Here is a 72,089-nt window from a genome sequence, read left to right on the forward strand (position 1 = left end):
AAGCATTTGACTGCTGGTCTCTTCTGCTCCTCTACTCCATGTCTCACGATATGGGACTCTTATTCTTGTGGGTCCAGCGATTATATCATAACAGACACAATAACAGTCGTAATATCCAGCATCATCCTTTATCTGTTGTTGGTGACTTTCGCATTAGACTTGACTTCCTGAACAAATCCACAATGGAGTCAGTGATCACCAAACCTGAAACATTACAACTGAAATCCCTAGACATAGAACAATAACATTCAACTCTGATAAGCGCAGATAGGGCAGGACAGGCATGCTTTCTCTGTGCTTTGATCAAACATAGGCTTTGATATTTACTGATCTAAGTGGTAGCCTTCTTCTTGGATTGGTAAATGAAAAAATTGAAACAAATGGCACTTCTGTCTTTCTTCTGGCATGTGCATGATATCTAATACATGCACCTGTGGAATGACTGGACCACTGCTAATTTCAGCTGGTGGTTGCCGATGAGGGCCACCAGCACCTATTTTTCCTCATTATACATTTTCCTTAAGCAAAACACAGAAACAGGCTGGGAAGAAGAGAAAGATGGAAAAAACTGTCATCAAATGAGAAAGCAGGAACCTCCAAGAGCGACATAAGGGTGCAGGGAGTGTCTGGCAGTAGCCTAAAGAGACCTGGAGTGAATTCAAGTCTATGCATCCACATTTAAAAGCACTGGCCATGGACTTTTGAGCAGTGCTTTGGGCACTGACACTCATTATTTGACATATTAAGCACTGGACCGGACTGCTGTTTTTTATGATAATGTATAGCGACGAGAAAAAGCGGAAAGCTATACAGCATGCCCAAAAGGCATTGGAAAAGTCAATAGGTCCAATGGCAAAACCGATTGGCTTTCCCAATAGGTTTCGTCAATGCAAAATCTATTGTCTTTGTCAATGTTTTTTACATGGTGTACAGCAGTTAACCTGGTGTGCAATATGCCTTCAAGTAAAATTAATAAGCACATGACGTGGCCAGCTTTGACAGCATCATAGCTTTTTTCATTTACTTTAACCATGTTCCACAGCAGCTCAACTGCTATGCAACATGTAAAAAAGCATTGACAAAGCTTACAGATTTTGCATTCGCGAAACCAATAGTCTTTGCCAATTCTTGTTTGGAATGTCAGCATTTATCGCCAATCAATTTGTTTCTTTTATTTTACTTTCATGGCACTTTATTTCAAGGTGTTATGTTATACAAAACTTAGCATTAGACATGATAGCACTAACTATACACGCTCAATTCACAAGGTAGGAGGGGCCTTTCCATACTGCCTTCAAAGGACCATTGAACATGGAAGCTTGTTCGCACATGATTGGAGGTGATTTAAGATTCTGCTGCACATTTACAACAAGCATTTGCAATGCAATAGGTCTCACATTTGTGAGAGTTAGAGCTATTGGCATTGTAAATGACAATGGCCCTCAATACAACCTCTGCGGTCTTCACAGAAGACCGCTGAGGCTGCGGGCGCCAGAATACCGCCATTGCTGGCGGTATGTCTGGCTCCCTATTTAGACTTTTCCGCTGAGCCAGTGGAACAGTCACATCAACATTGCTACCAGCTCATAATAGAGCTGGCGGCAATGCTGATGTGCAGTGGGTGCAGTAGCACCCGGCGGGCAGTAAAAAGCGCGATGGGGCTATGCCTAGGGGCCCCTGCACTGCCCATGCCAAGTGCATGGGCAGTGCAGGAGCCCCCAGGGGTACCCTGAGTCCCCCTACCACCAGCCTTTCCATGGCGGTGTCTACGGCCATGGACAGGCTGGCGGTAAGGGGAGTCGAAATCCCCAGGGCAGGGCTGCTTGCAGCGCTGCCCTGGCGGATTACAACCACTGGGACTGCCATGGCAGTATACCGCTGGTTCCGGCGGTATTACCGTGGTGGTATTACCTCGGCAGTACCACTGCGGTTAAAATGAGGTGACGAGTACCGCCAGCCTGTTGGAGGTACTATCGCCACCATAGCCCTGGCACTCACCGACCGACAGGGTTATAATGAGGGCCTTTGTCTTTTATCTATGTGTTTTGGTTTGGAAAGTATAGGATGAATGAAAAGAGACGCAGGTGCAGCCCTGTCTAGAGCACTAAGAATGGGGAATTACCACTGGGAACATAGATACAGCTACAGCACTGTCTAGAGGACTTAGAATAGATGAGTTACCGATGGGAACAGAGAAGCAGCTGCCGCAATGTCTAGGGGACTAAGAATGATAAATTATCACTGGGATCAGAGAAGCAGCTGAAGCATTGTCTACATGACTAAGAATGAGGAATTACCACTGGGACCAGTGAAGCAGCTAGCAACACTGTCTAGAGGACTTAGGTTGAGGAATTACCACTGGGACCAGAGAAGCAGCTAGAAGCACTGCCTGGAGGACTTAGAATGAGGAATTACTGACAGGACCAGAGAAGCAACTTGCAGCATTGTCTAGAGGACTTAGATTGAGGAATTACCGACAGGACCAGAGAAGCAGTTAGCAGCACTTCTTAGAGGACTAAGATTTAGGAATTACCATTGGGACCAAAGAAGCAGCTGCAGCACTGTGTATAGGACTTAGAATGTGTAATTATCACTTGGACCACAGAAGCAGCTGTGGCAATGTCTACAGGAATAAGAATGAGGAATTACCACTGGGACCAAAGAAACACCTAGCAGCACTGTCCAGAGTACTTAGAATGGGGAATGACCACTGGGACAAGAGAAGCAGCTAGCAGCACTGCCCACAAGACTTAGAATGAGGAATTTCCATCCAGAGAAGCAGCTTGCAGCTTTTTCTAGAGGACTTAGAATGAGGAATTACTGATGGGACCAGAGAAGCAACTTGCAGCATTGTCTAGAGGACTTAGAATGAGTATTTATCACTTGGACCACAGAAGCAGCTGTGGCAATGTCTACAGGACTAAGAATGAGGAATTACCACTGGGACCACAGAAACACCTAGCTGCACTGTCCAGAGTACTTAGAATGAGGAATGACCACTGGGACAAGAGAAGCAGCTAGCAGCACTGCCTACAAGACTTAGAATGAGGAATTTCAACCCAGACCAGAGAAGCAGCTTGCAGCTTTTTCTAGAGGACTTAGAATGAGGAATTACTGATGGGACCAGAGAAGCAGCTAGCAGCACTTCCTAGAGGACTAAGAATGAGGAATTACCACTGGGAGCAGAGAAGCAGCTAGCAGCACTGTCTAGAGGACTGAAATTGAGGAATTAACACTGAGACCAGAGAAGCAGCTAGCAGCACTGCCTAGAGGACTTAGAATGAGGAATTACTGACAGGACCAGTGAAGCAGGTTACCGTATTGTCTAGAGGACTTAGAATGAGTAATTACCAACGGGTCCAGAGAAGCAGCTTGCAGCATTGTCCTAGAGGACTTAGAATAAGAAATTACAGATGGACCAGAGAAACAGCTGCAGCACTGTTTAGAGGGGTTATAATGAAGATTACCACGGGGACCAAAGAAGCAGCTGCAGCATTGTTTACAGGACTTAGAATGAGGAATTACCATTGGGACCAGAGAAGCAGCTGCGGCAGTGTCTGCAGGACTAAGAATGATGAATTACCACTGGGACCAGAGAAGCAGCTAGCAGCACTTTCTAGAGGAGTTAGAATGAGGAATTATCACTGGGACCAGAGAAACAGCTAGCAGCACTGCCTAGGGGACTTAGAATGAGGAATTACCCACAGGACCAGAGAAGCAGCTTACAATGTTGTCTAGAGGACTTACAATGAAGAATTGAAAGGGGGCCAGAGAAGCAGCAAGCAGGACTGCCTATAGGATGAAGATTGAGGATTTACCACGGGGACCAGAGAAGCAGCTGCAGCACTGTCTGCCAGACTAAGAATGAAGCATTACCACTGGGACCAGAGAAGAAGCTAACAGCACTGCCTAGAGGATGTAGAATGAGAAACTACCACAGGACCAGAACATCAGCTAGTGGCACTGCCTATAGGATTAGAAATGAGGATTTACCAGTGGGACCAGTGAAGCAGCTGCAGCACTGTTTAGACAACTTTAGAATAAGGAAGACTAAAAGTGGATGAGGGTGTCTGCCAGAGGGTGTAAATCATGCACAGAGCCAATTATTCCTAAAACAGCAGTATTGGGAGATGTGGCTTGGAAAACATCAACTAAGTATACCTGTGCAGAGGCACAAGAACAAAGAAAGCCTGAAACCTACAATTCCTTTCTAAACAATGTGTTTTCACTGGTGTGAATACATTGCTATGAACAGCCAAAAGAAAACTACTGCTGCAATGCCCAGAGTGGAGGACGGGCCATCACACAATGTAACAGGGGGAAGCATGAATGTAGTTTGATGGCCAACAAAAATGTTCTCTTAGTGAAATTGTCTGGGAGGGAACTAAGCACACAAAGATGGGACATTTAGGAAAATGCATCAATTAAAAGGAAGCATTTAAGACAAGCACAACATAGAACGCCCAGTGGACGTGGTTGAAGTCCATTAACTGAATACAGCATGTCTTGCAGACAGGGCATGCACACTGCCTAGGCTCAACCTAAAAACGTCAGGAGTCATGACTTGATTCACTGGCGTAAGCCTACAGTTACATTCCAGTGTTAAAAACGTCTAACTTATTCCATGCTCTTCTTAGGAATGAAAGCTCAGAACATTTGGATTTCATTTCTGTGACACTGTTTACTTGATCAAACAAATCAACGTATATTTTGTATGAGCCGTTCTGCTCTTGAACAGTGTTATTTTAATTCATTCTTGCAATGCAGTTTTGTCTAACATGAGGCATCCATCTAAGAGTTTAAAGTAGAGTTCACTGACATTCTAACATGCTTTGATTATCATGAGAAACTCTATCACAGCCAATTTCAAATTTGTTCTTGGCTTCCAGTTAATCGTGCTGGCAGCATGAGATCAGCTTCAGGATTGGCCTCAGCGCCATCACTTTGTGCTCCCAGACAAACTGGGAAACTGTGCCTTCTTTCTCCAATCCGTCAAAAAAGCCCATATTGAAGAGAGCTCAGTGCGCAGGTGGGTTTGACCGTCCTGAGACAGCCTGCTAAACCCACATGTGCACTGACAGCAGTGCCACCACTCCTTCTCCCCACCTGCCATCCCCCAAGTCTCCCTCCCGTAGAAAAAACAGTTTATTCTCGTTTTATTTTTAAAGTTTTGCAGCTGCTGCTGCTGGCAGGAGTAGCCGTGGCTGGCAGCCAGGACCCTCTCATTATGCTCACAATCTGAGTACAAGTCATAAAAGGGTCCAAAATCACAAACTGTCCCTGTGTAGTGTGCAGCCAATACCAAAATGTGCTTTACCAAGCAAGGGTATGCAAGGAGAAAGCACAATTAAAGCTGTTGCATTATACCATTTACCATGGCCTCTGAAGCATCCTGGTCCAGACTGCAGAGAGACTCAGAAATGGAGTTCCACTTTCATCAAACAGATGCTCCGAAATGAAAGTTATCACTTAATAAATGTAGAAAGGAAACCCAATGTTATCCTATGGGAGGTAGCTTTACATTAGTGAAAAAATACATTCAGTCATTTTTCACTACCAGGATGTTGTAACACTTAAAGGTAAATGTCCAGCCATTCAAATACACTGAAACCTGCCCTCTGAATTGTTCAGAGACTGACCTATGGGTTACTTATATGTATTAAAAAGGAAGGTTTGGACCTGACAAAAGGTTTATTTTGCCAGGTTAACATGGTGGTTTAAAAACTGCACACACAGGCTGCATTGGCAGGCCTGGGGCATGTTTAAAGGGCTACTTAAGTGGGTGACACGGTCATTGCTGCAGGCCCACAAGTAGCATTTCATTTACAGGTACTGGATACATGTGGTACCACTTTCCTAGGGACTTACAAGTGAATTAAAAAGGCCAATTGGTTGTGAGCTAATTCTACTATGTTTAAAAGAGAGAGCACAAACATGTTAGTACTGGTTAGCACATGTAAAGTGCACAGAGCGTAAAAGTCAACAATAACAGGTTTAAAACACAAGAGGGTGAAGGTAAAAAGTTTGGAGATGATGCTGCAGAAAGGGCCAAGTTGAAGAGGTCTCTATCTCTGCCCATCTTTTTTTGGCTTGCCATACCATCTCAGACAAGACGTATATGCAAATCAGCATTGCACCGGCTCCAATTAGAAGAGTGAAGCCCTACTTGAGAGGGAAAGTCCCCTAAAACTGGAACACAAGGTGCCCTAGACCAGTATCACAGAATGTAGGCATTTTCAGTAGGATGCAGCTTCATTCCTGTAGCATAGTGAACATGCATCTCACGTCTGCAGATACTCTTCACACTTAGGGCATTTGCAATCAGTAGTACACATGCTCATTGCTTGTAAGTCCCTCTTATCGGCTGTATCCAACTTTGTGCACTCTTTTAGGTTTCACCTAAACAGCACCCGTCGTTGTGAAACCTCTTGAAATAAAAAAAAATCTTAATAGAGGTTTGGAGTCTTACAGTGTTGGAAAATGGGTTATTGGTAATGGCAGGTAAGTACCTACACTTAGCAATAGGCCACTAACCTCCACTTAGGTCCAGTTAGGTCTCAGTAAATTAAACCTAGCTCAACCCTTGGTAGCTTGGCAATGAGCGACAAGGCTTAACTTTGGAGACAGAGTGTAAAGCATTCAAATATCACAAAACAGTAATTAAATAAAACACAGGAAACAGTTTAAAAATTCAAAACCAAATTAGAAAAATAGACTATATTTTTATCTTTAAAATGACACAAAAACGTATACAATCGGATAAGGGGAACCGGAGATATGAATTCTTAAAGAATTATTATTTTCTAGCGCCTAGAAACAAAAAGCGCCAATCTGGTCATCTGGTCGTGCCTCGACATGGGCAAAGTCAAACTTTATGGCCAACCGCGATGGAGTCCGGCTCGGCTACAGCCCGCGGGAGGCCTCGGTCAAAAGTTTACCTTCGGAATTAGTCTCTTTTCTGAAGATTTTCTTCAGCGGGACGAACCTGCCAGTCCAATCCGACCTCCTGGAACTCTTCTGCGGATACGCGTCGCGGGAGCCCTCGGTGGAGATTTTTACCTTCTGACTTAGTTGTTTTTTCGAGGTGAAAATCCTTCGACTGGGGCAAAGCTGGATCTTGATCTGACGTCCTTGGAGCCCTCCTCGGGTATGCTGGCTGGGAGGTCCCGGTCAACTTTCCACGTTCGGACTTAGAGGGTCATTCTGACCCTGGCGGCCGGTGGCCGCCAGGGCCACCGACCACGGGAGCACCGCCGACAGGCTGGCGGTGCTCCAATGAGCATTCTGACCGCGGCGGTTCAGCCGCGGTCAGAAGCGGAAAGTCAGCGGTCTCCCGCTGACTTTCCGCTGCTCATTGGAATCCTCCATGGCTGCGGAGCGCGCTCCGCAGCCATGAGGATTCTGACCCCCCCTACCGCCATCCAGTTCATGGCGGGAAAGCCGCCATGAACAGGATGGCGGTAGGGGGGGTCGCGGGGCCCCTGGGGGCCCCTGCCGTGCCCATGCCAATGGCATGGGCACGGCAGGGGCCCCCGTAAGAGGGCCCCAAAATGTATTTCACTGTCTGCCTTGCAGACAGTGAAATACGCGACGGGTGCAGTAGCACCCGTCGCACCTTCCCACTCCGCCGGCTCGATTACGAGCCGGCATCCTCGTGGGAAGGTCGTTTTCCCCTGGGCTGGCGGGCGGTTTAACTGGAACCGCCCGCCAGCCCAGGGGAAAACTCGTAATACCCGCCGCGGTCTTTTGACCGCGGCACGGTAATTTGGAGGGCGCGATCCTGGCGGGCGGCCTCCGCCGCCCGCCAGGGTCATAATGAGGCCCTTAGTCTCTTTTTTGGAGATTTTCTTCACCGGAACGAACCTGCAAGTCAGGCCAGGGCGCGGTTGAGGCAAGCCGGCTAGAGTTGCTGCAGCGGGTCGGTCCCTCTATGGAGCTTTTTTTTCAAAAGTTCTCCAAACTTCTCCAAACATCTGGATCTTCTTCCAGATGTTCATCTAAGGTTCTTTTGGGGTCCACAGCTCACTCAAAGGTTCCAGAAGCTCTGAGATGATCCTTGGGTGTGCGGAATACAACTCCCAGAATGCATCTGGCGCAAACTCCTTTTTGGCCACTGGACAGTGGTCAGCTGGTTGATTTCTGCAGGAGCTGGTGCAGGGGACTCTGGTTAGCAATTTTTCACCTGTAGCAAACAGGGAGTCCCTCCTTGAAACAGTTGAAGCCAGGCAAAGTCCTTCTTGTGATGAAGCCCAAGTATGCAGCTGGTGCAGTCCTTCAGAGTGCACGGTCCAGGTGCAGGCCAGGAGTCCAGCAGGGCAGTCCTTCTTCTCCTGTGGTTCTTCCTTGTTGGAATCTGATGGGGATCTGGTAGGGAACTGAGATGTGGGTGCAGGTCTGCCAGTTTTATCCCTGCTCCTGGGTGAAAAACAGGGGGGTCCTGGTTCTCCAATCAGGGGCAGGGTCCTTCCCCCTGTGATGACCACTTCCTGGGAAGAGTGGCAAAAATTAATCCCAGGGAGCAACATTCCTCAAAAATCCATTGCGGCTGAAAGTGATTTTTGGAGGTTACATCTGGTTGAGCCCACCCACTGGTGTGGCTAAAAATCCTAAACATACCCCTCTCCTGCCCTCTCCTAATCTAATCAAGGATTGTCTGGGTTTGCAGGATGTGGGGGTGTTGCTGGGTTGCTCCAAATATCCTCTGCCTTTGAAGACCAGTTTGGCAGCCCTCCTCTTCCCTGCCTCACCATCTGCTGAGGGGAGATCTCCTCCCACAGACACATCTCTTTGTGTGGAGCCAGGACACTTCACACCTCATCAAGGCAGCCTGGCCAGGCTGCCAGAGCCTGGCCATTCAGAGCACAGCAGCAAAAACACTGCATGGCTGAAGTTTGCAACTTTTCAGGTAAAGTTTAAAACTCTTTACCTGAACAAGTTATATTAAATCCCACAACTGGAAGTTGTGGGATTTATTATAACAATTAATTTGATACCAAACTTCTGTTATCTGTACTTAAGGGGACTTTAAAAATTAAAATAAAGTCCCCCCATTTTAGCCCATGGAGGCCATTCACTACAATGAGGGAAAAACAAATTTGGCTGTTTTTACCTCACCAGGGCTTATAAAACTATTTTTATAAGGTCCCTGCTTATAGTTACATGGCACCCAGCCCTAAGGGCACATAGGGCACACCTTAGGGGTGGCGTATATGTAAAAATAAGGTAGTTTAAGACTTTGGAACTACTTCCTATGGGTGCACTACCAATGCTGGGGTCCCTAAACCTACATGCCCTACCATATACTAGGGACTTATAGGTAGGTTGACTAAGCCAATTATAATTAGCCTAATTTGCATACTGATTTGACACTGATCACAGGCCCTGGGACTGGTTAGCAGTACCCAGGGCACCATCAGAGTGAGGAAAACACCAGCAAAAAGTGGAAAATGGGGGCAAAAAGTTAGGGGGCCTCTGCAATCAGCCCTGTTCTCTCACATACAGATTTTACTTATCATTGTTTGACTTGCACTTCACTCTTGTTTTCTTGGTTCTTATTGGTCATTGGCTCCCTGGACTTCGTAATTCCTCCTGGGCTTCAGGTGTCTGACCCTGCCATGGAGCAAAGACCAGCTTCAGCTTACTGTCAGTGTTCTTTCACTGGCCGCAGTCTCCTCGAGGAAGGACATTTTTTTTAGATTATTTTTGACATGTACTCTTGAAGTGGGCATGTCTATGCAGTGTGAGTCCCACCCTCCTCCTACTCCTTTGTGTAGCGTTTCCTACCTCCCTTACTGTCCATTGTTGGTGACCCCTCCCACTTCTTCCCTCTTGCTGTTCGTTGATGTTTCCCAAAAAAAACAACATGAGAAAAAAACAATATACACAAGCAAAGATATAGCTTTTTAAAAGTTTAAATGAATATTAATCAATAGGAATCAATGATTGTATCTATTTAGCACAATGTACCTGGGATGCGCCAAAAACAAAGTTGATGCAGGCCACAGGGGAGGTGAGGCACCAAAAAAGCAAAGCGATACATTGGTTCCTTACTGTGCAGGGAAAGTGATGTGTCAATTCTTTCCTCGCTAGAGAGGCGATGTGTTGGTTCCTTATTGAGAGGGGATGTGATGCATTCATTCTTTCCTCGTGGAAAAGGCGATACATCAGTTTACAGGCACTGGGTCTTGGTTGCTTACTACAGTGCAGGGTTGATGACAAACTGCCACCTAACGACTATGCGTGCAAAATTCAGATGCGCTCTGTTGAGGGACCAGAGTGAAACAGATGCTGCACCAATTCTGCAGCCGCAAGACCGGCGCTGCATCGATTTTCCAGAACACAGAACAGGCTCTGTGTTGATTTTTTAGCCGCATTACATCAGTGTATGTATTTTCTCCTTCAGGTCACCTGCTTACATTTCCAAGAGCCTAGGTACTGAATTTGGCACCACTTGGCAGGTCAGGACTCTCAGCAGAAGACCCAGGCACTGGTAGATGATGTCTTTGATATCCCTGAGACTTCTTAACAGGAGACAAGCTCAGTTCAAGCACATGGAGAGCCTTGGAAATCAGGATCTAGAAAGAAAAGTCCAGTCCTTTCATTCCCGGGACAGAAGCAGCAAGCAGCAGGCCAGCACTCTTGGCAGAATGTCCTCAGTCTAGAAGTGTTCTGATTAAATGGTGTCAGAGTTCCAGTATTATATACCCGTTTCTGTCTTTGAAGTAGGCAAACTTCAAAGAGAAGTCTTTGTAGTGCGTAAGACCTTGCCTTCCCTGCCGTGGCCTCAGACAAACTCCATGGGGTTGGATACTGCTTTGTGTGAGGACAGACACAGCCCTCTTGAGGTGCAGGTATCAGCTCTTCCCACCACTTTAGCTCAGGACCCATTAGCTTGGTGATGGGCCATCAGGCTATGCAGGACACACCTCAGCTCACTTTATGTAACTGTCTAGTGTGAATGCATAAGCAGCCCACCAGTCATCCAGACCCAGACACGTATTCATTAGACAGGCAGAGGCACATAATGGTCAAGCAAAAAAATGCCCACTTTCTAAAAGTGGCATCTTCAAACCTACAATTCATAACCCCACGGCGACAAAATATGTTGAATTGTGAGTTCAGAGACTCCAAACGTCAATCTCTATCTGCTCCCAATGGGAAATTACACTTAAAAGATATTTCAAGGCAATCTCCATTTTACTCTGTAGGAGAGATAGGCCTTGCAATTGTGAAAAACGAATTTAGCAGTATTTTACTATCAGGACAATAAAAACACATCAGTACATGTCGTGCCTCTTTAATACAATGCACCCTGCCCATGGGGCTGTCTTGGGCCTACTTGAGGGGTGACGTCCATGTAGCAAAAGGAAACGTTTAGGCCTGGTAAATGGGTGCATTTTCCAGGTCAAAATGTCAGTTTAAAACTGCACTCACAGACACTGCAGTGGCAGGTCTGAAACAAGTGTACAGGGCTACTCAAGTAGGTCGCGCAATCAGTGCTGCAGACAAATTAGTAGCTTTTGATTACATGCTATGGGCACACATAATCACTTTCCCAGGGACTTCTGAGGTAAATTAAATATACCAATCATGGATAAACTGATCGCCAATACAATTTAGACAGGAAGCACTTTTACTCTAGCACTGATCAACAGTGGTAGAGGGCCCAGAGTCCTAAAACCAGCAAAAACTAAAGTCTGCACCGGATCAAAAACAGGAGGTCAGAAGAAAATGCAAGGGAAACCAGGCTAAGATCTGACGGGTCTGACATTAGTTAAGGATGTTCTCTTTTTTTAATGCCCACTCTGGTTCTCCTGTCCACAAAAAAAAAAAATAACAAAGTCAAATAGTTCTTTTATAGCTATTTGACTTTGCTAATTTTTTTTGTAGATGACAGTGGGGACTGCTTTACCAGATGACGTAAAGTAAAAAGAAAAGTCTGTCAACGCTGAGCACATCATCATAGCACTTTGTATTTATCTGCTTTAAGCCATTTTACGCCTACACCCGTACTGCTGTACAACATGTCTAAAAAAACATTGACAACGCCAGTAGGTCTAGCATAGTTGAAACTTATTGGCTTTGCCAATGATTGCTTTAATTTCGTTTTATCTATTTAACCTAATTCTTACCATTTAGACTTGTTACTTTTCAGCTTGTCCCTTTGTGTTGGCAGAACATAGTTAGGAAGATGATTCAGAGATAAACAAATGATTCACAAAATGACTGGAAATTCCATTTTGCTTTACTGCTGTCTTTAGACTGCAAGCAAAAATCAAATCTTGATCACCGATATACAAGTATACTATGACATACAGTGGATCCTGGGTTGAGAGATTCACTGTTCATAATTGTTAGCTATGATAAAGTTACGTTTTTTGCGTGGCAATGCCACGTTCTGCTGAACTTTATTTCTCGCTTCCGGCATACCAATGCAGCTGACAGCAGCATTTCAAGCATACAGTCAGGTCCTCTTAGATAGGGGCACAGCTTCCCTTTTAAATATAAGACACCTATAAGTAGACCTTACATCCCACAAATTAGCGAGCCTAATAGTTAAAAGTGGAACATTAAGGGGCCTATTTATACTTCATATTCGCTGAATTTGCATCATTTATTTTAACGCAATTCCGGCACAAAACTAACTCCATATTTATATTTTGACATTAGACCCGTCTAATTTCAAAATATTGTAGTGTACTCAGTTCTTTAGATGTGTGAATGTACCTTGCGTCAATGAGATGAAAGGTAGGCATACCCATCTAAAAAATGGTGCTAACACCATAGCCCCATGTTAATCCCCCTATGCTAAAATGACACATGGGTGGGATGATGGGCTAAATAATGCTGCAAAGCTTGCTTTGCTTCTTTATTTAACTCCTGGGTCAGACCAGGAGTTAGGGGATCTGTGGACCCATTTTCATGGTTGAACACAATGGAATGGGTTCACAGGTGCCCTCCTCAAGCCCCAGGAGCACCCCCACCCACACCAGAGGGACACCAAAGGATGGGGGACCCCACCCCAGGTAAGTAGGGTAAGTATAGGTAAATATTTGTATTAATTCAATTGCCACAGGGGACCCAACTTGGGCCCCCCCCTGCATGGCACAGGCTGCAATGGCCATTCCCAGGGGAAACTGGTCCCCTGTGCTGGCCATTGGAGTGGTGGCCATGACTCCTGTCTTTTTCAAGACAGGAGTCATGTGGATTGGATGGTTTTGCATCAAAAAATGACACTAGGCTGGTTAGAGGCATTTTTTTTGCCTCTAACCAGCCTAATGTCATTTTTTGGTGCAAACCCCTTTCTCCCATACCACCACCCCCACCCAGCTAATGTCATTTTTTTACGCTAGCCCTCCCTTTGTGCCGGCTTGTGGCGCTCTGGAACGACACAAGTCATATAATCACTGGCCTTAGAATGTTAATTTAGGCATACCGTGACAGGCCTCCAAAAGCTATTTTCGCCATGGAAGTCTTCTGCTGTCTAATGAGAAAGGCTAGAATACTGATTGATCTATTCATTTGCCATCTCGTGTTGGGCTAAAAAAGCAATACAACGCATTTTGACCCATCACAGTCTTGATCATGTGACATGTGCATATTTTAATATATATGAAAATAACATGTGCTAAGTGTAAGTACACAATCCCTGCCTGTTTTGAATCATTCATATGATGCTATGTTAGCAGAAAAAAACATTGGCCCAGATTTACAAAAAAGTGTTACAGTGTGGCGCTGCGACAAAATTTGCAGCTCCACGCCGTGCCACTTTTGAAACACCTGTGTTTCCCCCTGTGCCGGCGCTAAATTTGGCTGCCTAGTGCCAACACAGGCATGCTTGCTCCATAGTGCAAGGGTGTCTGCTTTGAGGGGTATGATTGTTTATGTGCAAGAAGGTGTCCCTTCCTGCACATAAACAACCTACAATGGTGATTTGGCACTTCTATGTGTCCCTGGGGATCCCTAATAACTTGAGAAACCAACCAGTCCAAACCTCTGCTTAGGTAAATTGTAACTCCCCTAACAGTCATTCCAGTGGAGGCAACCTAAACCTTTGAAAAATACTGTGCAATAAAAAGTTACAAGAGATTACTTTTAAGATGGGTGTGAGAGAATAGGGCTGATTGCAGAGGCCCCCTAACGTTTTGCCCTCATTTTCCACTTTTTGCTGGTGTTTTCCCTTACTCTGATGGTGCCCTGGGTACTGCTAACCAGTCATAGGGCCTGTGCTCTGTGTAAAATCAGTATACAAATTAGGCTAATTATAGTTGGCTAAGTCAACCTACCTATAAGTCCCTAGTATATGGTATGGCATGTAGGTTTAGGGACCCCAGCATAGGTAGTGCACCCATAGGTGCACTGCTGAGGTGCCAGTGTCATTTTAAAGGCAGGCCTGCCTTGCTGGCTGCTTTTAAATTAAAGCTATATGCAAATTCGACTTTGGAATTAAAAGTAGTTCCAAAGTCTTAAACAACTTTATTTTTACATATACGTCACCCCTAAGGTGTGCCCTATGTGCCCGTAGGGTTGGGAGCCATGTAACTATAAGCAGGGACCTTATAAAAATAGTTTTATAAGCCCTGGTGAGGCAAAACAGCCAAATTTCCTTTTACCTCATTGTAGTGAATGGCCTCCATAGGCTAGAATGGGGAGACTTTATTTTAATTTTTAAAGACCCCTTAAGTAACAGATACCAGCAGTTTGGTATCAAATTAATTGTTATAATAAATCCCACAACTTCCAGTTGTGGGATTTAATATAACTTGTTCAGGTAAAGAGTTCATACTTTACCTGAAAAGTTGCCAACTTCAGCCATGCAGTGTTTTTGCTGCTGTGCTCTGAATGGCCAGGCTCTGGCAGCCTGGCCAGGCTGCCTTGATGAGGTGTGAAGTGGCCTGGCTCCACACAAAGAGATGTGTCTGTGGGAGGAGATCTCCCCTCAGCAGATGGTGAGGCAGAGAAGGGGAGGGCTGCCAAACTGGTCTTCAAAGGCAGAGAAGGATATTTGGAGCAACCCAGCAACACCCTTACATCCTGCAAACCCAGAAAACTAGGTGCCCCCCTGGATTAGATTAGAAGAGGGCAGGAGAGGGGTATGTTTAGGATTTTTAGCCACACCAGTGGGTGGGCTCAGCCAGATGTAACCTCCAAAAATCACTTTCAGCCATGATGGATTTTTGAGGAATGTTGCTCCCTGGGATTGATTTTTGCCACACTTCCCAGGAAGTGGTCATCACAGGGGAAGGACCCTGCCCCTGATTGGAGAACCAGGACCCCCCTGTTTTTCACCCAGGAGCAAGGATAAAACTGGCAGACCTGCACCCACACCTCAGTTCCCTCCCAGATCCCTATCAGATTCCAACAAGGAAGAACTACAGGAGAAGGACTGCCCTGCTGGACCCCTGACCTGCATCTGGACACTGCATTCTGGAGGACTGCACCAGCTGCACACTTGGGCTTCACCACTAAAAGGATTTTCCCTGTCTTCTACTGCTTCATGAAGGGATTCCCTGTTTGCTACAGGTACCAAGGAGCTGCCCAGAGTCCCCTGCATCAAGTCCTGCAAGCATAGCCCAGCTGACCAGCATCCAGTGGCCATTTGAGGATTCTGACCAGGTGCAATCTGTGAATTGTAGTCCCAACTCCCAAGGAGCAACTCAGAGCTTCTGGAACCTTGGATCAAGTTGTGGACACTTCAAGGAAATGAAAAGGACCTCTGGAAGAAGATCCAGAAGTTTGGAGACATTTGGGGCAACTCCATAAGTTGAAGAGGTGCATTGTGGGAGTTGTAGTCCCAGACCCCAAGAGGTACACCAGAGCCTCTGAACCCTTGGCTAGTGCTGTGGACCATTTTCCTGAATCCAACACTTCTGAAAGTAAGTGTGACAGTGTTACCTCGTGGCTGGCCTGAACTCTGGACTTTGTTCTTTTCCATTGTGACCTTTTTTTTAACCCTTTATGCACTAGAAAGCATTAAATCTTTAAAAATTCATTTCTCCGGTTCCCCCTTATCTGATTTTATTCATTTTGGTGTAATTTTAAAGATAAAAATATAGTCTATTTCTATAAATTGATTTTGGATTTTTAAACTGTTTCCTGTGTTTTATTTAATTACTGTTTTGTGATGTTTGAATGCTTTACACTCTGTCTCCTAAGTTAAGCGTTGTCGCTCGTTGCCAAGCTACCAAGGGTTGAGCTAGGTTTAATTTACTGAGACCTAAGTGGAGGTTAGTGGCCTATTGCTAAGTGTAGGTACTGACCTGCCCTTACCAATAACCTACAACAATGGGTCTCCTGTAGAAATAGATCTTTCGAAGAAAAATAAGTCAGCCAACTAATTAACCTCCATACTTCATCTTCTTAGACACACAACTGACATAGCAGGAAATAAATCTGGCTTTAAGACACATTACATACACATTCTTTTCTTATTGGTGAGTATTCGTATTGAATATGTTGCTGAGAATTTATGATCTAATATGATCCTGCTAATTTTTGCTATAAGTGCTACCCACCTCCCATGGCTCCTCCTCAAGCCTAAGAGTATCCGGTGCCTCCCCCATCCCAAAAAGTCCCTAGTCTCTGCGGGAGGGGAATCACCCACATTACCTCTTTCACTACACCAGCAGGCCTCCTAGGATGCCATCTAGGTGCACCTTAGTTGACATGCAACCCATCCTCCCCAACCTCCATGTACCCTTCAAAAATATCTACTTCGAGGGCATAGGCTCTGGGCCTCTTAGCTCAAAACATCCCCTGTCAACATCATCAACTTCAGTGGCCTGATTCAACACTCAGACTGGCAGTCCCACACACAGATCATGTTAATACTCAATTAGGAATCTTTTGCAGGAACTCCTGAGCCTCTGTTAAATCAGTAAACATATGGAACTGCTCTCTAACCAAGGCCTTTACCTTTGATTGTTGACCTGCAGTCTTTCTGCAATATGAGTAATAGCTTCTTAAATTTTAGAAGCAGGGTTGCAATTTCAATGAGATGATTCCAGGGATGGATCTATTGCAAGGGGCTGTGAATCTGCCAGTGCACACATATCCGAGAGCTGAAGTAATCCTAGATGGGCAATGACACTACGTTTCCTTTTACAAATGGTAGATACTCTTTCGGAGGGGCCGATTGTGCCTAGCAGCGGGTCATGTGGGGTCTACCCACTGCCCAACCTGCCTCAACTGTGTTGGGATAAATTTGACCAATGGTTAAACTACTATTTTTAATAATTAGTGAGAATCCAAATTCCATGGTGAAATTTGATGTGTAATTAATATTTAGGGAAAGTAACTTTTTGAAAGTACTCTTTTCTGTGCTTGAAGTTGCTGGAGGTGAATTTGCATATGTATGTTTGCAGCCGCCTTTGTATTTGACCTTAATGTGCTGTGAAACCTGCTGTCATAGCAGGACAATGGATTTGGCTTGGTGGGCAGATGGGTTGAGGATGAGGTATGTGGCACCTGTCAGCCCAGGAAGATTAGGTAGAAGGGTTCAGGGTTTCAGTTTACTTCAGTGAGGCAGGGTTGAGGCCTGCCCATTCACAGCTAAAAGCAAGGGGAGAGCTGAAGAAATATGCTACTCACGTTGGTGGGGGAGGGGTTGCCTTCCATTATTATGAAACCCATTTGTGAATCATCAAGGATTCCCCAGGTTTAGATAACTCCTTCTTGGATGACCTTTTACACCTGGATTGCCTGTTTATCTATAAAGGTCACACTCAGGAGGAATCAATCAATTTAGCCTCCAACCATTAAAGGATTTTGACTTCAGTTTCAGGGATAAGTTCATGTAGGCAAGGCTTTGTAAAACCTGAAATAATTCCTAATTTATATGTGGTTCAGTTAGCATGGTTAGGACTTAGTCTGCATTTACAGCTATTTACATTTGCATATGTGAGCAAGCTATTTCTTTCTTGTTATGTTTTTGTGTTTTTCTTTTGCAGGAACAATCTTTAGAAGAAACTTTTTTCTTTGGTGTTAGTAATAAATAGACTAATATTTGTGCTTACTGTAGGATGAAATGCATATGATGTTTCTTCATTCTGTAACTTTTCAAAGCTTTTTGCACATGGTCTATGTATGTCATCTAAGCCGAACAAGTTAATGTATTCCTTTTACATAAACCATTCATTTGTATCCTTAATTACTTATGCATAGTTTAACCAATAGAATACATTAGGAAGTATCTTCTTTACCAGAATATTTATTGGGTACTACTCTCGCAACATTGCTTGTGATGTTATGACATGCATTGTCGAGTGTTTAGCTTCTGTATTCTGGATCCTTATATAAATGTCTTTGTTTCGGAGATAAGCCAGAGCTTTTCTGTTGTTCACCCAAGTAGACTCTATGTCATTCTTGCTATTTGCTCTATACATAGTTCTTTCTATATACTTTCATCGAAGCCAGACCTTGATAGCTCTCTTGCAGAATGATGTTTTGACTATTTCAATTTATTTCCTAATGACTAACTAATTACTTCTTGCTTTCTATAACAATTATATTTTTTAATATGCAAAAAGAATACAAGAAGAAATTATAAATAAAAAGACACAGATACATTTTTTAATAAACTTATAAGGTCTTAACCTGGAATCCTTGTCTTGCACATATTTGTTAGCCTGGGATTAGTCATACAAAGACACATAACGGTCGGTACAAAGTCTCAGACAGTTCCAATCTTGTGCATTGACCATCCTAATTAGTTAATTAGAGCCTGAACTGTAAGAAGTTAAAATCCTTGACTGTGGTTAACCCGTTTAGTCAATCAAACCCATGCACAATCTCGGTCAGTCTGAAATTGTGCTTAGGTCTCAGGCAACCATGAACAATGGCTACTGATTTCCACGTAGGATCAGTCTGAGTGCAGTAACAAATCATGGTTAGGCCTATCTCCCCTTACACATTGAAATTGTCAATGACATTGGACAAAGTTATCTCCGATCACAAGGTAATTCCATGACAAACCTGACCCTTTCATCGCCACATGCATCTTGCCAAGTCATACATGTCTAAAATACATTGCCAACAAATACAAAGGCATGTAGTAGCGAAACAGGAGCTATATTCATATGTTGCAAAGAGCTTTTAAGTCAGTTCAAACATATCCTATTAAAAAAAACTACCTACACTACCCTATCCTACTCATACCTAAACTAAACTAAGCTATCTAACCTCCACTAACTTATCCTAAACACACCTAAAATGTATGTATCTCAACTTAGCTTACCCAATACATTGACCCAACAGCATTCACTACATCTATACAAATACTACCTGCACATACACATACAAGCCTAAACATACATTTTTTTGTATTTTCATATTTGTTTTATTATTAATCATTTAAAACACATCAGCCCCAACACACCCATACCCACTAAACTTGTACCCAAACTATTAACTATGAACTACTATCACCTACACTACAGCTACTATAACTAACCCTACACAAACCTATTAATATACTAACAAGGTCAAACAAACTATGTACATGCGGAAGGGCACAATAGTTCATCGTGGCCGTTCATGATGGCTAAGGTCTTTGTCCAGATTTCTTCATGTCTTTTAGGAATTGGATCACAGTGTCCATCTAAAATTCCAACCTGCCACCCTGTATTTCAGGTTGGATACATCCCTGAGCTTCACTGTCTCAAAAAGGGTCAGTTTACCCAGACTTGCAGCTGCTGGCACTGCTGGACTACTTAGCTGGCTCTGTGATGTGCTGGGCATGAGTTGCCTGGATCCACCCTGGTCTGTACTGTTCATATTCCCTTTTGCCTTTCCATCCATTTTAGTGGATGCATCAGGTGTGATCTTCCATTTGCAGCATTACAAACTCACAACAGTTAACCCACAATTGAGATTGAGAAGACATCCACATAATGTTTCCCTCTGAAAGATCACATAGGTTCAGGTCCCTTTGCCAGACAAAAGTATGCAAAATGTCAGTGCATCATCCTAGCATATCTAGGTATGATGTCATGAGTACAGAGTATGCCTTGAAACAATGCTGTAGTGTAACCATGGTATGGCACACATATCCTAGTCACTGATCACCGGTGTCCTTTCTGCATCTTGTAATGGCATGTATTCAATTGGCATCAGCCAAAGTGAACTGAGCAATATCTGCAAACTGCAAATATGTTGTGACAACATTAGGTACCTGAGTTTGCGGATGCACATGTCTGGACCCATAGCTACATTGCACTAACATGTGTCAGGTTTGAGTCCTCAGAATGTGGGGAGGAGAGATTATGCACATTAAACAGACAGGTCAGATATCTTCCCAATATCATGTAGTGAAATCACATAGTAAGTATGTCATGGCTCATTAAATTAAGCTAATGTGACTGCATGTGTCCCTCTACACATCCTAGTGTCTGTCCCTACATATCAGATGTACAGGTCATCTTGGAGCACATCAGCATTCACCACATCCATGTGATGGTTGTGTGAATGGATGCTGTGCATCTCATCTGCCCAGGTATCCCGTGAGTACACTAGCTGTAGGTGACGAAAGTGTGTTACTGATTAATGTCAATGCTGACGAGTATCCTGTGCAAAACATTCTTAAATGTTAAACTGACAATAGTTTGGTGGATTACTACATTGTATAGACCTGGCTTTGATCACATACACTTTAGGATTGTAATCAGAAGACGGGGTAAAGTATGTCCAGGTGGCCACCAAGGAGTATGATACATCACACACCATAAGGGTGGGCCTCCTAATGGCTTACCATGTGTGGACTGTTCATATCTGGGTTTAATACACTTAGGGACTGAATGTGAAGTTCATCTGCCATGCCAGTATCTAAAATGTGGTCAGCCAAATAATGACGCACATGCACACCAATCCAACAGAATACTGCCTCACACACAAATCCGCCAGCCCAAAGGTCAGTGCTAAAGTGGCGGTACCAACACCCATACCCTTACACCAATAAAACAATGCCCACCACATTATGACCCATGAATCACTGCGGAGGACATTCAATGGCGGTAAACCATTGGTGGTACACACCGGCACATTCAAAATGAACACCCATATACTAAACTACACAATATTGGCCAATACCAAAAGCACACACCTGACACTCAAACACACACCATACCCACCCACCAACAGCACTATAAAACATACACCCACATTGCACGTAACACTTTACGAATACAAGTTATTGCCACCAGACTGACACCAAGACCACTGGGACAACTAGACACACACACCACATTACCCAACACCAACACACTTACACACACCACACAACACCCATGTCCCCACAAAGGCACCCACGTTTCATAGATGAGGAGTTGATGGTCATGGTGGAGGAAATAGTCAGGGTAGAGCCACAGCTGTTTGGAGCACAGATACAGTGAATATCCATTGCCAGGAAGATGGAGCTATGGCAGAGAATCGTGGACAGGGTGAATGCCGTGGGACATCATCCAAGAACAAAAGGACCACATCAGGAAGAGGTAGAACGACCTAAAGGGGAAGATACGTTCCGTGGCAGCAAGGCACCAGCTCGCCATACAGAGGACTGGCGGTGGACCCCCACCTCCTCCACCACAGCTCACAGCATGGGAGGAGCAAGTCTTGGCATTACTGCATCCTGAGAGACAAACTGGAGTTGCTGGAGGACTGGACACTGGTGAGTCAACATTCACTACTTATTAACCCCCATACCTGCATGCCATCTCACCCCCTCACCCTCACTCCCATCACTCCACTCCATCCCACAAACTGCACCTACACATTTGACTAACCTTAATGCCAAGCACTGCATGCTATACCAATGCATGGACAGCCCTCCAAGCCCTGCATGGACACCCATCACAAAAGCATGCACTGCATGGAGAACTAACAAGCACACAATACATCACCATACACAATAAAGGTGGCAGGGTAACAGCAACGATGGAGGGGAAGATAGGGATGTACAGTATGCCACGGACATGAAGTGTAACACATCATTTACATCCCCACAGGTGCCCCAGCCAATGTCAGTGGAGAGAGGAAATATTCAGGGGCATATTTGCAATGTTTTGAGACAGAGCAGGGCTGCAAACCTTCTTGTTGCACTGTCCTGTGTCAATACAAAAGTGCAGGAATGCACCATATCTACAAGATATGGCACATTCCTCTCCTCTTCTCCTACAGGGAAATGTTGCAGACACAGTGCATTGCTGTGCTTTAGTTTTGACACATGCGAGCGTAGCAAGAAAGCTTGCATCACTGTCCTGCATCAAACATTTGTGATTATGGCCCTGTTAGAAATAAGGTTTCTGATTATCTAGGGTATGTACCTCAGCCAGGCAGAGCAGTCTCATAATGTTTACAATTAGATTCCTAAAAACAAAACCTTTCCATTGGTAAAAGTATTTTTGTCAGTAATAAGTTGGAAACGCCACTTCTAGGAAGTTGGCATTTCTGTGTACTATAATCCCTTTTGTTTTCTTTTCATAATTTAAGCTGGAGGCTAGGAGAAAACAAAGTGAATTACCCAACAGCAGCTATGCAACTTAGGCAACCGGAACAGTGGACCTCCGTCATTTGAGGGCCAGGCTGGATAGATTGGATGGAGAGGTTCTCACACTTGGCCTTGCAAAGCCAGATCATGGCACCACTAAACAATAAGATCTGCATTCCACTGCCCCATGGCAGACAGGACCAAAATTTAGGGGAGACATCTGTGGTTCAAAGGGGATCCCTTTGAACCACCCCCAACTTCAAAGGCATACTTGATTATAACTACAGTTACCACACTTCAGAAACTGAGAGATCCAGTTGCAGGGATGCAGTATGGAGTCCCCGAACTATGTGTTGCACACTGCCGGAGAAATCGGTTGTGCATGTTGCCCTGGGAAGGGCCATGGCACACATGAGCTTTTGGTTGGTAATGAATCCATGACTGGGTGCAGGACCCTGTGTTGCCCACTATTGTCGAGTGTGCCACATTTCTCTCCTGAGACACCAGACTGCCTGCTCATTACATGATGTGTCTGTGTCACTGTTTGTAACCCTAGGAGGTGGGGACATACCCAGACCATTGCCGCATGAGATACTGCTGAACTGGCGTCTCTGTGTGTGTGTGACCGGATTGGTCTGGTGCGGCTCAAGTCATTGCGCACCAGATGTTGTGCCTCATTCCAGGGAGGTATGGAACGGGAGCTGAATGTGTGTTCAGAAGTGCCTGGTGCAACTCCAGTCATCACGCACCAGCGATGGTGTCTCATTCCTGGTAGATGCAGCAGTGGTAACTTCTTGTGTGCAAGTGGGATTGTATGATGCAACTCAAGTCATCGTGCACCAGACGTTGTGCCTCATTCCAGGGAGGTACAGCATTGGTAACTTTTTGTGTGTAAGCATGATTGTCTGATGCAACTCAAGGTATCGTGCACCAGATGTTGTACCTCATTCCACGGGGGAACAACATTGGTAACTCGTGTATAATCAAGATTGTCTGGTGCAACTCGAGCCATTGCGCAAAAGATGTTGTGCCTCATTCCAGGGAGACAGAGCAGTGGGGACCTTTCGTGTGTGAGCGGAATTGTCTTGTGTGACTAATGTCTTCTCGCACCAGATGATGGGCCTCATCCTAGGGAGGCCCTAAATTGAGCACTTTGCATGTGCATTCAGCAGTGTCTGGTGCGACTCAGATCATCACGCACCACACCTTGTGCTCATACCAGGAGGGCATGGAATTTCAAGTATAACCTAGATGACTGGGGCGATCTAAGTCATCTTGCCCCAGATGTGGTTCCTCCTGTCCTGGGAGTTGCCGAATCAGTAACTATCTTTGAAGTGGAGTGTCTAGCTTTGCTGGGACACTGTTAAAAATTGGGTCTTTGGTTGGCACTCAGGTTACCCCCTATCCAAGCAAGGACACTCACTCTAGTCAGGATAAAGGATAATCACCTTCAGTTAACCCCCGCTCACCCTCTTGATAGCTTGGAACAAGTAGGCAGGCATAACTTCAGAGTCTAGGTGTAAAGTATTTGTACCAACACACACAGTAACTCAGTGAAAACACTACAAAATGACACAACACAGGCTTAGAAAAATAGGTAATATTTATCTAAACAAAACAAGACCAAAACTGCAAAAATCTCCCATACGCAAGTCAAGTTATGAATTAAAAAGCAAAAAAGAGTATTAAATCCTTGAGAAAACAGTACAAACACTGTTAGTGTGGAAAAGTACCTGGGTAGTGGCAAAATAACATGCATGGGGGAGTGTGCATCAGAAAGGGCTAGCGATGCTTTGATTTCTCACCCGCAAGCGAGACCCTGCATCGTTTCTCCTCCTCCAGTCACATCAGCGTGCCTCGTTTCTTCTCTCCGCAGGAGAGCGGTGCGTCGTTTTTCCATGCTCAGCGATGTTGCATCGAAAAGCCGGCTGCACGGTATCAGGAAACTGCGCTGTGTGAGTTGTGAAGTTATCAGCCTCTGTCAGCGGGTGTTGCATGTCCTTTCTCCAGCTGCGTGTGTCGACTTTTCAGCCATGAAGCCGGTGGTGTCTCGTTTCTCAGCCGAGTCTTGGAAGGTGTGTCAACTTTTCCCCTCACAGCGGTCTGAGTGTGGATTTTTGTAGGAAAGTACCATCTTGCCTGGCATGTTGTCAGTTTGTTTCTGCCTGTGTCTCTGGGATCCTGCTAGCCAGGACCCCAGTGCTCATAGTTTGTGGCCTATATGTGTTCCCTTTGTGGTGCCTAACTGTATCACTGAGGCTCTGCTAACCAGAACCTCAGTGTTTATGCTCTCTCTGCTTTTAAAATTGTCACTGCAGGCTACTGACCATTTTTACCAATTCTGATTGGCACACTGGAACACCCTTATAATTCCCTAGTATATGGTACCTAGGTACCCAGGGTATTGGGGTTCCAGGAGATCCATTTATTTTGCCACCCATAGGGAGCTCAGACACTTTTTACACAGGACTACCACTGCCGCCTGATTGAAATAAAGTCCACATTATTTCACAGCCATTTTACACTGCACTTAAGTAACTTATAAGTCACCTATATGTCTAACCCTCACTTGGTGAAGGTTAGGTGCAAAGTTACTAAGTGTGAGGGCAATTTCCCTGGACTTTGTAAGTGCAGGGATACCATTACAAGCGTGCACTACATATAGGTCAATACCTATATGTAGTTTCACAATGGTAACTCCGAATATGGCCATTTAACATGTCTAAGATCATGGAATTGTCCTCTCATGCCAAATCTGGTATTGGGGTGCCAGTAACATGCATCCCCGGGGCTCCAGCATGGACCACAGGTACTGCCAAAATAGCTCTCTGGGGTTTTCACTGCAGCTACCGCTGCTACCAACCCACAGACAGGCATCTGCCCTCCTGGGGTCTGGGCAGCCCAGTCGCAGGAAGGCAGAACAAAGGATTTCCTCTGAGAGAGGGAGTTACAACCTCTCCCTTTGGAAATAGGTGTTAAGGGCTGGGGAGGAGTATCCTCCAGCATTGTGTCCTGCATTTCTCAACTCGCTGAGATGACCGCCGGCTTCGTGGGACCCTCTTTTGTAGTGTTGAGAAGACCACTGTGCTCAGATTTCTTGAACGCCTGTTCAAGTGCTTTTGTGGGTGCTGCCTGCTTCTGCATGGGCTCTCTGTGCTGCTGAGTGCCCCCTCTGTCTCCTCCTCCAAGGGGGACCTCCTGGTCCTTCCCAGGCCCAGAAAGCATCCATTTTCTTCAACTGCGACTCTTGCAGCTAGCAAGGCTTGTTTGTGGTCTTTCTGTGTGGAAACAACTCTTCATCCTCCAGCATGCCGTGAGACCTCTTCTGTGCAAAGGAGAAGTTCCTGACATCTTCCGTTGTTGCAGAATCTTCAGCTTCTTCCACCTGGAGGTAGTCCTTTTGCACCTTCGCCTGGGGTTTAGTGGGCTCATGCCCCCCGGACACTTTCGGGACTTTTGGACTTGGTCCCCTTCCTTTACAGATCCTCAGGTCCAGGAATCCGTATTCAGTGCTTTGCAGTCAGTTGTTGTCTTTGCAGAATCCCCTATCACAACTTTAGTGTGTTTCTCGGGCAGTAGGGTAACTTTACTCCTACTTTTCAGGGTCTTGGGGTGGGGTATCTTAGACACTCTTAGTGTTTTTTTATATTCCCAGTGACCCTCTCCACACTACACTAGGCCTGGGGTCCATTTCTGGTTCGCATTCCACTTTTGGAGTATATGGTTTGTGTTGCCCCTAGGCCTATTGTATCCTATTGCATCCTATTGTGTTCTACAGTGTTTGCACTACTTTTCTAACTGTTTACTTACCTGATTTTGGTTTGGTTTACCTCCTAAGGGAGAATATCCTCTGAGATACTTTTGGCATATCGTCTCTAAAATAAAGTACCTTTATTTTTAGTAACTCTGAGTATTGTGTTTCTTATGATATAGTGCTATATGATATAAGTGGTATAGTAGGTGTTTTGCATGTCTCCTAGTTCAGCCTAAGCTGCTCTGCTATAGCTACCTCTATAGAACACTACTAATCTACTAATAAGGGATAACTGGACCTTGCACAAGGTGTAAGTACCATCAGGTACCCAGTATAAGCCAGGCCAGCCTCCTAGAATTTTCAGTCTTGGTCTCCCAGCTTCACCTTCCAAGGCCCCAGGAACAGGATAGTGCACCACTTTGCAGGGCAGGAGTCTCAGCAGAGAGTCCAGGTGCTGGCAGGAGAAGTCTTTGATTGCCCTGAGACTTCAACATCAGGAGGCAAACTCAGGACAAGCCCTTGGAGATTTTTTCACAAGCTGGAATGCACAACAAAATCCAATCTTTGTCCCCTTTCACCGGGCAGAAGCAGCAACTGCAGGATAGCCCCACAAAGCACAGTCAGAAGCAGGGCAGCATTTCTCCTTAGCTCTTCTCCAGGCAGAGGCTCACCTTGATGTCCAGAAGAGATCTAATTTTCAGGGGTTTGAGTGCCCTTCTTGTACCCAGTTCTGCCTTTGAAGTGGGCCTATTTCAAAGTAAAGTCTCTCTTGTTTTTGAAATCCTGCCTTGCCCAGGCCAAGCCCAACACTCACACAAGAGGATTGGAGACTGAATTGTATGAGGGCAGGCACAGCCCTTTTTAGGTGTAAGTGACCACCCCTCTCCTTCCTCCTAGCACTGATTGCTCATCAGGATATGCAGGCTACACTCCATCTCCCTTTGTGTCACTGTCTAGAGAGAGGTACAGCCCAACTGTCAAACTAACCCAACAGGGAATCCACAAACAGGCAAAGTCACAGAATGGTTTAAGCAAGAAAATGACAACTTTTTAAAAGTGGCTTTTTCAAACACACAATCTCAAAACCAACATTACTAAAAGATGTATTTTTAAATTATGAGCCCAAACTCCAGATGTCTATCTGCTCCCAAAGGGAATCTGCACTTCAATCATATTTAAAGGTAGCCCTCATGTTAACCTATGAGAGCGATAGGCCTTGCAACAGTGAAAAACAAATGTGGCAGTATTTGACTGTCATGACATATAAAACACATTAGTAAATGTCCTACCTTAAACATACACTGCACCCGGCCCATGGGGCTATCTAGGGCCTACCTTAGGGGTGTCTTACATGTAAGAAAAGGGAAGGTTTAGGCCTGGCAAGTGGATACACTTGCCAAGTCGAATTGGCAGTTTAAAAGTGCACACACAGACACTGCAGTGGCAGGTCTGAGCCATGTTTACAGGGGTACTAATATGGGTGGCACAACCAGTGCTGCAGGCCCACTAGTAGCATTTCATTTACAGGCCCTGGGCACCTCTACTGGACTGTACTAGGGACTTAACAGTAAATCAAATATGGCAATCATGGAAATCCAATTACACATACATTTTATACAGGAGCACTTGCGTTTTAGCACTGGATAGCAGCAAAAACATCGTCCAGCACACATCTACAACCTGGGAAACAGAGGCAAAAAGTTAGTGGAGACCATGCCAAGGATGCTAAGTCTAACACGTGTCCCCCCAGCTAAAACTGGGGAGCAACTACCCAATCTAATGGGAGTTCTCATCACTACGTCGGAAGAATCTGGACAGACCATCAGCATTGGCGTGTACTGTGCCAAGAGGGTGTTCCACCACAAAGTCCATCCCCTTTAGGGAAATGGACGTCCTCAACAATCTTGGATTCTCACCCCTCATCTGTATTAACCATGTGAGGGGCCTGTGGTCGGTCTAAACCCGGAAGTGCGTCCCAAACAAGTAGGGTCTTAGCTTCTTCAATGCCCATACCACAGCAAAATCTTCACGCTCTGTGGCATTCCACGTCTGTTCCCTGGGAAGTAACTTCCGGCTAATGAAGGCTACAGGGCCCTCTTCTTTAAGCTGTGAGAGTACTGCTCCAATACCATGCTCTAAGGTGTCTGTTTGCACAACAAAGTCCTTGGAATAGTCAGGTGCCTTCAGCATAGGTGCTGTGCACATGGCTGCCTTCAGGGCATCAAAACCCATCTGGCAAGACTCAGTCCAGATCACCTTTCTGGGCTGTTTTTTGGAAGTCAACTCAGTCAAGGGAGCAACAATTGTGCCATACCCCTTGACAAACGTCATACCTGTGAGACCTAAAAAGGCTCTCCCTTCAGTCTGGGTCTTGGGAGGCTCCCAAGCCAGAATGGTGTCAATCTTTGGCTGTAGGGGTGCCACCTGGCCACTCCCCACATGGTGTCCCAAGTACAACACATATCCCTGCCCTATTTGGCACTTACTTGCATTAATAGTGAGGCCTGCCTTTTGCAGGGCCTCCAACTCTTTACCAAGGTGTTGCAAATGTTCCTCCCATTTGGAACGGAAGACAGCAATGTCATCCAGGTAGGTGGCACTGAACTCATCCAGCCCAGCCAACACCTGGTTGACCAAACTCTGGAAGGTGGCAGGGGCATTTTTCATCACAAATGGCATCACTTTAAACTGAAAGTGCCCATCTGGAGTAGAAAATGCAGACCTCTTCTTGGCCCCCTCAGTCAAGGTAATCTGCCAATACCCAGACGTTAAATCAAATGTGCTGAGGTATTTGGCAGCTCCCAACCCATCTATGAGCTCATCGTAACAGGGGATTGGGTGTGCATCAGTTTTAGTAACCGCATTGAGACCCCGGTAGTCCACACAGAACTGGAGTTCTGGGGTTGCACCAGGAGCAGAAGCCTTTGGGACCAAAGCCACAGGGCTGGCCCAAGGACTGCTGGAATGCTCAATAACCCCTAGCGTTAACATCTTGGGTACCTCATCCTTGATGCGATCCCTGGACTTATCAGTCACCCTGTAAACCTTTTGTTGAATGGGTGTACTATCCAAAGTGTCCACATCATGTGTGCACAAGTGTGTGACCCCTAGGATCAAGGAGAATAGTGGGGCAAACTTTCCTAACACCTGGCGACAGTCCCTCTGCTCCTCAGCAGTCAGGGAGGGGGAGAGGTTCACTCCCTCCACAGACCCATCTTTCTCTCCTGCAGACAGGAGGTCAGGAAGAGTCTCACTCTCCTCCTCCATCCCATCATCTCTTGCTAGGAGCATGGACAATCCAGTCCACTCAAAGTATAGCTTGAGCCGGTTTATGTGCAGGGTCTTCAAAGGGTTCCTGGGAGACGGCAAGTTCACCAGGTAGGTGACTTTACTCTTGCGCTCCACCACCTCAAATGGCCCAGTCCACTTGTCCTGGAGCACGCTAGGCTCCACTGATGCCATCACCCACACTTTCTGACCAGGTTCAAAGTTGACCGGAGTGGCATTCTGGTCATACCAGTGTTTCATATCCTCCTGACTTGCTTCTAGGTTCTCCTGTGTGAGACTCCTGAAGTGGGCAATCTGGTTTCTAAGAGCCAGCATGTAACTGAATAAATCCTGGGGGTTTACTAGGTGCTTTTTCCAAAGCCTCCTTTACCAGACTTAAAGGTCCCTTCACAGGGTGGCCATAGATCAGCTCAAAATGACTAAAGCCACGTCCCTTTTGAGGCACCTCCCTGTAAGCAAGCAGAAGGCATGGCAAGAGGACCTCCCACTTCCGCCTCAAGGGCTCTGACAGGCCCATGATCATGCCCTTTAAGGTGTGGTTGAATCTCTCAACTAGACCATTACTTTGTGGGTGGTAAGGTATGGTGAACTTGTAGGTTACCCCACACACCTTCCACAGAGACTTCATATATGTTGATATGAAGTTGGTACCCCTATTGGACACCACTTCCTTGGGGAACCCCATGCGGGTAAAAAGTCCCATCAACGCACGGCCCACCACAGAGGCAGTGAATGATCTTAAAGGAATGGCTTCTGGGTACCGGGTGGCATAGTCCACCAAGACCAGGATAAACCTGTTGCCCATGGCTGTCTTGGGATTCAGAGGCCCTACAATGTCAATACCAACCTTTTCAAAGGGGTACTAACAACAGGAAAAGGTTGGAGGGGAGCTTTACATTTCCCCCCACTCTTGCCACTCGACTGACAAGTTGGGCAAGACCTACAATGAGCATCAGAGTGTTTGTGCATTTAGGGCTAATAGAAGTGGGTGACAAGCCGCTGAAAGGTTTTGTCCTGCCCCAAATGACCAGCTAAAGGCACGTCATGAGCCAGACCCAGTAGGAAGGCTCTTCCAGGGGGAATCCTCCAGGTCATTTCCAAGCAAACAATCTTAAGGCATGGTTGGACTCACAGCTACCTTCAAGGAACCTGAGACCCCCCCATTCAAAAGGAACCTGCACTACTCTGCACAGGTGCTTTGAGTTGTCTACCGCAACTACTTGGTGAAGAACCTGTCCGTTGATGGTCGCCCACTGCCTTTATTTCTTAGTGTTCTCAGGCAGTAGGGTTCTCTGATCCACCTCACTGTCCCCTAGTGAAGCAAGGGTCATTTCAGCGGGCTCCCACCCACCTGGAACCAACTCCTCCACAAGTGCTACACTAGCCAAACCTGGGACTGTGCACCAGTGGGTGCCAGTGTACTCTTGGGGCATTTGGGGTCCCCCCTCACATGACCCACTTGGTCACATGCATAGCACTTACGTAGGGGACCCCCTGCCACAGGTTTCTTTTTGGAGAACCATGGCTTCTTCTTACTGGGGGGCTGGGAATCCTTACACTGGGAATCAGTTTGGGGACCTTTAGAGAACTCCTGATGTTTACTCTTACCTCCTCTTCTGAGAGGGACCCTGCCCACCTTTGGCATGGTCCCCCCTATACCTCTTTTGGACCCTGGTGCTCTCCTAACCGTCCACTTCCTGCGCAAGCTTCCAGGGGTCCATCAGCTTGCTGTCAATTAGGTGCTGGCGCAGCTCTGGAAAACATAAACTGTACAAGTGTTCCCACGCGATCAGATTGTAAAGACCTCCATATGTAGTTACCTTACTGCCCTTCACCCAACTATCCAGTGACCTGCAATAAGAATTAATACATTCCAACCATGTTTGGGATTCCTTATTCTTAGAGGACCTAAACTTGTCCTTATACTGCTCTGGGGTGAGACCATACCTAGTGATCAGGGCGTCATTCATGTTAGAGTAAGTGAGCCCCTGGTGATCCCCTAAGGATGTCAGAGTATCTCTCCCCACTACCTCAAAGTGCTTCCACAGACCCGCCCCCCAATGAGTTTCAGGGACCAGATTCATATGGAGAGCAGACTCATACCCCATAAACCACAGCAGTATATCATCCTCCCTCGTGTAATCCTTCACAAGGTCCTTAGGAATGTGCACCCTCCTGCAACTGTTCAGGAATTAGACCCTTAGATGAGACACTGCTACCTGCCCTGGAGATCCTCCCCCAGACAGAACAGGCCCACCCACAATACCATTGTGAATTCTCTGCACCTCCTCCTCATCTTCTGTGTTCCCCGCAGGTCCCTTGGCTGCCACCCAGGTCCTCAGTGCCTTTTGCAGCTCCTCCTTCCTGGTGGAGCTCTTAATGGGGCAGACAAGATCCTTACAGAACTGTTTCAATTGAGCCACTGTGTAACTCTCCATTTTCCCTAAAATCAAAAGCAGCTCCAGCTGATGCATCTCCAGACTGAGACATGATAAAAAGTCAACAGAAGTGCAAAGTTCCAGAGGCAGAAAACAAGTTCCCAATGAAGTTCAAAAGTCAAACAAGGATTACCACAAAATGGAAGTAGGGAAAAATGGTTGCGTAATGGTCTGCACTGAAAACAGTAGTGTACACTTAATCACTGTATGTCAAGTACAAATACAAGTCCAATACCAACCTTTAATCAACAATGTTAGAATGGGGTCTTTGGTTGGCTGTCAGGTTACCCCCTGTCCAAGCAAGGACCCTCACTCTATTCAGGGTAAAGGAGAATCACCCTCAGTTAACCCCCACTCACCCCCTTGGTAGCTTGACACAAGCAGGCAGGCTTAACTTCAGAGTCTAGGTGTAAAGTATTTATACCAACACACACAGTCACTCAGTGAAAACACGACAAAATGACACAACACAGGTTCAGAAAAATAGGTAATGTTTATCTAAACAAGACCAAAACAACAAAAATCTCCTATACACAAGTCAAGCTATGAATTAAAAAGCAAGACAAAGGTGATCATTACAACCCTGGCGGTCGGTGTTAAAGCAGCAATAAAACCGCCAACAGGCCGGTGGTAAAAAAAAATTGAATCACGACCGTGGCGGAAACCGCCAATATAGACAGCCACTTTAACACTCCGATCGCCACGGCGGTACAAACAAACACCGCCGCAGTAACCGCCAACAGACAGGTGGAACACAATGTACCGCCCACGGTATTACAACAGGCCAATCCGCCACCTTTTCCGGGGCAGATTCACCGCAAACAAAAACACGGCGGAAACAGGACTTGGAAGGGAAAACGCTCACCTCTACACACCCCACGAGGAACCAGGACGCTATGGAACCCGAGCTTCAGATACTCCCAGCCTTTATCTTCCTGCTCCTCTACCAGGGTCAAGAAAGACGGCGGCGAAGACCACAGTGAGTACTGCAGCTACAACACAGGGGAGGGGGGAGAGAAAAAAGAGTGACACACACATGCAACAAGCAACACTCCCACCCCCACCCTCACCCACTACAACACACACACAAGTACATGTAGATACATTACATTTACAACCTCCAACCCCCCCTGGAAAAATACAAGGACAAAAGGAAATTAGTCTAATGTTTGTAATCTATTAAAATACAGTAATCTAAAATATATATATATAAATATTTACCCTATAAACAAATATATACACCAAGAATACAAGTCCAAGGTATTCCACCATCATAGTCTGTGGACCACTCTGCCCAAAATGCATGGGTGAGGCCCACACTCAATACCCGATCAAAACGGAGAGAACACTGCTGGGGCATCAGATAGAAATACAACAGGCACCTCAGGGGGAAGGGAAGGGGGGGCACCTCAGCCGGATGAGTGCACGACGCCAGATCCACGAGGGGGCTCCATGCCCACTGCTGTATCCTGGGGAGTACAAAGCCACAGTCTCACAAGTCTTTCCAGTGGGTGGGTTGCCCACTGCTTTATGCTTTATCCTGGGGAGTGCAAAGCCACAGTCTCACAAGTCTTTCCAGTGGGTAGGTTGCCCAAAGCTTTATCCTGTGGAGTGCAAAGCCACAGTATCACAAGTCCTTACAGTGGGTGGGTTGCCCACTGCTTTATCCTGGGGAGTGCAAAGCCACAGTCTCTCAAGTGGATGCTTTACTCACCTGGTTCTGGAGGGGGCTTTGTGCCCAGAGTGCTTCATCCTGCCAAGGACTGAGGTAGTGGATGCCTTTATCCACTGGTTCTGGAGGGGGCTTTGTGCCCAGAGTGCTTCATCCTGCCAAGGACAGAGGTAGTGGATGTGATACTCTGCTGGTTCTGGAGGGGGCTTTGTGCCCAGAGTGCTTCATCCTGCCAAGGACAGAGGTAGTGGATGTGATACTCCACTGGTTCTGGAGTGGGCTTTGTGCCGAGAGTGCTTCATCCTGCCAAGGCTTTGGTGGTAGATGTTGTGCTTTTCTCCCGCTGGGCACTGGCCAACTTTTTGTGCTTTTGAGGTGGAGGACTGTCCATGGTCTAGCTCCTTGGCACACCGGCTGCCATGCTGTTTGGCGCACTCCAGAAGCTGGTTACTACTAGCACCACTTTTCCTGCAGATGTTGTGGCTGAGGTGCTGGGTTGGGACCTGGAAAGGCAGGCCCTAGGAGACTGAAGGGGTGGGGGAGGGGAGGGGAAGAGGTCAAGGTTGGACAGGAAAAGTTTTTTGGACACACTGGGATGGGTAGATGGAGGGGGTTTGGGAGTCGAGGAAGAGGTAGTGGTTGTAGGAGGTGTACATTTGCCGACTTTGGGTGAAGGTGCATGGGCTGGAGGCTGTCGTGAGGTGGATGGCTGTTGGGTGGGTGTGTGGCTGCGTTTGTGTACCTTGGGAGGTGGGCTCACAGACACACTGGGAGAGGACACAGGGGATGTGTGAATGGTAGTGGGGGTGGTGACTGCACGTGAGCGGGATGTGGTGGTGGGTGTGCTGGTGATGGACGTAGTGGCTGAAGATGTAGTGCATGCCGGTGTGAGTGGAGACGAGACTGCGAGGGAGGAGGAAGACGAGGAGGAGGGGGACACAGTGGAGGCAGTGGATGTTGGTTTGTCTGCATGTGTATGATGTTTGTGTGAGTGCCTGTAGGATGAGAGGTGCTTATGTTTGCCTGAGCTTCCCTTGTGTTGACGTGTGTGCATGCTGGTATGATGGTGCGCTTGGGATAGGCTGAGGTACAGGGGTGTGGGTCTGGATGGAGGAAGTTGGAGGGGGGAGGCTAGAGACAGGGACAATGGCTGCCATCAGTGCTGAGGCCAGAGTCTGAAAAGCTCACTGTTGGGCTGCCTGACCAGAATGAATGCCCTCCATGGATGCATTGGTCTGTTGCAACTGCCTCTCTACACCCTGGATGGCATTCAAAATGGTAGACTGCCCAACAGTGAGGGACTTGAGGAGGTCAATGGCCTCCTCACTGAGGGCAGCAGGGCTGACTGGGGCAGGGGCTGAGGTGCCTGGGGCGAAGGAGATGCCCACCCTCCTGGGTGAGCGGCCATGGGGCACACGCTGAGGGGCTGCTGGGAGGGCGGTGCTGGTAGGGGGCGTGGCGGCTGTACCTGTAGATGCGGTGGGAACAGGGGGGACAGCCACCACAAGGGAGCTCCCATCAGAGGAGGAGTCCGTGTCGCTGGTCTCAGCTCCTGTCCCCGCAGTGGAGCTCCCCTCGCCCTCCATCCCACTGGTGGCTTCTTACTCTGTTGTGTCACCCTCCAGGGCCATGTGGGATGCAGCTCCCACCTGCTCTGCTGGCACTGCTCCTCCGCCTGATGATGCTAATACTGAAGAACATGGAGACCACAATAAGAGGGCGGGGAGACAGAAGAAAAACATGTTGAGTGCATCCAATACCGCTACCATTGGCAGACACTACAGACACAGAAGCCCCCTGCACTACGCCATGCACTTAGAGTTCCCTAATTAATCACAGGGATATGGGTTACAAGGCCCATGCCCGATTGCTGCCCACATGGAAGTCACAGGAGCCTGACTAGGTGTAGTTGCCTCTGAACACAAGTGGGGTGGGGTGCCACAGGGCCTGCCTTAAGAAGGGACCTTGCTTACTAAACTCGCCCTGGCCTAGGGGAACCCACAGCCCACCTCCTCGACCCAGACACCTACAATGCATGCTGAATCAGCTGAATGAGAGTGTACTCACCCCCTTCTGGCTGCTGTGATGCCCACAAGCGCCCATCCAACTCCAGATACGCCACCGCCAGGATCCGTAACACCATGCGGAACATGGTGCGACGGGCACTCCTCCCACGTTGGGAGGCCATCCCCAGCTGGGCCTCCGCCGTCTTCTTGCTCCATCGGCGAATGTCCTCCCATCTTTTCCGCCAGTGGGTGCTCCGTCTGTAGTAGACCCCCAGGGTCCGGACTTCCTTGGCGATGGCACGGCAAATATCCTTCTTCTGGTGGGCGCTGGCCTACACGAATAGTCCAGGGGAAAAGGAGAAGATATAACCATCCGCACCATCACAGGCATTGGCCCGCATCCCTACCCTTGCCATGACGCACATGCACTCACTGTCGCATCATGCACCCCTCATTCTCCCCCCCCCTATCTTTCATCAACACCACTCCACACAGGCATTGCCTATTTGGCATGCTCACAGTGTACTTACCTGTTTGTCTGGAGGACCGTAGAGTAGCGTGTACTGGGGGAGGACCCCATCCACTAGTTACTCCAACTCCTCCGTGCTGAAGGCAGGGGCCCTTTCCCCAGACACATGAGCCATTGTCTCTTCCAGACTGAGGTCACAGCAGCACCTGCAGTGTAGGTCCTCTCCTGTCGAAGATCAGGTATCAAGTGATTGAACAGAGAGAAAATGGCGGTCACGTCTGCGGCGGTGTGTACCGTCACCGCCGGCGTACATCGTCATTGGCTCCTGGGACCCATAGGGTCCAATGTTAACCAATGCAGGATTGTGCCACGGTCTTCGACCGCCTACCGCGAAGGTGTACAACGCCAGCGCAGTTACCTCATATCCCCTTGTCCCACATTACAGGTCAGGCAGCCGCCATTTCAGGGGGCCACATGGCATTAATTTTGAATGCGTCACACATATCTAGGCCTTGCTTAAACACTAATACAGCCATATATCGATTTTCAAACACTTTGCTATAAAATTGTGTTTACGTACCTCAGTGTTGGTTGACTCTCTGCTCGCAGTTCTCCTCCGTAGAGCATGTCCGCTGGGGGGGTGAGGAGATGGCTGCATCCTCTGGTGTACAGACCGCTGGTGGGCCTGTCGACAATGGAGGAAAGACATGCAATTGTCACATACAGACTTGATCGTACCACAATCCTGGAACTGTGTGCCCAGTTGCAGCCAGACCTGATGTCAGCTATCCGCCATCCCACAGGAATCCCCCCTCTAGTGCAGGTCCTGTCAGTGCTCCATTTCCTAGCAAGTGGGTCTTTTCAAACAACAGTGGCCATTGCATCAGGGATGTCCCAGCCTATGTTCTCCAAAGTGTTGTCCAGAGTGTTATCTGCCCTGCTGAAACACATGCGTAGCAACATTGTTTTCCCTCAGGTGGAGGATTTGCCTACAGTGAAAGGTGACTTCTATTCCCTGGGACATATCCCCAAAATCATAGGTGCCAGTGATGGGACACATGTGGCCTTGCCCCCCCCGCAGGAGTGAACAGGTGTACAGAAACTGGAAGAGTTACCATTCTATGAATGTGGAGATGGTGTGTTTGGCCGACCAGTACATCTCCCATGTAAATGCCAAGTTTCCTGGCTCAGTGCATGACGCTTACATTCTGAGGAATAGCAGCATCCCTTATGTGATGGGGCAACTCCAGAGGCACTGTGTGTGGCTATTAGGTGAGGACATGGACCCAATACAGTGTGACTAGGTGTCTGGGGATGTCCCTAAGAGTGAGTATGAGTCTAACAGTTGTCCCTCGCCATTTGCAGGTGACTCTGGTTACCCCAACCTGTCATGGCTGCTGACCCCAATGAAGAAGCCCAGGACAAGGGCAGAGGAATGCTACAATGAGGCCCATGGGCGAACTAGGAGGATTATAGAGAGGACCTTCGGCCTCCTGAAGGCCAGGTTCTGGTGCCTCCATATGAGAAGTGGTTCCCTATTCTGCTCACCAAAGAAGGTGTGCCAGATCATCGTGGCCTGCTGTATGCTTCACAACTTGGCTTTGCGATAACAGGTGCCTTTTATGCAGGAGGATGGTCCAGGTGGTGGTGTTGTGGCAGCTGTGGAGCCTGTGGACCGTGAAGATGAGGAAGCAGAAGAAGAGGACATAGACAACAGGAACACAGTGATCCAGCAATATTTCCAGTGAGACACAGGTAAGAAAACAACACTGCCTGCTACATCTGATTTGATTCTTCTACCTCTCATCTGTCTGTCATTTTCACCCAGTGTATGGACACTGAGTTGTCACTTTCCCTTTCGATTTCACAGATGTGGGTCCCACTGTGTGACCTCTGCTTTGTTTCTCAATTGACTAGAGCTGTGTGACATAGGTATGTTGACACTACATTGGATATAGCATTTTTCCACAGTTATTGCAAATACACATTTTCGAAAGTTCAGACTGACTCCAGATTGTTTTGTGATTTAAGGGTGTTTATTTAAGTGCTAAATAGTGGAGGGGGTTGTAAAAAGGTCAGGGGTGATGGTGGATAAATGTCCATGGCAGAGGACAGTCTATTAGTCTCACAGGTGCATTGTCCAAAGGGGCATAGGAAGTGGAGCTAGGGAAGTTTAAGTATGGACAGGGTGACAAAGTGGGATAGAAAGATGACAATCAGGGTGGTCTCATTTCTTGGCGGGGGTCTTGGCATTGTTCTCTGTCTTTGTCCTGGATCTCAGGGACCGATTGCGGGGTGGTTCTCAATCTGCAGGGGGTGGGGTGCTGGTGTCGTGGTCTTGTGGCGGTGCCTCCTGTCCACTACTGCCGGCGGAAGTGGTGCGCAGTTCATCGTCCAGGCTAGTGTCAGGGGCCCCTTGTTGTGCCACAGTGTACCTCCTGGTGTTGACGAGTTCCTTCAGCACCCCTACAATGTTGCCCAGGGTGGATTTGATGGATTTGAGTTCCTCCCTGAACCCGAAATACTGTTCCTCCTGCAGCCGCTGGGTCTCCTGAGACTTGCCCAGTACCGTTACCATCGTCTCCTGGAAATGGTAGTAGTCTCCCATTATGTTGGAGAGGGCCTCGTGGAGAGTGGGTTCCCTGGGCCTGTCCTCCCCCTGTCGCACAGCAGCCCTCCCAGTTCCCCTGTGTTCCTGGGCCTCTGTCCCCTGAACCGTGTGCCCACTACCACTGCCCCCAGATCCCTGGTGTTGTTGGGGTGGTGGGTTAGCCTCGGTTCCCTGTAGTGGTGGACACACTGCTGCTTGACGTGTCCTGGGGATCGAAGTATGGGCCCGCTGGGTGGGTGCTGTGCTGGTGTTTCAGAGAAGGGAAGCTCTGTAGTGGCCTGTGCCAGTGTGAGGAGAACCGACTGTCATGAGGTCCCAGATGGGCCGGGCTGGTCATCTTGATCCAGTTGGACAGAGCTGCTGTCATCACTGTGGGCCACTTCTGTGGGTGGAGTGGACATTTCTGGACCCTCCTGTCCGGTGACGTTGGGTAGGGGTCCTGCAGGGGTGTAAAGGCATGATTATTGCATCTGTGTGTACCATGGTGTGCAATGGGTGGGTGACCCTGTACCCGAGTGCTTGCACTCTTGTGTGGGACCTTCTGTGATGATGGTTTAGGGGGGTGTATGGGTATGTACAGTGGACATGCTTTGGTGATGGGTGCCCATGCTTTGGTGTTGCATGCAGGGCTTAGGTTTGGGATGTGTGGTTTGTGATAGTGGGACATGTGTGAGGAGTTGGAGTGATGGGGGTGAGGGTATGTGATAGCATGCAGGTAGGGTGGGGGATATGGTAGTTAAAGGTTTGACTTACCAGAGTCCATTCCTCCAGCTACTCCTGCGAGGCCCTCAGGATGCAGTATAGCCAAGACCTGCTCCTCCCATGTTGTTAGTTGTGGGGGAGGAGGTGGGGGTCCGCCGCCAGTCCTCTGAACCGCTATCTAGTGTCTTGAGACCACAGAACGCACCTTCCCCCGTAGGTCGTTCCACCTCTTCCTGATGCCATCCCTAGTTCTTGGGTGCTGTCCCACTGCGTTGACCCTGTCCACGATTCTGTACCATATCTCCATCTTCCTAGCTATGGTGGTGTGCTGCACCTGTGATCCGAATAGCAGTGGCTAAACCCAGATGATTTCCTTCACCATGACCCTGAGCTCCTCCTCAGAAAACCTGGGGTGTCTTTGCGGTGCCATGTGGTGGTGTGGGTGATGTGTGGGGTGATGTGTGTTGTGATGTGTGGGGTGATATTTAGAGGTGTGTTGTGTGAGGTGCGTGGATGTTGTGTGAGTGATGGTGTTGAGTACCTATGGATGCTAGTGTTGTTTCTGGTGGTGTCTCTCTCTGACCTTCTATCGCAATTGTTGTCGTAGGGGGTTTTGGGTGAGGTGGTTGTGTGTTTTATATTGTATTGGGTGTGTGGGAGTGGTGTGTGTATGTGTATCAGGTGTGTGTATTTGGAATTGTCCAATGTAGTAGTGTTTTGTAAATGTGTGTGTATTTTGAGCGTGGTGGTGTGTACCGCCAATGGAATACCACGGTTGAAAGACCGCTGCATGGATTCGTGGGTCGTGATAGTGTGGGCGTATTCCAGTTGGCGTGACGGTGGAGGTTTTGTTATCGCCAGTTTATCACTGACCTTTGGTGTAGCGGACTTGTGTGGGTGTCTAGATTTTGGCAGATTCCGAGCAGTGGGTCATAATAGCTGTGGCGGAATTTCGCGGCCGCAGTGGTGTGTTGGCGGACTTCTGTACGACGGTAAGCAGATTTTACCGCCAATGTTGTAATGACCACCAAAGTCTGAAATCCGTGAGAAAATAGTAAAAACACTGTTAGCGTTGAAAAGTAGCTGTGTAGCGTAAAAATAACATGCACAGGCGAGTGTGCGTCAGAAAGGGCTAGCAATTCGTCGATTTCTCACCCGCGAGAGAGATCGTGTGTTGTTTCTCCTCCTCCGGTCACGTCAGCATGAATCGTTTCTTCTCTCCCCAACGCGAGAAGCGCCCAGCGATGTTGCAAGGAAAATCCGGCTGCACGGTATCAGGAAACCGCACTGTGTGCGTTGTGACATTATCAGCCTCCGTCAGCGAGTGTTGCACGCTGTTTCTACAGCTGCATGTGTCGATTTTTCAGTCGCAAAGCCGGCGGTGCATCGTTTCTCAGCCACGTCTCGGAAGGTGTGTCAAAATGTTCCCCGCATGGCGGTCTGTGTGCAGATTTTCAGTCTTAGTCTGCCAGCTTCACCTTCCAAGGCCCCAGGAACTGGATAGGGCACCACTTGACAGGGCAGGAGTCTCAGCAGAGATTCCAGGTGCTGGCAGGAGAAGTCTTTGATGGCCCTGAGACTTCAACAACAGGAGGCAAGCTCAGGACAAGCCCTTGGAGATTTCCTCACAAGCAGGAATGCACAACAAAGTCCAGCCTTTGCCCCCTTTGACCAGGCAGAAGCAGCAACTGCAGGATAGCTCCACAAAGCACAGGCAGGGCAGCACTTCTCCTCAGCTCTTCAGATCCGAGCAGAGGTTCCTCTTTGATGTCCAGAAGTGATCTAATTTTCAGGCGTTTGGGTGCCCTTCCTGTACCCAGTTCTGCCTTTGAAGTACGCCTACTTCAAAGTAAAGTATCTCTTGTTACTGAAATCCTGCCTTACCCAGGCCAGCCCCCACACTCACACCAGGGGGTTGGAGACTGCATTGTATGAGGGCAGGCACAGCCCTCTCAGGTGTAAGTGACCACTCCTCCCCTTCCTTCTAGCACTGATGCTCATCAGGATGAGCAGGCTACACCCCAGCTCCCTTTGTATCACTGTCTAGAAAGAGGTGCAAACAGCCCAACTGTCAAACTAACCCAGACAGGGAATCCACAAACAGGCTGAGTCACAGAATGGTTTATGCAAGAAAATGCCTACTTTTTAAAAGAGCCATTTTCAAACACACAACCTCAAAACAAACGTTATTAAAAGATGTATTTTTAAATTGTGACCTCAGAGACCCCAAACTACACATGTCTATCTGCTTCCAAAGGGAATCTACACTTCAATCATATTTAAAGGTAGCCCCTATGTTAACCTATGAGAGAGATGGGCCTTGCAACAGTGAAAAACGAATTTGGCAGTATTTCACTTTTAGGACATATAAAACACATTAGTATATGTCCTACCTTAAACATACACTGCACTCTGTTCATGGGGCTACATAGGTCCTACCTTAGGGGGGGCCTTACATGTAAGAAAAGGGAAGGCTTAAGCAGAGCAAGTGGATACACTTTCCAATTCAAATTGGAAGTTTACAACTGCACACACAGACAGTGCAGTGGCAGGTCTGAGCCATGCTTACAGGGCTATTAATGTGGGTGGCACAACCAGTGCTGCAGGCTAACTAGTAGCATTTTATTTACATTCTCTGGGGACCTCTAGTGCACTATACTAGGGACTTACCAGTAAATCAAATATGCCAATCATGGAAATCCAATTACACGATCATTTTACACAGTAGCACTTGCACTTTAGCACTGGATAGCAGTGGTAAAGTGCCCAGAATAACAAAAACAGCAAAAACAGAGTCCAGCACACATCAACAGCCTGGGAACACAGATGCAAAAAGTGAGGGGACACCACCCCAATCATGCCAAGTCTAACAGAGACACCGTGAACAGTGTGTCCCAAGGTGACCCTCCCCCTGTTCTTTGCAGATTGGGGCCCGTGCCGGAAGGCCTTTGTGGAGACCCCTGAGTGAACTTTCTGAGTGGGGATCAGACCTCTATTTGCTGACCGCTGTCTGATCAGCCTTTCTCCCTTTCTTCCCCTGTACCTTTGTCACGGCGTCCAGACTACGTGTAACCCCAATCCGCGAGCAGCCTAGTATCTGGGGACAAGTTGCTTTATTTCTAACTCTGGGACGACGGGAATTAGCTGGAGGGTGATGGAAGGTTAAGTTTCAAGGGAGGTCTGCAAATTCAGTTACACCTCACCTAAAATGTTCAGGTTGGGGCTCAACACACAGTGTCAGAACCTGCTTAACAGGTCTGTTGAGTCACATGTAACACTTGGGACACACTTGAAAGGGAGAAAACAGGAAGCTGATAATATTTGTGTATCCCCTGTCCAGTTACTGTCTCATTGCTGAAGAACCCTGCTTTTGTCCTACCAGGTATCTTTCTCAGAGTTTGCTGCAGGTACAATGCCTAAATCAAGCGACATTTTAGTGTTAGATGAGGAAGGACACTGATGATTTTCCTATAAGGCACAGTTTGATGAATCTCCACAAAACATTCCAGACCTGTGGCTTTTTCTACATTGGCGGAGGATGGAAGGTTTTGCAGTGATTGTTCAAGGAGGTGCAAAGGTTAAAAGGGGGTCCCAAAATGCCTTTTTCTACTAATACATTTTCCATGGACTTTATATCTCACCTATGGAGAAAACGGCTCAACATATTTACATGAAATAGGGCAGAATTACGCATTATGGAGTGGAGATGATCTTTCTGGGTACTACAGGTAAGTAGAGTAAGTATAAGGCATTTTATTTTATCTTAGTGATATCTATTGTGGTACTTTCCCCAAATTTCAAGGTATTTTGCTGAAGTAAAGTGGCACATAGTTATGACAAGTTATCGGGTTAGTGGCTAATGACTACCTTAAGAAAAGCTACAAGCAGCTGTGTTTTTTTGGGGTACATTTTGGCTGTGTTCTCTGTTATGTCTTTAGCTATAGGTAAGTATTACATTATATATTTTTCCATCACCTATTGCCACTTTATTAAACTGGTAATCAGTAAGGCATTTCGACGTTTCTATATATTTTTTAAAAACTGCTTCAAAAGTACATTACTTAAAATAAATGAAACAAATAATACATATGTTTAAATAAATATGCTAAAAAATTAACATTAAATTGTAATATACTATATTCCACAGATATAGTGTATTTTCTAATTTTAGCATATCGTTCAGAAATGTCTATGAAGTACAGCTGTAATAAATAGAAATTATTTCATTTTCTTTTAAATTGCATTTCTCCCTAAACTGCTGTAAAAATGTATGGCAAATCATTAATACATTTTCCTACTACTTTAATAAATTAATGATAGGTAGGGAGCAACAATGAAACATTTTGAAAAATGCTCTCTAATTCACATGCTAGTATGGGCACTCACAAATATAGAGATGTGGAAGTAATCACTGCATCCAAACTTCATATATTGCGTCCATTTCATAAATACATACGTTTCCTTGATCCCTATTTTTCACTCTTTATATTTTACTACATGAATTGCTCTATACCCGGTACGCAAAGAAAAAACATTGCAAGGTAAAGCTCAGTTGTTTGCTCTTGCAAAACCCATAAACCCTATCTATCCCTGCAACCAGAAGGGCCTTGCAGATGTTATAGTGTATTTTGTTTGTAAATCAGCTATTGTGACAAAAAGTTTTCGCAAATGGATGTTTTGTACTACTAACTAATTTTCAATATTTTTTATTTCAACACTTAGGGCGTGATTTCGATTTCGGCAGATGGGTTACTCCATCACATGGGTAAAGGATAGCCATCCACAGAAATATAAATCACACATAGGATTTATATTTCAGCAAATTGGGTATTAGTCACCCTTGTGACTGAGTAATCTATCTGCCAAAATCTAAATCAGGACCTTAGTTTCTTTGGGGGAACCCTAAAGGATTAATACAAATGATCTCTTGCTGAAATCAGAATTTTTTCTAGTTCCCAAAAATGTATGGGGCATATTTATACTCTGCTTGTGCTGGATTTGCGTCATTTTTTTAAATGCAAATTTGGCGCAAACCGAACACCATATTTTTACTTTGACGCCCGAGCCCGCGAATGCCAAAATTCCACTGTGTGCGTCCCTTTCTGGATGCGTGAAATCGCCTTGCGTTAATGACATGCAAGGTAGACGTTCCCGTCCAAAAAATGACTTAAACACCCGTGCGCCATATTTATCCTACTGCACAAAAATCCCGCAAGGCTGGGAGGCGGAGGCGGAAAATGACGCACAGCCGGATTTGCGTAAAAAATTAACGCCTGGGTCAGGGCAGGTGTTAAAATGGGGCAAACACACCAGTACTTAAGGAAAACACACGGAAGCAACAGCAGAGCTGCAAAAGGAAGACATCGAGGTGCTTTTCATCCAGCATGCACGAAGATGCAGAGCACAGGCCCAACAGCAGCAGCTTCCACCATACCAGCAGGGACCCCAAAGGCAACACAGAAGGCAGGAGAGGATATTCCAGACCAGGACAACCCTTCTGGGCCTCAGGGAACATGACATCATCCAGAGGTACAGACTAAACTGGCAAGCCATTCAGCAGCTGCTGCTCCACATTGAGCCACAGTTGGCACCCAGCTTGCAGACACCCCACATCATTCCACCAGAGACCAATCTGCTAGCTGTCCTCCACATGTTTGCAAGTGGCTCTTTTCAAACCACTGGTGCCCTGGTTGCCGGGATCTTACAGCCCTCATTCTCTGCCTCCTACCCAAGGTACTGGATGCCATCATCTCCCTCACACCCCACCACATCAGCTTCCCCAACACACAGCTGAAGCAGCAGGAGACCAAACAGGGCTTCTACCAAATTAACGGCTTCCCACGCGTGCTTGGTGCCATTGACTGCACACATGTACGGATTGTGCCACCTGCTGCAACCAAGCATCTATACCGCAACAGGAAGCACACACACTCCATCAATGTGCAGGCCATTGTGGATCACCGGGGTTTCAACACCAACATTGTGACAAAGTATCCTCGGAGTGTACATGATTCATTCATCTTCTGCCACTGTACCATCAATCAACACTTCCAGGATGGAAAATATGGAAATGGCCTACTTGTTGGTAAGTACAGAAACCCAGTTATATACACACTGCACAGCAATCCTGTAGGACACAGAACATATACACCACTACATTGACACGTGGCCAGGAAGTCACTGATGTTGTGACACTGCTAGTCATGTTTGATATCCTGACCCAATGGGATACACACCTATGGACACAGATGCCACTCAAGTGACACAAGGGAACAATTTAAAACCACACAGTGACTCTGACATGGCCTTAACTGGCAGTACAACTTGGAAGATAAATTTTCCAACATCACATCAATAACACTCAATCACACACCCTTCTAAACAATATGTAATGTGTAAGGGGTATGCAAGGTTTTTTGCTGCAGGTCCAACACCATGACACACATAGCATAATGATGACAACTCCAATGAATGGGACATAGAATCATTTAGCTGTACCAACATCTCATATCACTCCTGGAGTGACATTGCCCACTACCAATAAGCAAGTGGACTGTGCTAAGAACGCATATTGATGTGACAATATTGCAAAGTGCACATTGATACATATACGGATTGAGACAATTACACATATACACAACAGATGTACAGGCATATGTACCTTCTGATACTCAAACCTTCACCCCCACAACCAAGTTAGTCAGCTTACCTGGCCCAGGTTCAGTAGTGTAGGTACATATTTGAACATGAGCCAACTCAGCAAGGACAGAAAAATAGGTTTGCATAGAACTTGTCACACATGGAATATTTGTGCATTGTCAATTGTCAACACTTCAGTGCTGCCAACTTATGGAGATGTGTTGTACATTGTCACCTAGCCAAATCAAAGGTCCTAACTGATGTTGAACAAATTCTATTGCATATGTAAAATTGGATGGGATGTCAAAGCCATATAGATGCAACCGTGTTACCACCACTGTGGAACTGATTCTGTGTATGGAAGTATCATGTCACCCCCTGTTAAGACACATGGATACCCGTTTCACATGACCTAATGCATGAGAGTACGCAATGTACAGCAAAATACCGCTGACATCCGGTCAATCAGGCAAACACCAATTCAGATAATGAAACATCCCAATACTGATGGTACATCCTAGAAGCCTAGGATTCCACACAATAACACAAACACAGATGAGTCACAGAGAACATAAGATAACAACTGCCATGCAAAGTGGTAATTATGGTGCAAGCTTCATCAAAAATGTTCTCTCATTTTCTCTTTCAGCTGATCAGGGGTATAGGATCCAGCCATGGATCATGACACCATTTGCAAACCCAAGCACTGCAGCAGTGCATGCCTATATTGAGGCACATCGGAGGACACGCACCATAGTAGAGAGGACCTTTGGCATCCTGAAGTCACGATTCAGGTGCCTTGACATCACCGGAGGCAGCCTCTTATATTCCCCGGAAATGGTCTGCAAGATCATTCTGACCTGTGCCATACTGCACAACATAGGTGTAAGGAGGAACATTCCCCTCTATGAACCAGACCCACAAATGCCTGAAGATGAGAAAGAGGAGGATGCTGTCCGTCAACAAGCGGGGGACCATCCAAACACTGCTGCAGGATTGTGTCGGAGACAACACATTGTACAAAACTTCTTTTAACTATAGTTACCATCACCATTTTTCTACCATATCTCATTAAACACCTAATCTATTCACTAAATAATGGTCTGGGTAATTATTTATGCATCACATGATCCCTAGGAATCACAATCTGAGTTTAGCCTCATGGAGCAGTGCTGTAATACAGATTGGGATACTGAAAAAGCTGTATCACATTTGTTGGGTATGAATGTACACCCAACTTCACATACAGTGTAAATGACATATATGGTGTTCATTTCACATTTGAAGGGCAATGTCAGAGTAGCACAACTATGGGACACATCCATGTTGGCAACATGGTTCATTGCAGTATATGGCACACAACTAAGATACAATCAATCAGAAGTAAAAAACCTTCTTCATACATGAGCCAGTGGATTTGCAATTGCATTAGTAACAGGAATGTATGACCACACCTTTGAAAGCAAGTGACACCAGCTATCTCTGCAAGGAGCATGTGTTGCAAGAAGTCCATGTAAGCTGCAAATGGACAGCCCAAGTGCCCAAGTGCCCAAGCATTGCTCACAAGACATGCCCTGTGCATGCCATCCCAGGTTATAAGTTCTGTCACAGGCATTTATTCAGTCTCTCCCCACCCTTCTCTAGGTGGCCCTGTAACAGGACTATATGTACCCTGATAATCACTCGTCTACCAACACCCAGACTCACATTCTGACTCCAGTGTGCTTCCCTCTTTAGTATGGCATGTCATAGTCTAGTTCATCTGACTGCATGGACTGCAGGTCCCAAAATGCACTGCCTGGTAGTCTGTAGGACCTGTAATCACCTGTCCATTGCTTCCCATGTGAAAGGTATTGTTGGCCCTTTGAACCTGATTCTCACCTACAGGACTTGTGAGAGACTGAAGCTGCACACACCTGTGAGCACTTCCATGCAGACCACCTATTTGAATCTGCATTGCCATTGCTGCTGCCTGGAACTGCTTAAAAACTGTTTTTTTATGTAAATCCTTGTTGTGCATTGCCATATTTGCCACTTGTCTAACACAGCCCTTGGGTTATTGTGTAACTTTGCAGCCGACAGCACAAATCCAGTTTTACTTATCCACAGTGTTGTTCAGGCGTTTCCGAGTCTGAGTCTGCTCACTGTGCATTTGCCTTGTTCATGTTAGTTCCTGACACAGTGTGCATCCTGTTAGCCTGATTGTTACCTGTTTTTGTCTAACCATAGAGGTTCCCTGTGGCTACATTTCTCTCATAGTTGCTTTCCATGCCCTCACTTTCCTACTGGGGTATTGTATCTGTTAGGCCTATGATGAATCCACAAATATTTTTGTATAGTTTAATCATATTCCATATTGTATCAAGGTCTGGGACATGTATTCAAATAGCCTAATCCCAGCACTATCCCATCTCTGTGTTTCATGTATGCATGAGGGAGAAACAGTGACAGTGTACTATCGCTGTATGCATGGATTGGGAATGGTGCCTCCAGCACAAAAAAACAACGTTTGCTAATGTTCATGAATGGACAAACCTTTTTGTGCCCTGACGGTCCACACACGGATCCACATTGGCTGCAACCCAATGATGGAGCTTGCGTGGTGACTAGCTGTGAGATTAATCAGCACAGAGGCACTGATGTTCCCTGTTGCAGTGGGAATTTTAGAAGCCACCCTGTGTACAAATGTTGTGATGAAAGCTGCCGGGTCCTATTTACTGATCCATTACGTTTGTGAGCACACCAAGGTTACCCTGTTGTCAGCCTCATAAAACTTCTGTAGTGCCATAGCTCAAATATCCCCATGTGTGTTTTCAATCCCCTTTTGGCTTTCGGTCAATTCTGCTTTCTATGATACTCTGTTAAAGCAGGGAATGGATCCACAGACTCATGGGTAGACCTGCACTCAACAGTGACAGCATGGAGGACAATAATGACACCGGGTGCACATGGCCACACACTTGAACTGGACACCTTTGTGCAATTAACCACTGAAAATATGTGAACACATGCAGCTTTGTCTGCTGGTCCTCCACTGCCACACGAGAAACATAGGAGTGGCATTACATTTTTGGATTGTTTTGCCTCTCTGTGCCGCTAACACTGTACCTACAAAGCATTTTCAAATGACTGACTCATGGCTAGTATCCAAAAAAGTTACCAGGATGTGGTATCTAAGATTCCTGTACATGTGATGGCTTATTCATTGCGATTATCAACCGTCCTCTATCTATCATGTGCATAGTTTGTCATGGGAGATGTATTGTCCTAGACGTCAGTGCAGTTCACATAGGATTAGATGCTACGTGTATGACAAACACATATCCTGACTCATGTCTACACTGAAAAGTTTGTGAAGGTTATCCAAATTAACCACACATGCATACAAGCACATTAATGAAAGCACGTCTTGTAACGTTCACACGGAGGCCCAACAAAAATTGAAATAGCCAATGCACAGACATTGACACACAGGCAATGTGTTAATGTATTAAGTTGCGTAGCCTTGCTATCCTCTATTGACGCGCAACATGCTCAAACGGGGTAATTCTAATTTGTATTTAAAAAGTTTGGGTATCTATTGCGTCAGTGAAGAGTGCTCATCCGGTACAACAACTGGAGTATCATGGTCCGCAGTAGTGTGATCTGCCACATGTGCCCAAACACTGGAATACACAATGCAGGTGCAAACAGCCTATCTCTGTACAGTTACAACTGTCATTTCCTTTAAAAATGTGAGAAATGACACAAACACAGTAAAAGACATACATTTTTTGCAAACGCGTCAAAAAAGACGCATATGCGTAAATAATTACCGCATATGCATAGAAAAATGATGCTCACAGCCATTATACATCCATTGGCCCGAGCGGTAATTCCTACACTGTATCCCATGAAATTGGTTACCAATGCTAAATATTTTGAATTATGGATGCAGGGTCATTTTTAAGCATTTGCGTAAAAATAAATTGACGTACAGACTGTAAGCGTCATAAAATGTTGACACATTATAATAAAAATGCACCGCATTTGAGGCAGGAAGTGATGTAATAGGATATCCTGTTTACAGAAATGGTACAGTGGGTGTACTTTCACTTTCACTTTGCAGTCTGTTATTTTTCTAGACTGTGTGGCTGTACTTAGAGCTTTGTCTGTCCCAATTTTGCTTTTATCTCCTGTGTGCCATTCTATTTGTCATCTGTTTTATTTGTAATTGTCTCAGTCATTCATTGTAAGTGTTTATTTGTCATATTTGGTGTCTAATTTTGTCCTTGTACTGTTGGGAGTCTGTTGTGGGTATTGTTAGTTTGGGGATAGTTGGGCTGTTTGAGGGTTACTTTTCTTTCATTTTCCTCCCTCCGTTCCCTTTATTTTCCTCTTTACCCTTTATTTTTCCAATTATTTCTGTCATGTTGGGTAGGCCACGTCTGGGGAGAATGGGTGAGGAGGAGCTGGGGGCATTCATTTGGCTGGTGTGCCATTTCCTCCCCTGGATGATTGAAGCAGGTGGCAGGGTGATACAGGGGTATCACACAGAGGCAAGGAGGCTCAGGTGGTCCAAGGTATTGTACCATCTGCGTTGCATCTTCAATACACCGCGCAAAGACCACCAACTGAAGCACTGCTGTGCTGACCTTGTTACCAGAGAGCAAGACCTGCTGGACCACCTGGGTATTGGGATTGGTGGCCCTGTTGGTGAGTACAATTCATAGTAATGTGCACATTTAAATGTCCTGTAGTGACAGTAGCAGATTTGTTGATATGCTGCAGCCAATGTTTTTTGACATGTGGAATGCAAGTTAAACATACAGTGGCCCTGAGTTATAAAATCCTTGACTGTGGTTAACCCGTTTAGTCAATCAAACCCATGCACAATCTCGGTCAGTCTGAAATTGTGCTTAGGTCTCAGGCAACCATGAACAATGGCTACTGATTTCCACGTAGGATCAGTCTGAGTGCAGTAACAAATCATGGTTAGGCCTATCTCCCCTTACACATTGAAATTGTCAATGACATTGGACAAAGTTATCTCCGATCACAAGGTAATTCCATGACAAACCTGACCCTTTCATCGCCACATGCATCTTGCCAAGTCATACATGTCTAAAATACATTGCCAACAAATACAAAGGCATGTAGTAGCGAAACAGGAGCTATATTCATATGTTGCAAAGAGCTTTTAAGTCAGTTCAAACATATCCTATTAAAAAAAACTACCTACACTACCCTATCCTACTCATACCTAAACTAAACTAAGCTATCTAACCTCCACTAACTTATCCTAAACACACCTAAAATGTATGTATCTCAACTTAGCTTACCCAATACATTGACCCAACAGCATTCACTACATCTATACAAATACTACCTGCACATACACATACAAGCCTAAACATACATTTTTTTGTATTTTCATATTTGTTTTATTATTAATCATTTAAAACACATCAGCCCCAACACACCCATACCCACTAAACTTGTACCCAAACTATTAACTATGAACTACTATCACCTACACTACAGCTACTATAACTAACCCTACACAAACCTATTAATATACTAACAAGGTCAAACAAACTATGTACATGCGGAAGGGCACAATAGTTCATCGTGGCCGTTCATGATGGCTAAGGTCTTTGTCCAGATTTCTTCATGTCTTTTAGGAATTGGATCACAGTGTCCATCTAAAATTCCAACCTGCCACCCTGTATTTCAGGTTGGATACATCCCTGAGCTTCACTGTCTCAAAAAGGGTCAGTTTACCCAGACTTGCAGCTGCTGGCACTGCTGGACTACTTAGCTGGCTCTGTGATGTGCTGGGCATGAGTTGCCTGGATCCACCCTGGTCTGTACTGTTCATATTCCCTTTTGCCTTTCCATCCATTTTAGTGGATGCATCAGGTGTGATCTTCCATTTGCAGCATTACAAACTCACAACAGTTAACCCACAATTGAGATTGAGAAGACATCCACATAATGTTTCCCTCTGAAAGATCACATAGGTTCAGGTCCCTTTGCCAGACAAAAGTATGCAAAATGTCAGTGCATCATCCTAGCATATCTAGGTATGATGTCATGAGTACAGAGTATGCCTTGAAACAATGCTGTAGTGTAACCATGGTATGGCACACATATCCTAGTCACTGATCACCGGTGTCCTTTCTGCATCTTGTAATGGCATGTATTCAATTGGCATCAGCCAAAGTGAACTGAGCAATATCTGCAAACTGCAAATATGTTGTGACAACATTAGGTACCTGAGTTTGCGGATGCACATGTCTGGACCCATAGCTACATTGCACTAACATGTGTCAGGTTTGAGTCCTCAGAATGTGGGGAGGAGAGATTATGCACATTAAACAGACAGGTCAGATATCTTCCCAATATCATGTAGTGAAATCACATAGTAAGTATGTCATGGCTCATTAAATTAAGCTAATGTGACTGCATGTGTCCCTCTACACATCCTAGTGTCTGTCCCTACATATCAGATGTACAGGTCATCTTGGAGCACATCAGCATTCACCACATCCATGTGATGGTTGTGTGAATGGATGCTGTGCATCTCATCTGCCCAGGTATCCCGTGAGTACACTAGCTGTAGGTGACGAAAGTGTGTTACTGATTAATGTCAATGCTGACGAGTATCCTGTGCAAAACATTCTTAAATGTTAAACTGACAATAGTTTGGTGGATTACTACATTGTATAGACCTGGCTTTGATCACATACACTTTAGGATTGTAATCAGAAGACGGGGTAAAGTATGTCCAGGTGGCCACCAAGGAGTATGATACATCACACACCATAAGGGTGGGCCTCCTAATGGCTTACCATGTGTGGACTGTTCATATCTGGGTTTAATACACTTAGGGACTGAATGTGAAGTTCATCTGCCATGCCAGTATCTAAAATGTGGTCAGCCAAATAATGACGCACATGCACACCAATCCAACAGAATACTGCCTCACACACAAATCCGCCAGCCCAAATGTCAGTGCTAAAGTGGCGGTACCAACACCCATACCCTTACACCAATAAAACAATGCCCACCACATTATGACCCATGAATCACTGCGGAGGACATTCAATGGCGGTAAACCATTGGTGGTACACACCGGCACATTCAAAATGAACACCCATATACTAAACTACACAATATTGGCCAATACCAAAAGCACACACCTGACACTCAAACACACACCATACCCACCCACCAACAGCACTATAAAACATACACCCACATTGCACGTAACACTTTACGAATACAAGTTATTGCCACCAGACTGACACCAAGACCACTGGGACAACTAGACACACACACCACATTACCCAACACCAACACACTTACACACACCACACAACACCCATGTCCCCACAAAGGCACCCACGTTTCATAGATGAGGAGTTGATGGTCATGGTGGAGGAAATAGTCAGGGTAGAGCCACAGCTGTTTGGAGCACAGATACAGTGAATATCCATTGCCAGGAAGATGGAGCTATGGCAGAGAATCGTGGACAGGGTGAATGCCGTGGGACATCATCCAAGAACAAAAGGACCACATCAGGAAGAGGTAGAACGACCTAAAGGGGAAGATACGTTCCGTGGCAGCAAGGCACCAGCTCGCCATACAGAGGACTGGCGGTGGACCCCCACCTCCTCCACCACAGCTCACAGCATGGGAGGAGCAAGTCTTGGCATTACTGCATCCTGAGAGACAAACTGGAGTTGCTGGAGGACTGGACACTGGTGAGTCAACATTCACTACTTATTAACCCCCATACCTGCATGCCATCTCACCCCCTCACCCTCACTCCCATCACTCCACTCCATCCCACAAACTGCACCTACACATTTGACTAACCTTAATGCCAAGCACTGCATGCTATACCAATGCATGGACAGCCCTCCAAGCCCTGCATGGACACCCATCACAAAAGCATGCACTGCATGGAGAACTAACAAGCACACAATACATCACCATACACAATAAAGGTGGCAGGGTAACAGCAACGATGGAGGGGAAGATAGGGATGTACAGTATGCCACGGACATGAAGTGTAACACATCATTTACATCCCCACAGGTGCCCCAGCCAATGTCAGTGGAGAGAGGAAATATTCAGGGGCATATTTGCAATGTTTTGAGACAGAGCAGGGCTGCAAACCTTCTTGTTGCACTGTCCTGTGTCAATACAAAAGTGCAGGAATGCACCATATCTACAAGATATGGCACATTCCTCTCCTCTTCTCCTACAGGGAAATGTTGCAGACACAGTGCATTGCTGTGCTTTAGTTTTGACACATGCGAGCGTAGCAAGAAAGCTTGCATCACTGTCCTGCATCAAACATTTGTGATTATGGCCCTGTTAGAAATAAGGTTTCTGATTATCTAGGGTATGTACCTCAGCCAGGCAGAGCAGTCTCATAATGTTTACAATTAGATTCCTAAAAACAAAACCTTTCCATTGGTAAAAGTATTTTTGTCAGTAATAAGTTGGAAACGCCACTTCTAGGAAGTTGGCATTTCTGTGTACTATAATCCCTTTTGTTTTATTTTCATAATTTAAGCTGGAGGCTAGGAGAAAACACAGTGAATTACCCAACAGCAGCTATGCAACTTAGGCAACCGGAACAGTGGACCTCCGTCATTTGAGGGCCAGGCTGGATAGATTGGATGGAGAGGTTCTCACACTTGGCCTTGCAAAGCCAGATCATGGCACCACTAAACAATAAGATCTGCATTCCACTGCCCCATGGCAGACAGGACCAAAATTTAGGGGAGACATCTGTGGTTCAAAGGGGATCCCTTTGAACCACCCCCAACTTCAAAGGCATACTTGATTATAACTACAGTTACCACACTTCAGAAACTGAGAGATCCAGTTGCAGGGATGCAGTATGGAGTCCCCGAACTATGTGTTGCACACTGCCGGAGAAATCGGTTGTGCATGTTGCCCTGGGAAGGGCCATGGCACACATGAGCTTTTGGTTGGTAATGAATCCATGACTGGGTGCAGGACCCTGTGTTGCCCACTATTGTCGAGTGTGCCACATTTCTCTCCTGAGACACCAGACTGCCTGCTCATTACATGATGTGTCTGTGTCACTGTTTGTAACCCTAGGAGGTGGGGACATACCCAGACCATTGCCGCATGAGATACTGCTGAACTGGCGTCTCTGTGTGTGTGTGACCGGATTGGTCTGGTGCGGCTCAAGTCATTGCGCACCAGATGTTGTGCCTCATTCCAGGGAGGTATGGAACGGGAGCTGAATGTGTGTTCAGAAGTGCCTGGTGCAACTCCAGTCATCACGCACCAGCGATGGTGTCTCATTCCTGGTAGATGCAGCAGTGGTAACTTCTTGTGTGCAAGTGGGATTGTATGATGCAACTCAAGTCATCGTGCACCAGACGTTGTGCCTCATTCCAGGGAGGTACAGCATTGGTAACTTTTTGTGTGTAAGCATGATTGTCTGATGCAACTCAAGGTATCGTGCACCAGATGTTGTACCTCATTCCACGGGGGAACAACATTGGTAACTCGTGTATAATCAAGATTGTCTGGTGCAACTCGAGCCATTGCGCAAAAGATGTTGTGCCTCATTCCAGGGAGACAGAGCAGTGGGGACCTTTCGTGTGTGAGCGGAATTGTCTTGTGTGACTAATGTCTTCTCGCACCAGATGATGGGCCTCATCCTAGGGAGGCCCTAAATTGAGCACTTTGCATGTGCATTCAGCAGTGTCTGGTGCGACTCAGATCATCACGCACCACACCTTGTGCCCATACCAGGAGGGCATGGAATTTCAAGTATAACCTAGATGACTGGGGCGATCTAAGTCATCTTGCCCCAGATGTGGTTCCTCCTGTCCTGGGAGTTGCCGAATCAGTAACTATCTTTGAAGTGGAGTGTCTAGCTTTGCTGGGAGACTGTTAAAAATTGGGTCTTTGGTTGGCACTCAGGTTACCCCCTATCCAAGCAAGGACACTCACTCTAGTCAGGATAAAGGATAATCACCTTCAGTTAACCCCCGCTCACCCTCTTGATAGCTTGGAACAAGTAGGCAGGCATAACTTCAGAGTCTAGGTGTAAAGTATTTGTACCAACACACACAGTAACTCAGTGAAAACACTACAAAATGACACAACACAGGCTTAGAAAAATAGGTAATACTTATCTAAACAAAACAAGACCAAAACTGCAAAAATCTCCCATACGCAAGTCAAGTTATGAATTAAAAAGCAAAAAAGAGTATTAAATCTTTGAGAAAACAGTACAAACACTGTTAGTGTGGAAAAGTACCTGGGTAGTGGCAAAATAACATGCATGGGGGAGTGTGCATCAGAAAGGGCTAGCGATGCTTTGATTTCTCACCCGCAAGCGAGACCCTGCATCGTTTCTCCTCCTCCAGTCACATCAGCGTGCCTCGTTTCTTCTCTCCGCAGGAGAGCGGTGCGTCGTTTTTCCATGCTCAGCGATGTTGCATCGAAAAGCCGGCTGCACGGTATCAGGAAACTGCGCTGTGTGAGTTGTGACGTTATCAGCCTCTGTCAGCGGGTGTTGCATGTCCTTTCTCCAGCTGCGTGTGTCGACTTTTCAGCCATGAAGCCGGTGGTGTCTCGTTTCTCAGCCGAGTCTTGGAAGGTGTGTCGAACTTTTCCCCTCACAGCGGTCTGAGTGTGGATTTTTGTAGGAAAGTACCATCTTGCCTGGCATGTTGTCAGTTTGTTTCTGCCTGTGTCTCTGGGATCCTGCTAGCCAGGACCCCAGTGCTCATAGTTTGTGGCCTATATGTGTTCCCTTTGTGGTGCCTAACTGTATCACTGAGGCTCTGCTAACCAGAACCTCAGTGTTTATGCTCTCTCTGCTTTTAAAATTGTCACTGCAGGCTACTGACCATTTTTACCAATTCTGATTGGCACACTGGAACACCCTTATAATTCCCTAGTATATGGTACCTAGGTACCCAGGGTATTGGGGTTCCAGGAGATCCATTTATTTTGCCACCCATAGGGAGCTCAGACACTTTTTACACAGGACTACCACTGCCGCCTGATTGAAATAAAGTCCACATTATTTCACAGCCATTTTACACTGCACTTAAGTAACTTATAAGTCACCTATATGTCTAACCCTCACTTGGTGAAGGTTAGGTGCAAAGTTACTAAGTGTGAGGGCAATTTCCCTGGACTTTGTAAGTGCAGGGATACCATTACAAGCGTGCACTACATATAGGTCAATACCTATATGTAGTTTCACAATGGTAACTCCGAATATGGCCATTTAACATGTCTAAGATCATGGAATTGTCCTCTCATGCCAAATCTGGTATTGGGGTGCCAGTAACATGCATCCCCGGGGCTCCAGCATGGACCACAGGTACTGCCAAAATAGCTCTCTGGGGTTTTCACTGCAGCTACCGCTGCTACCAACCCACAGACAGGCTTCTGCCCTCCTGGGGTCTGGGCAGCCCAGTCGCAGGAAGGCAGAACAAAGGATTTCCTCTGAGAGAGGGAGTTACAACCTCTCCCTTTGGAAATAGGTGTTAAGGGCTGGGGAGGAGTATCCTCCAGCATTGTGTCCTGCATTTCTCAACTCGCTGAGATGACCGCCGGCTTCGTGGGACCCTCTTTTGTAGTGTTGAGAAGACCACTGTGCTCAGATTTCTTGAACGCCTGTTCAAGTGCTTTTGTGGGTGCTGCCTGCTTCTGCATGGGCTCTCTGTGCTGCTGAGTGCCCCCTCTGTCTCCTCCTCCAAGGGGGACCTCCTGGTCCTTCCCAGGCCCAGAAAGCATCCATTTTCTTCAACTGCGACTCTTGCAGCTAGCAAGGCTTGTTTGTGGTCTTTCTGTGTGGAAACAACTCTTCATCCTCCAGCATGCCGTGAGACCTCTTCTGTGCAAAGGAGAAGTTCCTGACATCTTCCGTTGTTGCAGAATCTTCAGCTTCTTCCACCTGGAGGTAGTCCTTTTGCACCTTCGCCTGGGGTTTAGTGGGCTCATGCCCCCCGGACACTTTCGGGACTTTTGGACTTGGTCCCCTTCCTTTACAGATCCTCAGGTCCAGGAATCCGTATTCAGTGCTTTGCAGTCAGTTGTTGTCTTTGCAGAATCCCCTATCACAACTTTAGTGTGTTTCTCGGGCAGTAGGGTAACTTTACTCCTACTTTTCAGGGTCTTGGGGTGGGGTATCTTAGACACTCTTAGTGTTTTTTTATATTCCCAGTGACCCTCTCCACACTACACTAGGCCTGGGGTCCATTTCTGGTTCGCATTCCACTTTTGGAGTATATGGTTTGTGTTGCCCCTAGGCCTATTGTATCCTATTGCATCCTATTGTGTTCTACAGTGTTTGCACTACTTTTCTAACTGTTTACTTACCTGATTTTGGTTTGGTTTACCTCCTAAGGGAGAATATCCTCTGAGATACTTTTGGCATATCGTCTCTAAAATAAAGTACCTTTATTTTTAGTAACTCTGAGTATTGTGTTTCTTATGATATAGTGCTATATGATATAAGTGGTATAGTAGGTGTTTTGCATGTCTCCTAGTTCAGCCTAAGCTGCTCTGCTATAGCTACCTCTATAGAACACTACTAATCTACTAATAAGGGATAACTGGACCTTGCACAAGGTGTAAGTACCATCAGGTACCCAGTATAAGCCAGGCCAGCCTCCTAGAATTTTCAGTCTTGGTCTCCCAGCTTCACCTTCCAAGGCCCCAGGAACAGGATAGTGCACCACTTTGCAGGGCAGGAGTCTCAGCAGAGAGTCCAGGTGCTGGCAGGAGAAGTCTTTGATTGCCCTGAGACTTCAACATCAGGAGGCAAACTCAGGACAAGCCCTTGGAGATTTTTTCACAAGCAGGAATGCACAACAAAATCCAATCTTTGTCCCCTTTCACCGGGCAGAAGCAGCAACTGCAGGATAGCCCCACAAAGCACAGTCAGAAGCAGGGCAGCATTTCTCCTTAGCTCTTCTCCAGGCAGAGGCTCACCTTGATGTCCAGAAGAGATCTAATTTTCAGGGGTTTGAGTGCCCTTCTTGTACCCAGTTCTGCCTTTGAAGTGGGCCTATTTCAAAGTAAAGTCTCTCTTGTTTTTGAAATCCTGCCTTGCCCAGGCCAAGCCCAACACTCACACAAGAGGATTGGAGACTGAATTGTATGAGGGCAGGCACAGCCCTTTTTAGGTGTAAGTGACCACCCCTCTCCTTCCTCCTAGCACTGATTGCTCATCAGGATATGCAGGCTACACTCCATCTCCCTTTGTGTCACTGTCTAGAGAGAGGTACAGCCCAACTGTCAAACTAACCCAACAGGGAATCCACAAACAGGCAAAGTCACAGAATGGTTTAAGCAAGAAAATGACAACTTTTTAAAAGTGGCTTTTTCAAACACACAATCTCAAAACCAACATTACTAAAAGATGTATTTTTAAATTATGAGCCCAAACTCCAGATGTCTATCTGCTCCCAAAGGGAATCTGCACTTCAATCATATTTAAAGGTAGCCCTCATGTTAACCTATGAGAGCGATAGGCCTTGCAACAGTGAAAAACAAATGTGGCAGTATTTGACTGTCATGACATATAAAACACATTAGTAAATGTCCTACCTTAAACATACACTGCACCCGGCCCATGGGGCTATCTAGGGCCTACCTTAGGGGTGTCTTACATGTAAGAAAAGGGAAGGTTTAGGCCTGGCAAGTGGATACACTTGCCAAGTCGAATTGGCAGTTTAAAAGTGCACACACAGACACTGCAGTGGCAGGTCTGAGCCATGTTTACAGGGGTACTAATATGGGTGGCACAACCAGTGCTGCAGGCCCACTAGTAGCATTTCATTTACAGGCCCTGGGCACCTCTACTGGACTGTACTAGGGACTTAACAGTAAATCAAATATGGCAATCATGGAAATCCAATTACACATACATTTTATACAGGAGCACTTGCGTTTTAGCACTGGATAGCAGCAAAAACATCGTCCAGCACACATCTACAACCTGGGAAACAGAGGCAAAAAGTTAGTGGAGACCATGCCAAGGATGCTAAGTCTAACACGTGTCCCCCCAGCTAAAACTGGGGAGCAACTACCCAATCTAATGGGAGTTCTCATCACTACGTCGGAAGAATCTGGACAGACCATCAGCATTGGCGTGTACTGTGCCAAGAGGGTGTTCCACCACAAAGTCCATCCCCTTTAGGGAAATGGACGTCCTCAACAATCTTGGATTCTCACCCCTCATCTGTATTAACCATGTGAGGGGCCTGTGGTCGGTCTAAACCCGGAAGTGCGTCCCAAACAAGTAGGGTCTTAGCTTCTTCAATGCCCATACCACAGCAAAATCTTCACGCTCTGTGGCATTCCACGTCTGTTCCCTGGGAAGTAACCTCCGGCTAATGAAGGCTACAGGGCCCTCTTCTTTAAGCTGTGAGAGTACTGCTCCAATACCATGCTCTAAGGTGTCTGTTTGCACAACAAAGTCCTTGGAATAGTCAGGTGCCTTCAGCATAGGTGCTGTGCACATGGCTGCCTTCAGGGCATCAAAACCCATCTGGCAAGACTCAGTCCAGATCACCTTTCTGGGCTGTTTTTTGGAAGTCAACTCAGTCAAGGGAGCAACAATTGTGCCATACCCCTTGACAAACGTCATACCTGTGAGACCTGAAAAGGCTCTCCCTTCAGTCTGGGTCTTGGGAGGCTCCCAAGCCAGAATGGTGTCAATCTTTGGCTGTAGGGGTGCCACCTGGCCACTCCCCACATGGTGTCCCAAGTACAACACATATCCCTGCCCTATTTGGCACTTACTTGCATTAATAGTGAGGCCTGCCTTTTGCAGGGCCTCCAACTCTTTACCAAGGTGTTGCAAATGTTCCTCCCATTTGGAACGGAAGACAGCAATGTCATCCAGGTAGGTGGCACTGAACTCATCCAGCCCAGCCAACACCTGGTTGACCAAACTCTGGAAGGTGGCAGGGGCATTTTTCATCACAAATGGCATCACTTTAAACTGAAAGTGCCCATCTGGAGTAGAAAATGCAGACCTCTTCTTGGCCCCCTCAGTCAAGGTAATCTGCCAATACCCAGACGTTAAATCAAATGTGCTGAGGTATTTGGCAGCTCCCAACCCATCTATGAGCTCATCGTAACAGGGGATTGGGTGTGCATCAGTTTTAGTAACCGCATTGAGACCCCGGTAGTCCACACAGAACTGGAGTTCTGGGGTTGCACCAGGAGCAGAAGCCTTTGGGACCAAAGCCACAGGGCTGGCCCAAGGACTGCTGGAATGCTCAATAACCCCTAGCGTTAACATCTTGGATACCTCATCCTTGATGCGATCCCTGGACTTATCAGTCACCCTGTAAACCTTTTGTTGAATGGGTGTACTATCCAAAGTGTCCACATCATGTGTGCACAAGTGTGTGACCCCTAGGATCAAGGAGAATAGTGGGGCAAACTTTCCTAACACCTGGCGACAGTCCCTCTGCTCCTCAGCAGTCAGGGAGGGGGAGAGGTTCACTCCCTCCACAGACCCATCTTTCTCTCCTGCAGACAGGAGGTCAGGAAGAGTCTCACTCTCCTCCTCCATCCCATCATCTCTTGCTAGGAGCATGGACAATCCAGTCCACTCAAAGTATAGCTTGAGCCGGTTTATGTGCAGGGTCTTCAAAGGGTTCCTGGGAGACGGCAAGTTCACCAGGTAGGTGACTTTACTCTTGCGCTCCACCACCTCAAATGGCCCAGTCCACTTGTCCTGGAGCACGCTAGGCTCCACTGATGCCATCACCCACACTTTCTGACCAGGTTCAAAGTTGACCGGAGTGGCATTCTGGTCATACCAGTGTTTCATATCCTCCTGACTTGCTTCTAGGTTCTCCTGTGTGAGACTCCTGAAGTGGGCAATCTGGTTTCTAAGAGCCAGCATGTAACTGAATAAATCCTGGGGGGTTTACTAGGTGCTTTTTCCAAAGCCTCCTTTACCAGACTTAAAGGTCCCTTCACAGGGTGGCCATAGATCAGCTCAAAATGACTAAAGCCACGTCCCTTTTGAGGCACCTCCCTGTAAGCAAGCAGAAGGCATGGCAAGAGGACCTCCCACTTCCGCCTCAAGGGCTCTGACAGGCCCATGATCATGCCCTTTAAGGTGTGGTTGAATCTCTCAACTAGACCATTACTTTGTGGGTGGTAAGGTATGGTGAACTTGTAGGTTACCCCACACACCTTCCACAGAGACTTCATATATGTTCATATGAAGTTGGTACCCCTATTGGACACCACTTCCTTGGGGAACCCCATGCGGGTAAAAAGTCCCATCAACGCACGGCCCACCACAGAGGCAGTGAATGATCTTAAAGGAATGGCTTCTGGGTACCGGGTGGCATAGTCCACCAAGACCAGGATAAACCTGTTGCCCATGGCTGTCTTGGGATTCAGAGGCCCTACAATGTCAATACCAACCTTTTCAAAGGGGTACTAACAACAGGAAAAGGTTGGAGGGGAGCTTTACATTTCCCCCCACTCTTGCCACTCGACTGACAAGTTGGGCAAGACCTACAATGAGCATCAGAGTGTTTGTGCATTTAGGGCTAATAGAAGTGGGTGACAAGCCGCTGAAAGGTTTTGTCCTGCCCCAAATGACCAGCTAAAGGCACGTCATGAGCCAGACCCAGTAGGAAGGCTCTTCCAGGGGGAATCCTCCAGGTCATTTCCAAGCAAACAATCTTAAGGCATGGTTGGACTCACAGCTACCTTCAAGGAACCTGAGACCCCCCCATTCAAAAGGAACCTGCACTACTCTGCACAGGTGCTTTGAGTTGTCTACCGCAACTACTTGGTGAAGAACCTGTCCGTTGATGGTCGCCCACTGCCTTTATTTCTTAGTGTTCTCAGGCACTAGGGTTCTCTGATCCACCTCACTGTCCCCTAGTGAAGCAAGGGTCATTTCAGCGGGCTCCCACCCACCTGGAACCAACTCCTCCACAAGTGCTACACTAGCCAAACCTGGGACTGTGCACCAGTGGGTGCCAGTGTACTCTTGGGGCATTTGGGGTCCCCCCTCACATGACCCACTTGGTCACATGCATAGCACTTACGTAGGGGACCCCCTGCCACAGGTTTCTTTTTGGAGAACCATGGCTTCTTCTTACTGGGGGGCTGGGAATCCTTACACTGGGAATCAGTTTGGGGACCTTTAGAGAACTCCTGATGTTTACTCTTACCCCCTCTTCTGAGAGGGACCCTGCCCACCTTTGGCATGGTCCCCCCTATACCTCTTTTGGACCCTGGTGCTCTCCTAACCGTCCACTTCCTGCGCAAGCTTCCAGGGGTCCATCAGCTTGCTGTCAATTAGGTGCTGGCGCAGCTCTGGAAAACATAAACTGTACAAGTGTTCCCACGCGATCAGATTGTAAAGACCTCCATATGTAGTTACCTTACTGCCCTTCACCCAACTATCCAGTGACCTGCAATAAGAATTAATACATTCCAACCATGTTTGGGATTCCTTATTCTTAGAGGACCTAAACTTGTCCTTATACTGCTCTGGGGTGAGACCATACCTAGTGATCAGGGCGTCATTCATGTTAGGGTAAGTGAGCCCCTGGTGATCCCCTAAGGATGTCAGAGTATCTCTCCCCACTACCTCAAAGTGCTTCCACAGACCCGCCCCCCAATGAGTTTCAGGGACCAGATTCATATGGAGAGCAGACTCATACCCCATAAACCACAGCAGTATATCATCCTCCCTCGTGTAATCCTTCACAAGGTCCTTAGGAATGTGCACCCTCCTGCAACTGTTCAGGAATTAGACCCTTAGATGAGACACTGCTACCTGCCCTGGAGATCCTCCCCCAGACAGAACAGGCCCACCCACAATACCATTGTGAATACTCTGCACCTCCTCCTCATCTTCTGTGTTCCCCGCAGGTCCCTTGGCTGCCACCCAGGTCCTCAGTGCCTTTTGCAGCTCCTCCTTCCTGGTGGAGCTCTTAATGGGGCAGACAAGATCCTTACAGAACTGTTTCAATTGAGCCACTGTGTAACTCTCCATTTTCCCTAAAATCAAAAGCAGCTCCAGCTGATGCATCTCCAGACTGAGACATGATAAAAAGTCAACAGAAGTGCAAAGTTCCAGAGGCAGAAAACAAGTTCCCAATGAAGTTCAAAAGTCAAACAAGGATTACCACAAAATGGAAGTAGGGAAAAATGGTTGCGTAATGGTCTGCACTGAAAACAGTAGTGTACACTTAATCACTGTATGTCAAGTACAAATACAAGTCCAATACCAACCTTTAATCAACAATGTTAGAATGGGGTCTTTGGTTGGCTGTCAGGTTACCCCCTGTCCAAGCAAGGACCCTCACTCTATTCAGGGTAAAGGAGAATCACCCTCAGTTAACCCCCACTCACCCCCTTGGTAGCTTGACACAAGCAGGCAGGCTTAACTTCAGAGTCTAGGTGTAAAGTATTTATACCAACACACACAGTCACTCAGTGAAAACACGACAAAATGACACAACACAGGTTCAGAAAAATAGGTAATGTTTATCTAAACAAGACCAAAACAACAAAAATCTCCTATACACAAGTCAAGCTATGAATTAAAAAGCAAGACAAAGGTGATCATTACAACCCTGGCGGTCGGTGTTAAAGCAGCAATAAAACCGCCAACAGGCCGGTGGTAAAAAAAAATTGAATCACGACCGTGGCGGAAACCGCCAATATAGACAGCCACTTTAACACTCCGATCGCCACGGCGGTACAAACAAACACCGCCGCAGTAACCGCCAACAGACAGGTGGAACACAATGTACCGCCCACGGTATTACAACAGGCCAATCCGCCACCTTTTCCGGGGCAGATTCACCGCAAACAAAAACACGGCGGAAACAGGACTTGGAAGGGAAAACGCTCACCTCTACACACCCCACGAGGAACCAGGACGCTATGGAACCCGAGCTTCAGATACTCCCAGCCTTTATCTTCCTGCTCCTCTACCAGGGTCAAGAAAGACGGCGGCGAAGACCACAGTGAGTACTGCAGCTACAACACAGGGGAGGGGGGAGAGAAAAAAGAGTGACACACACATGCAACAAGCAACACTCCCACCCCCACCCTCACCCACTACAACACACACACAAGTACATGTAGATACATTACATTTACAACCTCCAACCCCCCCTGGAAAAATACAAGGACAAAAGGAAATTAGTCTAATGTTTGTAATCTATTAAAATACAGTAATCTAAAATATATATATATAAATATTTACCCTATAAACAAATATATACACCAAGAATACAAGTCCAAGGTATTCCACCATCATAGTCTGTGGACCACTCTGCCCAAAATGCATGGGTGAGGCCCACACTCAATACCCGATCAAAACGGAGAGAACACTGCTGGGGCATCAGATAGAAATACAACAGGCACCTCAGGGGGAAGGGAAGGGGGGGCACCTCAGCCGGATGAGTGCACGACGCCAGATCCACGAGGGGGCTCCATGCCCACTGCTGTATCCTGGGGAGTACAAAGCCACAGTCTCACAAGTCTTTCCAGTGGGTGGGTTGCCCACTGCTTTATGCTTTATCCTGGGGAGTGCAAAGCCACAGTCTCACAAGTCTTTCCAGTGGGTAGGTTGCCCAAAGCTTTATCCTGTGGAGTGCAAAGCCACAGTATCACAAGTCCTTACAGTGGGTGGGTTGCCCACTGCTTTATCCTGGGGAGTGCAAAGCCACAGTCTCTCAAGTGGATGCTTTACTCACCTGGTTCTGGAGGGGGCTTTGTGCCCAGAGTGCTTCATCCTGCCAAGGACTGAGGTAGTGGATGCCTTTATCCACTGGTTCTGGAGGGGGCTTTGTGCCCAGAGTGCTTCATCCTGCCAAGGACAGAGGTAGTGGATGTGATACTCTGCTGGTTCTGGAGGGGGCTTTGTGCCCAGAGTGCTTCATCCTGCCAAGGACAGAGGTAGTGGATGTGATACTCCACTGGTTCTGGAGTGGGCTTTGTGCCGAGAGTGCTTCATCCTGCCAAGGCTTTGGTGGTAGATGTTGTGCTTTTCTCCCGCTGGGCACTGGCCAACTTTTTGTGCTTTTGAGGTGGAGGACTGTCCATGGTCTAGCTCCTTGGCACACCGGCTGCCATGCTGTTTGGCGCACTCCAGAAGCTGGTTACAACTAGCACCACTTTTCCTGCAGATGTTGTGGCTGAGGTGCTGGGTTGGGACCTGGAAAGGCAGGCCCTAGGAGACTGAAGGGGTGGGGGAGGGGAGGGGAAGAGGTCAAGGTTGGACAGGAAAAGTTTTTTGGACACACTGGGATGGGTAGATGGAGGGGGTTTGGGAGTCGAGGAAGAGGTAGTGGTTGTAGGAGGTGTACATTTGCCGACTTTGGGTGAAGGTGCATGGGCTGGAGGCTGTCGTGAGGTGGATGGCTGTTGGGTGGGTGTGTGGCTGCGTTTGTGTACCTTGGGAGGTGGGCTCACAGACACACTGGGAGAGGACACAGGGGATGTGTGAATGGTAGTGGGGGTGGTGACTGCACGTGAGCGGGATGTGGTGGTGGGTGTGCTGGTGATGGACGTAGTGGCTGAAGATGTAGTGCATGCAGGTGTGAGTGGAGACGAGACTGCGAGGGAGGAGGAAGACGAGGAGGAGGGGGACACAGTGGAGGCAGTGGATGTTGGTTTGTCTGCATGTGTATGATGTTTGTGTGAGTGCCTGTAGGATGAGAGGTGCTTATGTTTGCCTGAGCTTCCCTTGTGTTGACGTGTGTGCATGCTGGTATGATGGTGCGCTTGGGATAGGCTGAGGTACAGGGGTGTGGGTCTGGATGGAGGAAGTTGGAGGGGGGAGGCTAGAGACAGGGACAATGGCTGCCATCAGTGCTGAGGCCAGAGTCTGAAAAGCTCACTGTTGGGCTGCCTGACCAGAATGAATGCCCTCCATGGATGCATTGGTCTGTTGCAACTGCCTCTCTACACCCTGGATGGCATTCAAAATGGTAGACTGCCCAACAGTGAGGGACTTGAGGAGGTCAATGGCCTCCTCACTGAGGGCAGCAGGGCTGACTGGGGCAGGGGCTGAGGTGCCTGGGGCGAAGGAGATGCCCACCCTCCTGGGTGAGCGGCCATGGGGCACACGCTGAGGGGCTGCTGGGAGGGCGGTGCTGGTAGGGGGCGTGGCGGCTGTACCTGTAGATGCGGTGGGAACAGGGGGGACAGCCACCACAAGGGAGCTCCCATCAGAGGAGGAGTCCGTGTCGCTGGTCTCAGCTCCTGTCCCCGCAGTGGAGCTCCCCTCGCCCTCCATCCCACTGGTGGCTTCTTACTCTGTTGTGTCACCCTCCAGGGCCATGTGGGATGCAGCTCCCACCTGCTCTGCTGGCACTGCTCCTCCGCCTGATGATGCTAATACTGAAGAACATGGAGACCACAATAAGAGGGGGGGGAGACAGAAGAAAAACATGTTGAGTGCATCCAATACCGCTACCATTGGCAGACACTACAGACACAGAAGCCCCCTGCACTACGCCATGCACTTAGAGTTCCCTAATTAATCACAGGGATATGGGTTACAAGGCCCATGCCCGATTGCTGCCCACATGGAAGTCACAGGAGCCTGACTAGGTGTAGTTGCCTCTGAACACAAGTGGGGTGGGGTGCCACAGGGCCTGCCTTAAGAAGGGACCTTGCTTACTAAACTCGCCCTGGCCTAGGGGAACCCACAGCCCACCTCCTCGACCCAGACACCTACAATGCATGCTGAATCAGCTGAATGAGAGTGTACTCACCCCCTTCTGGCTGCTGTGATGCCCACAAGCGCCCATCCAACTCCAGATACGCCACCGCCAGGATCCGTAACACCATGCGGAACATGGTGCGACGGGCACTCCTCCCACGTTGGGAGGCCATCCCCAGCTGGGCCTCCGCCGTCTTCTTGCTCCATCGGCGAATGTCCTCCCATCTTTTCCGCCAGTGGGTGCTCCGTCTGTAGTAGACCCCCAGGGTCCGGACTTCCTTGGCGATGGCACGGCAAATATCCTTCTTCTGGTGGGCGCTGGCCTACACGAATAGTCCAGGGGAAAAGGAGAAGATATAACCATCCGCACCATCACAGGCATTGGCCCGCATCCCTACCCTTGCCATGACGCACATGCACTCACTGTCGCATCATGCACCCCTCATTCTCCCCCCCCCTATCTTTCATCAACACCACTCCACACAGGCATTGCCTATTTGGCATGCTCACAGTGTACTTACCTGTTTGTCTGGAGGACCGTAGAGTAGCGTGTACTGGGGGAGGACCCCATCCACTAGTTACTCCAACTCCTCCGTGCTGAAGGCAGGGGCCCTTTCCCCAGACACATGAGCCATTGTCTCTTCCAGACTGAGGTCACAGCAGCACCTGCAGTGTAGGTCCTCTCCTGTCGAAGATCAGGTATCAAGTGATTGAACAGAGAGAAAATGGCGGTCACGTCTGCGGCGGTGTGTACCGTCACCGCCGGCGTACATCGTCATTGGCTCCTGGGACCCATAGGGTCCAATGTTAACCAATGCAGGATTGTGCCACGGTCTTCGACCGCCTACCGCGAAGGTGTACAACGCCAGCGCAGTTACCTCATATCCCCTTGTCCCACATTACAGGTCAGGCAGCCGCCATTTCAGGGGGCCACATGGCATTAATTTTGAATGCGTCACACATATCTAGGCCTTGCTTAAACACTAATACAGCCATATATCGATTTTCAAACACTTTGCTATAAAATTGTGTTTACGTACCTCAGTGTTGGTTGACTCTCTGCTCGCAGTTCTCCTCCGTAGAGCATGTCCGCTGGGGGGGTGAGGAGATGGCTGCATCCTCTGGTGTACAGACCGCTGGTGGGCCTGTCGACAATGGAGGAAAGACATGCAATTGTCACATACAGACTTGATCGTACCACAATCCTGGAACTGTGTGCCCAGTTGCAGCCAGACCTGATGTCAGCTATCCGCCATCCCACAGGAATCCCCCCTCTAGTGCAGGTCCTGTCAGTGCTCCATTTCCTAGCAAGTGGGTCTTTTCAAACAACAGTGGCCATTGCATCAGGGATGTCCCAGCCTATGTTCTCCAAAGTGTTGTCCAGAGTGTTATCTGCCCTGCTGAAACACATGCGTAGCAACATTGTTTTCCCTCAGGTGGAGGATTTGCCTACAGTGAAAGGTGACTTCTATTCCCTGGGACATATCCCCAAAATCATAGGTGCCAGTGATGGGACACATGTGGCCTTGCCCCCCCCGCAGGAGTGAACAGGTGTACAGAAACTGGAAGAGTTACCATTCTATGAATGTGGAGATGGTGTGTTTGGCCGACCAGTACATCTCCCATGTAAATGCCAAGTTTCCTGGCTCAGTGCATGACGCTTACATTCTGAGGAATAGCAGCATCCCTTATGTGATGGGGCAACTCCAGAGGCACTGTGTGTGGCTATTAGGTGAGGACATGGACCCAATACAGTGTGACTAGGTGTCTGGGGATGTCCCTAAGAGTGAGTATGAGTCTAACAGTTGTCCCTCGCCATTTGCAGGTGACTCTGGTTACCCCAACCTGTCATGGCTGCTGACCCCAATGAAGAAGCCCAGGACAAGGGCAGAGGAATGCTACAATGAGGCCCATGGGCGAACTAGGAGGATTATAGAGAGGACCTTCGGCCTCCTGAAGGCCAGGTTCCGGTGCCTCCATATGAGAAGTGGTTCCCTATTCTGCTCACCAAAGAAGGTGTGCCAGATCATCGTGGCCTGCTGTATGCTTCACAACTTGGCTTTGCGATAACAGGTGCCTTTTATGCAGGAGGATGGTCCAGGTGGTGGTGTTGTGGCAGCTGTGGAGCCTGTGGACCGTGAAGATGAGGAAGCAGAAGAAGAGGACATAGACAACAGGAACACAGTGATCCAGCAATATTTCCAGTGAGACACAGGTAAGAAAACAACACTGCCTGCTACATCTGATTTGATTCTTCTACCTCTCATCTGTCTGTCATTTTCACCCAGTGTATGGACACTGAGTTGTCACTTTCCCTTTCGATTTCACAGATGTGGGTCCCACTGTGTGACCTCTGCTTTGTTTCTCAATTGACTAGAGCTGTGTGACATAGGTATGTTGACACTACATTGGATATAGCATTTTTCCACAGTTATTGCAAATACACATTTTCGAAAGTTCAGACTGACTCCAGATTGTTTTGTGATTTAAGGGTGTTTATTTAAGTGCTAAATAGTGGAGGGGGTTGTAAAAAGGTCAGGGGTGATGGTGGATAAATGTCCATGGCAGAGGACAGTCTATTAGTCTCACAGGTGCATTGTCCAAAGGGGCATAGGAAGTGGAGCTAGGGAAGTTTAAGTATGGACAGGGTGACAAAGTGGGATAGAAAGATGACAATCAGGGTGGTCTCATTTCTTGGCGGGGGTCTTGGCATTGTTCTCTGTCTTTGTCCTGGATCTCAGGGACCGATTGCGGGGTGGTTCTCAATCTGCAGGGGGTGGGGTGCTGGTGTCGTGGTCTTGTGGCGGTGCCTCCTGTCCACTACTGCCGGCGGAAGTGGTGCGCAGTTCATCGTCCAGGCTAGTGTCAGGGGCCCCTTGTTGTGCCACAGTGTACCTCCTGGTGTTGACGAGTTCCTTCAGCACCCCTACAATGTTGCCCAGGGTGGATTTGATGGATTTGAGTTCCTCCCTGAACCCGAAATACTGTTCCTCCTGCAGCCGCTGGGTCTCCTGAGACTTGCCCAGTACCGTTACCATCGTCTCCTGGAAATGGTAGTAGTCTCCCATTATGTTGGAGAGGGCCTCGTGGAGAGTGGGTTCCCTGGGCCTGTCCTCCCCCTGTCGCACAGCAGCCCTCCCAGTTCCCCTGTGTTCCTGGGCCTCTGTCCCCTGAACCGTGTGCCCACTACCACTGCCCCCAGATCCCTGGTGTTGTTGGGGTGGTGGGTTAGCCTCGGTTCCCTGTAGTGGTGGACACACTGCTGCTTGACGTGTCCTGGGGATCGAAGTATGGGCCCGCTGGGTGGGTGCTGTGCTGGTGTTTCAGAGAAGGGAAGCTCTGTAGTGGCCTGTGCCAGTGTGAGGAGAACCGACTGTCATGAGGTCCCAGATGGGCCGGGCTGGTCATCTTGATCCAGTTGGACAGAGCTGCTGTCATCACTGTGGGCCACTTCTGTGGGTGGAGTGGACATTTCTGGACCCTCCTGTCCGGTGACGTTGGGTAGGGGTCCTGCAGGGGTGTAAAGGCATGATTATTGCATCTGTGTGTACCATGGTGTGCAATGGGTGGGTGACCCTGTACCCGAGTGCTTGCACTCTTGTGTGGGACCTTCTGTGATGATGGTTTAGGGGGGTGTATGGGTATGTACAGTGGACATGCTTTGGTGATGGGTGCCCATGCTTTGGTGTTGCATGCAGGGCTTAGGTTTGGGATGTGTGGTTTGTGATAGTGGGACATGTGTGAGGAGTTGGAGTGATGGGGGTGAGGGTATGTGATAGCATGCAGGTAGGGTGGGGGATATGGTAGTTAAAGGTTTGACTTACCAGAGTCCATTCCTCCAGCTACTCCTGCGAGGCCCTCAGGATGCAGTATAGCCAAGACCTGCTCCTCCCATGTTGTTAGTTGTGGGGGAGGAGGTGGGGGTCCGCCACCAGTCCTCTGAACCGCTATCTAGTGTCTTGAGACCACAGAACGCACCTTCCCCCGTAGGTCGTTCCACCTCTTCCTGATGCCATCCCTAGTTCTTGGGTGCTGTCCCACTGCGTTGACCCTGTCCACGATTCTGTACCATATCTCCATCTTCCTAGCTATGGTGGTGTGCTGCACCTGTGATCCGAATAGCAGTGGCTAAACCCAGATGATTTCCTTCACCATGACCCTGAGCTCCTCCTCAGAAAACCTGGGGTGTCTTTGCGGTGCCATGTGGTGGTGTGGGTGATGTGTGGGGTGATGTGTGTTGTGATGTGTGGGGTGATATTTAGAGGTGTGTTGTGTGAGGTGCGTGGATGTTGTG

Source organism: Pleurodeles waltl, chromosome 7 (genome assembly GCF_031143425.1).
Source record: "Pleurodeles waltl isolate 20211129_DDA chromosome 7, aPleWal1.hap1.20221129, whole genome shotgun sequence".
In the NCBI taxonomy this organism is placed as follows: Eukaryota; Metazoa; Chordata; class Amphibia; order Caudata; family Salamandridae; genus Pleurodeles; species Pleurodeles waltl.